Below are 72,089 nucleotides of genomic sequence, written 5' to 3' on the forward strand. Positions count from 1 at the left end.
ACTCGTTTCAGACGAAGATACATGATCTCAGTCTTCATGCTGGTTGTGAGTCGGGATCTGAGGGGTGATATAATATAGCCTCCATAAATAACTCGGCAGTCACGTCGTCACATCAGATGACTTTGATGAGCCTTCATTATTACTGCCTGCTGTCATTATAACACCATCCAAGATGTATTTGCTTCGAATGGGAGAAGGAGATATAGTTCGAGAAGAAGACTTCACTCCACGGTTCATAGAGCTCCTAAAGATGAAAAGAGTGACTTTTGAAACTAAATTGCTTCATCGCTTCTTGCAAACTGAACCAAGCCTTACCAATGGAGCGCTGAAAGATTTAAGTGGCCGCCACATATTACGCTTGTAATGATTACAATAGGTTCTCTCTCAGTTCATACATTTTATCTGTTGCTATTTCCCTAGATGACAAGATAGAGCGGGACCTTGAGAGACCCTACAGCTCACTTCAATCTTTGAAATCCAGTTTTTCCAGGGAGGAAAAAGGCTCAAGTTAAGAGCACAAATTGACAACGGTTCCGCTGATCAAAAGACGGCACATGTAAAGAGTGTTGACAATAATTGCGCTTAAGAGCATTAATGGCACATGTACTCCGCGCTCTATAATCAAAAGGATATAGTTGAGGATACTGCGGTTGATCAGAGAGGCCTTGGATGATTCGGACATTTGAACAACAGACCTCATTTATCAACATGGGCATTGGACCTTCTTTTTTTTTTTACAAGGCAGTCATAGGGACAGTTTCCCGGATCAGGATTAAGCCACGTCCTGGACAAAAAGGTACGTTCAATGGAGAATCTTCAGTCTGAGTAAAGGAACACAACCCTAAGAGCTTTCTCCTTCTTGATCGACCCACATCACAACCGTAACTTTTAAACGTTGAAATAATGCTTCAAGTCCAGCACTGTCCCCTTTAAGCTTTACTTTTGTGTGAAACACAGTACTGGTCTTCCCGCTCCTCAAAACGACCCTGAGATTTGACCACTACATTTCACCAGTCTCTCCCTGACAGATCCACGCTCACAAGCCCGAATACAAATTATATAATTGCCGATGTAAAAGTCTCATCTATCATACCGTTCCTTCCAAATACACACCGTGCTTAACCCGGGGTAAGAGTTAGCCTCTCCGCCATCATTTCAAGCAATGGGCAAATATGGCCTGCTAACAGATAAATCAGAATGCACTTATGCTACTTTCTACTTCTCTCTTTGTGCTCTCTCTCTCTCTCTCTTTCTCTCTCTCTCTCTCCTCCTCCTCCTCCTCTCCGGGCCTCACAAACCGCATTGATTAGTCGAGAGATTTGTGTTTTCATTACCTTTCATATCCACGAGGTCTCCGGTCCTGGACCGCCGTTAATTTAGAGTTACTAATGGATAGGAATAAATATATCCCAGTGACTCCTTCTCCCCTTGTAAAAACCCTCCGTTTCACAACGACACCACGTCCTAAATGGCCCCCTACTCTCTATGCAGTGCACTAGTATTGACCAGGGCTCATAGGGAATACGGTGCCATTTGATACGTACCCAATGAGACCGCTATGGTCCTCAGTCACGGTGATGCTCTGGGGCTCGCTATCTTTAAAAACACACCCATGTGTCATAGCCCGTTATCAAAAGCGCTGTTGACTGTGATGATGAGACGAGCTTATTATCATGAAATATGCCCCTTTAATACAGTCGTCCCAGTGGACCCAATAGATGTGTCTTGTAATGGTGTTTTACTGGGAAGGAAATGGTAGCAGGACTCCATATATGCACACAAGAAATGCACATGTGCATGTACACGCATGCACCACACACACACACACGCACAGAGAGAATGTGAGCGGATGTCGAAGGTCGCTAGCCCAGCGAGACCTCTCTTACACACGTCAGTGGTAGAATCCATCACGTTGGGCCTAACGTTCAATAGAATGGAACGGCCAACAACGCTACCAGCACCTCCCTCTCTCACCTCTCCACACAACACGTCCTTCACAATACTCGTAATGAGACATACTGTTTGACTCTCCTAGTCTGAATGAGACGCTCCATGGTGTCTCTCTGTCAGTACATGGAGATCCATGCGTCCCACTGCTAAAAATCATTACCAGGCAGGCTCTGTTTCCTCCCGGTGGTCTAGTTCTGTTCAGGCTGTATCACGTCCATAACAACTAGCCTACTTACTGGGCGGATTACTATTCCGTTAATACACAGATCAAGGGATACATCAGATCATTCAAGTGAAAGGCGTACATCATCTCCAGTAGTTTAATATTTCAACGCATTAATCTCCGTCTCAATCAATATTGCTGGAATGAATCTGAGCTGAATGAGTTCAGTTGTAGCCACATGGCATTTGTGGTGACCTACAATTCCAGCACTATCTCACGGCCTGGGATGCTTCCACCACTCTGAGGGCACAGAGGGCACCGAGCTAACGATGAACGCCAACCCCAGGTTGCTACTGTACCTTTCAACCTGCTGTGATCTCACACCTCCACGTGTACCACTGAATTTGGTCAGCTGACAAGCCGGTGTCTAAATGTCGGTGGTTATCACAGGCCGAAGGCCGAATTACAAAAGCACAGGGATTACTTGGAAATGAATGACTGAATGAATGTACTGTATGTTTATTGGATAAAAGCTGGAGTGTGTCACATTGAAACTGGAATGTGAATGAAGGCCGTGTTTGTGTCCCACCTGTGTCATGTATGGCCTTGGTAGGTAGCTAGCGTCAGCCTGTCACTGTCCTCTGGTGAACACCATGCATGGCAACTACCTTTAGAATGAGAACACTTGTCAGAGATACACTTTATATATTTCTTGGTACTTTTACCCCCTTTTCTCCCCAATTGGTAGTTACAGTCTTGTCCCATCGCTACAACTCACCTACAGACTCATGACCTGCCAAGCCACACTACTCACTTAACCCAGAAGCCAGCCGCACCAATGTGTGGTGCGGCTGGCCAACCCGGATGACACAGAGCCAATTGTGCGCCGCCTCATAGATCTCCCTGTCACATCTGGCTGTGACAGCCTGGGATCGAACCCGGGGCTGTACTGACGCCTCAAGCACTGCGATGCAGTGCTAAACCACTGCGCCACTCAGGAGGCCTTAGTCAGAGATACACCTTCCTCATGTCGGTCATTTCCTAGAAGCAGACAAAAGGGAGCAGTGTAAACACACACGTATGGATAAATGGACAGACACACACGCACGCAGACACACCCGCAGAGACACACAGACACACGCACAAAAATTCCCTCCGTGATAAGAGTCACTGACTCAAAGCCACAAGAGGGTAGAACATATTTCAAACATTGCTTGCTACGGGGAGGTAGTGACAGAAACGTCGGACAGGGTCCTGGTACAAGGATCCCAACTCACACCTGTACTATCTCTATCTCTTCCAGGTGATGAAAACTGCTCCATGTTGGTACAGGCTCTCAGCACAAGATAACGGAGCAAATTAGAGCTTATAGAACGCGTCCCCACTGGGAGATCCATCACTGGGTTTAGTGGCTGGCGACTAATGCCCACCACGCGTGTGTATGTAGGGGGCTGGTGCCTGGGTGGGGGAGCGGAGAGGAGAGAGGGATAAGGAGGAGGGGGTCCTCAAGAGGAATATACTGTAGGCCTGCTTCCTTTTCTTTCTCCTTCCTCTCCCCCTCTCCCCCTCTCCCCCTCTCTCCCCTCGTGGTTTTTCTATGCGCCAGAACCCAATTCCACACCCTGAGTGCTGTTGATAAGGGGCCGCATGGTGCCGGCAGACCCAGGAGAGGAGTGGCGTGTGGCGGCAGTATGGCAGAAAATCGAATTCCTCTGAAGACAATGAGGTCCATTTGTACCGTTAAGCTGGATGAAAGAACCATATTTAGACAACCAGTGTTTCTCACACGTCCCTCCTGCATTGTCTGCAGAGACAAATAAGGTTTATATAATAGGGAAAATGTGTAAAATTGTTTCCCCCAGTTAATTAACTAGCGTACCATCGTGACCGCCAATTCTTCTTATTCATCTGACATACAGTATGTGTTATCTTTTGTATTGTGATGATTGGCACTTTCTCTAAAACACTGGGTTGGAGGAATTGTATTTGATGTAAAGTACAATTGCACAGAGAAATTATTACACTTCCACAATGAGAGAGGCGTTTTGATAGACAAGGTGAAAAGAAATACGAGACAGAAGTGTATCTCGAGTTCAACATAGAACTGTTGGATCCTTTGGCAAATGGTAAATTCGTCCAACACACACACCAAGCACATGATGTCCTACATCAACCAACACAAACCCTCATGTCAAGGACCAAGAGTGTTTACCTTCTCAGGTCACCACACGGTCAGGAAAAACTCCATGTCACTACTTTAGGTCCACTATTCATCAGCAGACAGATTAATGATAGCTGAACACGTGTGTTGATGGGTGGTGGATAACCAGCATGATTTAATTGTGCATCAAGGATATTACTGGCTGCTTTCACGGTTGACGAGAGTGACAAAGACGATGGCAACCCCTCATTTTCTCATCAATGTGTAAAATTGTTCCCCATAGAGCACACCCCCGCTGAGTCTGTCCAGCTGAGCATCAAATGGCTGCATCCATCCATCCTTTTCCTCTCCTCAAGTCTCGTCTCCTCTCTTTTCCTCTCCTCTCCTCTCCTCTTTTCTCCTTTCTTCTCCTCTCCTCTCCTCTCCTCTCCTCTCCTCTCCTCTCCTCTCCTCTCCTCTCCTCTCCTCTCCTCTCCTCTTTTCTCCTCTCCTCTCCTCCTTTCCTCCCTCCATCTCCAGAAAGAGGCATAGACAGCAGGTAATGGCATGTTTTAACACCCAGTGACCCTCTGTGAGTTACACAAACCTTCCCTGACACACTCCACTGCCATCCGTTGCCTTTCCCTCTCATCCATGCGCTGTGCCTTTCTGACAGCAGCAGCACCCGGAATCGGCATTTGGCACATTCCCCTTTTGAAACATTTTTTGATTGGGTAGTGAGTTCACCAGATCAGAAGTTCAGGAGAAAATGGAGGAGCCATGATGAGGTCTGTGTTGTGTTATGGCACTCGTATAAAAGAAGGACGAGTCTTTATTTTATTGGCATTGATTGGGGCATTGCACTCTGTATCTTTGCTGGATTATTACATTAACCGGCGGTTTAATCGCATGAAAAATTCAAAGGAGAGGGGATGGAGTATGTCATAACCCCACTGACAGGCACATCAAAAAGCTGGGCCAGGGCTTGGGCCTGCTTGGAGAGAGGGGGGAGAAGGCCTGTCTGGCCGGCTTCCCATTGTGGACTATGAAGTCTGCTGAATGCACTCACTGACAAATTCAATTTTATTTTCCGGGGGGAGCAGCTTTTCAAGAGATGATTTATGTTGTGTTCCTTTCTACAGTGACTGTGATCTGGGCTTTAGGGGGTGCTTGGGTTTCTTTCCCACATTTTATTTCTATTCTCTGAAACTCTCGGAAATTGCGAGCCATTGTTTTAGCAGGAACAATGAGATGTCTTTAATGTAGCTAGTTTCCACACAACATGTAACTGTTTAGGGTCTTTATGTCCTTAAAACTTTTACAATTGTGTCTATAAAAATTATTCAGCGATGACTCCGACTTCGGCTTGCTCTGGAGGTTAATTGACCCCAGGCTAGTCTGGCTCTCTCTCACCCCAGCAAGTGTCCTCTCTTGATAGGCATGCTCCTCTCAGCGCTGGCCTCTCAGTGGGAGAACCAGCCTCCCGCCTCAGTCAGAGCCAACCTCTTGGCACTCTCTCCCATCACCTCCCCGTGACTCACACACTAATGAGTAATTTACCACCTCCTGGACTGGAGAAGAAGCCCCGGGGCCGTGGGATGAGGTCCCCCAGGTTCATTGAGGGCCCCCGGCCACTGTTCCCCTCGCTGTCCACCTGGCCGCCTGCAATCCTACTGCTCTCATTGGTGACTGAATGAATACTGATGCTTCATACTGATGCTCCGGATCATTCTTTGTCTGACTCTGCCTCTGCATGTTTGTCACAACCAGAATTCTTTGGGTGTCCATTAAGAGATGAACGTGTCTTTTGAACATACTGCAGGTCTCAACCTTGATAACTGGGCTGTATGACCGACGCGTGCTTTGTGTCTTATAGATTTATCAAAAAAGATTGATAGTCAACTTGGACAGAAGCTTGAGACGGAGACAAAACGTATATGAAGCGTGAAGACAAATTCCCCCCAAAAACAATAGACCAACATCAGCATGTAGTTAGCTACGAACGCAAAAATCATGAATTCACCACTAAACACCTTCACAGCACAAAAGGCTGCTTCCATAGTGAATAAACAGATCCGACAATAGCCTACACGCTTTTCTTCTACAAAGCGTCACCGGAGGTGTTTGTAACCAACCATGCACAGTCTCAAACGCAGTCTCTACTCCTTGACCCTTGGTTTGGTTTCTCTGGCAGCGTCCCAAATTGCATCCTATAGTGCATTTCTTTTGATCAGTCTTATGGACCCAGGTCGAAAGTAGTGCCCTTTATAAGGAATAGGATGCCATTTTGGAGGCAACCTATCCCTCCCAGTGGCAGTCAGAGAATATCCAAAAGCCCATTCTCCGCTGAGATAATTACCCATGCTGCTCCAGTGCCGTATTTGCATAATCATCACCAGTCATTCACGGAGGCAACACAAATGAATGTAATGAGGAAACAGAGAAACAAGGAACATTTCAGAATCCATTGACAACGTAACATACATCTGGGCATACTGTGTCTTAGGCTTTAGCACGTCTAGTGTAGCGGCCACCACCAAGATAGATTGAAATTGTGTGGATGGATGTTTCCCTAGGGAGAATCACAGACGGAATGTAGCTTTTGGTCAACGGGTTCGCGAATGTTCTGTACATGGTGTTACACGTGACTCATGCAAACGTAGCCGTGGTGTCTCGTACGTCGCATAAACACGTACGCTCAACTGCAGACTGCGGCTATTGGCCAAACTACACGACTTAAACACACGGACGTAGGACTGTATGTTTATTTTCCGGCAGATGTGAAACCTCATGTTTTAATGAAAACCTGAGAGAAACAGACGATCCTCCCGATCTATCTGCCTGTGGCTACATGACACGAATAGCTCCTTCATAGCTCTTTTATTCACAGTTGGGGATCACTTATCTAAAAAACTTCTCGGAACACATCAAAGGGAATGGCACAAGCATTGATCAACAGGCCCTGATCCCATTCCTCCCACGTCAAATCATTCACAATATATACATTGGCTTTGATGTCACCGATGTATTGGAGGTGTGAAGACCGAACTGACTAACACGGCAAATCAGGATCAGGGGAAGAAAGTTGAAAAGGTGTCAAAGTCAAAAGTACATTGCAAACATTCCAGATAAATGAATCATGAAGACCCCATACCGCCACACGGGCTCAGTAATATTGCAACAACAAAAAACACAGCCCAGGACCAGGGGGCCCTTCTATCAATAATGGATCCATGCCTTGCCTAGTGTATCATGTAATATGTGTGCAGACAGAGCAATGTGAAAACACACTGAACAGAGCTACTCCACATGTAAGGCTGGAAAAACAAACAGCGAAAAACACATCCAAACCACAGCAAACTACAAGCCACACTGGATATAAACTGAACACACTGTGTGGTCCTTGTTTTGGAGGTTGGTAAATGCATGTTACACCACATCAAGCTGCATGTCCTTTGACGGGTGAAGCATCATTTATATAAACAACAAGAAAATCAGCCATTCACCCGTTCCCCCTTACTGAGCCTCTGCCATGTAATGTAGTCAGTGTACATTGAGTAGACTAACCTCATCAACCCATCAGTTCAGTCAAGAGCAAACCTGCTGTGGGGACAAGAAGGAAGGAAACGGAGTGCTATCCTATCCCTCAGCTGTCCTAGTTATCATGCTCTCGCTCAGCCCGGCGGTCTCCTCTGTGGTTCTCTCTCTCTCTTACACTTCCTTACCTTCACAAGCCTCCCCTACGAAAGGACCTGTCATCGCTACATTACACCTCCTTCCAACTTTATTTCCTCCCTTCCTCTCTCTCTCTCTCTCTCTCCCTCCCTTCCCTTACTCATTCTCCCTTCCTCCCTTTCCTCTCTCTCTCTCTCTCTCTCTCTTACCCTCTCCCTCTTCTCTCTCTCTGCTCTGCTTTTGTTTGGTAAGATTTCACTTGTTTTACCTCGTCTTTCTTCTCTGGAGCCTGTCCTCGGTGACAGTGTCCCCGTCTCCCCCCTGTATCCTGTTGGAGTGATAGAGAGGTCCGAAAAGCACAGCAATCCTTTCTCTTACAACTAGGGGGAGAGAGAGAGAGAGAGAGAGAGAGAGAGAGAGAGAGAGAGAGAGAGAGAGAGAGAGAGAGAGAGAGAGAGAGAGAGAGAGAGAGAGAGAGAGAGAGAGAGAGAGAGAGAGAGAGAGAGAGAGAGAGAGAGAGAGAGAGAGAGAGAGAGAGAGAGAGAGAGAGAGAGAGAGAGAGAGAGAGAGAGAGAGAGAGAGTGTCAGCGCTGTGCCTCCTCTTCTCCACAGAGGGGATATCAAACAACCTCGGGCTATATTCCTCAGCCTCAGTTCTCTCACGGTGGAGAAAGAAAAAAAAGAAAGCCTCCTCTTTTATGTCCTTAAGTTTTGTTGCATTTCAGACAGGTCTTAGGAGTAGGTGTGCTGCTGCTACTGCTGCTGAGAGGGACGAGGAATACAAATGTTAGATGCCTTTGACTGGGGAAACAGGGGTTATTGTGGGGGGCATTAGGTTGTTTCGTGTGAGCCTGGCTCTTTTGACAAGGACATCGGAGAAGACACTGAAAGAGGCCTGTGGGTTGAGCTGAATGAACTCCAGAGCCAGTGAAGTTGCTGACACACGTCACTCTTTTATTACAGTATAATACTGCCTAATAAATCTCCCATTCTTTTAATACTTTTAACATTGCCAGCGTGGGCCATCCTTTAACAAGCCAATGTAAATTAGCTGTGCAACTGACCACATTATTGAGTTTTTGAAGAAAGGTATTTTATTATCGTACCATCTACAGCGTGCCGATTACACCTTGAAGTACTCTTGGGTTTTTTACCACACCAGCAGATTGTGCTCGGGGCCATAAAGTGTGTGTGTGTGTTTGCTCAGGCAAGGTGCGTGGGGTGAGTTGGGATGCGTAGGCCCTACTTAAGGCATTTTGGCTGGACCTAGAGCAGAGAGCATTGGAAAAGAGAACATTGCTCTGCCTGCAGTCTCTATATTTATAAAATAAATCAGCTCGATACACAAAGATGAAATAGTGTTTTAATGTGAAACCCGACACATACTGTAGTAGTTGAATGACTCACTCACAGTCCCATGGTGCTGACTCACTGCTTTAGTCCATTTCCACGTTGGAGCATGTCTATTTCTCTGCTCTAAAAATACACGAGAAACATGAACATGTGTAGGGGGAAAAGACAATGTTTTTCATACGACATTTACCGAACACAACATGCAAATGATATGGCGTGTCTTTGTTTTAACCCTGCTGTCATAGTGTAGAGTGGCTACCTCACACACAGTATATAAATACATACGTACGTTAGGTTATTTATAGTCACACCCAAGGACATTATCTGCAGGGATATTTTCTATATCATCTATCACATCAGCATAATTATGAGGGGGAAGCATTTCCTTTAATGTGTTTATGAAGGGCAATGGGTTTAATTTACACAGACGAGAACGCTCGCTCGCTGTCTGCTTGCCTTGCCTGCTGCTGGTAAATAAAATAATAATAAATATGTATTTTTTTGGGGGGGTGGGCATTATCAGGGGTATAACAATATAATGAGCAGCCTGGCTGGCTGGAGCTTTCCAGGTTGTTCTTTTCTTAATGGGCTTTTCCCAAAACACCCTCCACCTGTGCCGTCTTAAAGAGAGCTTCAGTGAACCTGCTGGAGCCCAAACCCCGGCTTGAAGAATACATCAACCATCTGAGTTGCCGCTATGTGAGCAAGCTCCTACCGCGCTGTAGCCAAGATTCATGCGGGCTGTAGGCACGTAGCTAAATGTCAAACTCTGTCACCGAGCTTAAAACGTTTTTCCTTCGAAAATAAGACGCTGTCCAGCTGATCTGTTATTTCTCATACGCTTTCACATCCGCGCCGTGCTGCACTTACTATGAGGTGTGACATGGGGTTTGTTTGCTTTACTGTGACTTTGAGTTAATGATGAATTAGACTGTGGTGTGTCTCCATGAAACATAGAGATATTCATATAGAACTGCCAGGGAACGCTTCTTGGTTATTTATCATGTCTATAGGCTTGAAGCAAACGCTATAAGACAGGGCGTTGAAGAGAAAGTTCCCATCTAGTTTTTAAACTAGACCTGTTCATTATTGAGTCTAACTACACAGGACTACAACATCCATCTAGTGAACAAGTGACTGATAAAATAGTTCCTAGTGGGATTTGAAGATTAGAACTTTCTAGTTACAAGTAGTCGTTAACTACAATACAATCACAAGTTCACCACAAATAGTCTGACTGATGAGCAGATCAGTTTTTGTCATGTTCCCAGTAAAACCGTTTATTATGTGAAATTCACTCAATAAATTCTGCTGCCCTTTTAGGCCCTTTTCCCCAGCAAAGGGGACGTCTAAAAGGTCACCATTTGCAGAATATTTGCAGAATTCTTTGATAAACATGGTCCGGGAAGGAATAAATCATTCAAATGATAAACATAGTACCACCCCGAAAACCGATTTATAGCTTTTAATTTGATAGACACTGAGTGTAAAAAACATTAGGAACACCTGCTCTTTCCATGACATAGACTGACCAGGTGAATCCAGGTGAAAGCTATGATCCCTTATTGATGTCACCTGTTAAATCCACTTCAATCAGTGTAGATGAAGGGGAGGAGGTATGGTAGGTAGTAGGTGCCAAAGGACATCCAGCCAACTTGACACAACTGTGGAGTCGAGATGGGCCAGCATCCCTGTTGAATACTGACCAGTTGAATCTAGGTGACATCAGTCAGTGTAGATGAAGGGGAGGAGGCAGATTAAAGAAGGATTTTTAAGCCTTGAGACAATCGAGACATGTATTGTGTGTGTGTGTGCCATTCAGAGGGTTAATGGGCAAGACTAAAGATTTAAGTGTCTTTGAACGGGGTATGGTAGGTAGTAGGTGCCAGGCGCACCGGGTTTGTGTCAAGAACTGCAACGCTGCTGGGTTTTTCACAGCATCCCCGTGGAACGCTTTCGACACCTTGTAGAGTCCATGTCTCGACGAATTGAGGCTTTTCTGAGGACAAAAGGGGGTGCATCTCAATATTAGGAAGGTGTTCCTAATGTTTTGTGCACTGTGTACATTTTTTACGCCATGGCAGTAGGGGAGAGTGGGGTATTTTGAGCCATTTTTTACATTCAGCATCACTATGTCAAGGGAAATATAGTATTCTTCTAACAAAGATTTCTACATATATTTCAGGATGTTGTGTATCCCTGGAAATAATGAGAATTCATGTAAACATAACAGTTTTGAAAACATAACTTGTCGAAAAAAAGTGGTCTCTTGGCACATCTAACCCCGGATATTGGGTAAGTTGAGCCGCCTTGGGGTAAGTGGGTGTGTCCTGTGATAGTGGGTGATTGTGGGTGATTGTGCTGGTAGGTCAAAGTTTAATTCATGGAATAAGGGTGTGTGTGGTACATTGTATATCTTAAATGTATGCCTACATTTAAATATAGATCTCTCTATTCAATATCACTTACCCTTCCATTGCTTGACCAGTGGTCTGGGACTGGGATGTTGTTTAGAAGTACTAGTTCGTAGGAAAGTTCTCTGCATTTGAAGCCCATGAAACTGGACCACGAGATTCGTGATTATGTGTTAAGCAAGCGCAGACTCCATGTCGTCAGATAAGAACTTCTGTGCCTCTGCTACTCTATCATAGCCTCTCTTTCATATAGGTACATGTTCGTTGTTTTTTTTGTTGTTGTCAATATACCTCTTGTCATTCAGTCAAATTTTTCGTCCCTTGCTGCTGCTCGAATGGACTTCTTCCTTGGCTGCTCTTTCAAGAACCTCAAGGGGGCTAGACCCCTGCTTGTTTTATGTTTGTATACACGATGCATGATGATATCTGCTCTATAACAATAAAAATGGACTATCGTGAGTTCATATGCATGACACATTGCAAAGATACTATGCATATTATGCATAAAACTGACTAAATGTAATCAATATTTGTATAGGGTATGGTGGCCTTTGTCTCAACTTACCCCAAGAGAACATTTTGACTATATTGATTCTAACATGATTCATTTTGTATATGGTTTAGAAACAAGGGGTGGCTCAACTAACACTTTGGCTCAGTTTACCCCATTCTCCCCTATCAGTCATGCACCACAAAAAAAAAGTGACTGCCATTCACCCCATTGAGAGTTTTATTATGAACTGTGTGTGTGTGTGTGTGTGTGTGTGTGTGTGTGTGTGTGTGTGTGTGTGTGTGTGTGTGTGTGTGTGTGTGTGTGTGTGTGTTCAGTCCCCTGAGGTCAACTCTGAAGGGCTGAGCATGGGTGGTAAAAGTGCGAAGCCAGCTTAAGGACAACTTCCTTCACAATTTATTCATCCCTGGAAATGGAGTTGGCTCCTTTCTGAAAGCTAGGGGGATGATGGCCGCTGAAGCCTTTACAAAGTAAGGGCACTTTAGAAGTCAAGAACTTCTCATTATGAGAAGCTTAAGGATGTTTTACATGATTAATTCCAGGAGTTATTAGAAAACTGTAACTACTTAATAACTGCATGTTATGATACAATGGCACCAAAGGGATAGCAACGCCTCCTAAATGTCTCTAGGACCTGATGCACAGAGAGTATGGGAATCCAGATCATCTGTTCCGAACCACTGATAAACCATACAGTAATGGAGCTTCTGAACTTCAGGACTCCGACAGGCGAGATACATCTCATTCTCCAAGGTGAGGGATAACCTCTCCGACCCAGCAGGAACATCCGTTTGTAGAACAATGTGTTCAAACTCCCCTGGGACTCAGTCCGAGCGCGAGCTCTAATAGGTACAGATATCCATTTTCTTCCTGCACCCTCATCTCATTTCCCTCCTTATTGCTTCAAGACTCCCTGGAAGAGAGGGTCGAAGAAAGGACAGACGTGTGAATTCAGCCAACCAGACGCGGGATGCTGCGAGCGCCGTGCCTGGATCTCCGACGCTATTGGCTGTTCTCTGGAGAGCCGGGGTTGTTCCGAAATTAATGAGTGTTGAGCAGAAAGCACCATGTCTCTGTGACAGCTGATCGAGGGGGAGATGCGCCGTTAACCACCGTGGAAAAGGACACGGGGGATAGAGGCTCTTCTACCAACCCATCAGCTCTCTCTCTGCTTGTGGACTTTCCGTTTTCTGATAGGGAACAACACTGGGAAGAAGGAAAACCTGGAGCTGGTATCTCTCCAACTGCGTAAAAATAAGAAGCTGCCGTCTAGGCTTTTCTGTGTTGCGCGCTTTCTCTCCTCCGTCTCTGGAACAGTGCGCTAGATGAGGATATAGGGAATACATATCGGTCGATGAAGATGACCATTGCGGGTGAGTTCCCCACTTTCTCCAATATGTATGCAGTCATCTAGAGAGCGTATTCCATATCGCCACTGTTGCACTACGTATTTCCAAGAAGTTAACGGGAAATATCTGATTTGGGGAAAGGCTTTGACGACACAGTAAATACTAGTATAACGAGAAAGGTGTTGCTAAGCTATATAAAACAGTATGTATCAAAAAGGTTACCGTTATGTTTTACTGCAAATGTAACAATCGGACATGCATGACAGCTTGGAAGGCTACTAATGATTGTTCTCGAACCTTCAGACGCAGGAAAGCTTTTGCGCAACTATGCAGAATGTGCTTTATAATGGAAATGGATTATGAATGAAATCACACCAAAAAGATACGACGTCGAATAAATATATATATATATATATATATATATATTTGTTAAGCAGGTGGAGTTGTGCGTATATTTATGCTATGATGTGCGTCCTGTTGCTGATGCATTTAGAGAGCGCGCACACAAGGCACGTCTAGAAACCCTCAGAATGGTGGCTAACTCTCCCTCCCCTCTCGCTTTGCTCTCCGTTGAATCATCCTGTTGCTATCAAAGATAACTCGTTCTCAGTAGCTACCTGCCACGAAATAACTAATAGGCCTATCCCGGGGCTGTACGCAACACACACAACACACACGCAAACCCACACACTCCCACGATGCATCGTGCATCAGATCCATTCGCTTCAGCACCATTTCTGCACGTTGCATCCGGAGCTTTTGCGTAATTAACCCTGTCACGGCGAGACATCATAGGTGCAGAGCATAGTCCACATTGAACACAATCACTCAACCACATATCTGCGGAGCGTGACCTCCTACACCTTGCAGGATTTGGAGAGAGAAGCAGCGAGTCTCTATTCCTTTAACTGCATTGGGGCGTTTCTCTCTCTCTCTCGCTCTCTCTCTCTCTCTCTCTCTCCAAACTATAACCTCTCCAACGCTCATGGAATATTCCAATGAGAGGTCAACATGTAAGGTTTACTATAATGTATCCTATATACGAGGTACAGTTGTCCATTGACAGCGTTTACCTTGTTGCTGGAGCAGTGAGTCAGTCTACCTTGTTGCTTCTGAACACCAATGGAGTTTATACTGAACATGGGCACAATGGGTCCAGAACCCCCCTCTTCCAGACAGAAGCCAAACCAACAGTTATTTAATATGAAATGATATAGCATTGCTCAATGCTCACCATGAAACCTAACCACCATTTTAGCATTGTAATGTGCCTCTGATGGAGACCATCTTCATCCTGTGGTGAGAAAATGTAACACAATTAATATGTAGCCTAGTCTACTGTACAATACATACAGTACTGTTTACCTTACATTTTGATGTTGTCATCAGAGCTCCGTGTAAGTTTATAGATGGGTTGGTTGTTTAGCAACAAGGGGGAAACCAGACGGGGTTGGCTTAGACTGTTAACAACATTTAAACTACATTTAGTCTCCAAATGTTCATTGGAAACATAAATACATTTGTACAATGAGCACTTGTTGTCTCTCAAATACATCATCACAGTTTTTTTTGTGTTGCAGAATCTTTGCCATATTAGCATAGATATGACATCAGTCCAAACACCTCAAAACAAGACATGAGTCAATAAAAAGATACAACGAGCTGAAACGAGCCACGTACAATTCCCCACACGGCAGCTTCTTGTCATTGTTGCTAGCTTTCTGACCAGTAAGAATCATAGCAACACTCTCCTTCATCCACGTCGAATGCGCGCGCATCATTTTTGCAACGTTGTCAGCCAACCCATCTATATTCCCCTTCTCTTTAAATTAGTATTTCTATTCACTTTACTGAGTTCATCTGTAATGCTATGTGTTTAGCCTGGGATTTTAAGAGTCAGAGCCCTAAACATGTAATGGCTTCTCCTTCTCAGGTTGCAAAAAAAATCCTCAAGTCAAATGGTGATTTCATTTAGTTCAAAATACATCATTGCTTTTTTCCCCCCAACAACTTTTTTTCCCCAACAACTCTTTTTTCCCAAATACTCTTTTTTTTCCCAACAACTCTTTTTCCCCCCCAACAACTGTTTTTTTCCCAACAACTCTATTTTCCCAACAACTCTATTTTCCCAACAACTCTATTTTCCCAACAACTCTATTTTCCCAACAACTCTATTTTCCCAACAACTCTATTTTCCCAACAACTCTATTTTCCCAACAACTCTTGCAGTAGAGTACAGTGTTATCAGGTCTATTGATCAAGTTAGGGCTACATTACATTGGGCCTATATGAAACAGGATTTAAATAGGTTTCTCTCATACAATAGCCTAATACAGTGATGTGTGCCAGCGTGTGGGTGTATGTATTTAGAGGAGAATTTACATGTACCCCGAGTACAATTTTCTAGGCTATCTATCTATGAAGAGGAGCAAAGATGTGTGGGTTTAACTCTCAGTCCTATACTCAATGTCAAAATACACTGCGTCTTATGACTTGTTAGTTGCATAATGATGTATTACAAGAAGCCCCTGGTTTGATTCTGATACCTGAATACACAGCATGTAAACAGTGGTGCAGACAGACAGCTAGAGGGGAAGAGTTCAGAGCATTCAAGCAGTATAGTATAGTAACAGTATAGTAACAGCCCAACATAGCTGATAGCCTTCTGTTTACAAACAGATTTGGGTTGGGAACACATGAAGAAAAGCACATATAAATTCAAAATCAAAGTATTGTTGTTTACCTGCATCAATGACATTTCAGATTTTCTAATCAAGTCTGAAAAGGTTGTTGAGATGTAGCGATACCCTTTCATCCGTTGAAAGGTAACTCCTAAAGTCTCAGGGAATATAGATTTTAATCAGAGAAGGGAACATGATAAGAGGGACATATGCAAATAGCATTTTCAAATAGAGGAGAGACATCTGAGGATTGCTGCTGTGCTGTCGAATGTGTTCCGTAATATTCAAGATTAATATGTATAGCCATGGATACACTAATGAGAAGCTATTGCTTAGGAGTGATACGATACCACTGAGACTGAATGGGCTAAAACCCTGGCAGACGCGCAATCGTGAGCTACCCAGACAGAGTGATGGATTTATGGAGACACAGACACATGCATCATAGACTTACACACGCACGCAGACACACACGCGTACAGTGGACATGCATGCACGCGCACGGAAACACACTGACACACACTCCCCTGGGTATGTACTGGATAGTCAAGCTAATATTTTACATTTGGCTCTGAACTCCAGCATGTTGGATTTGTGATTAAATGTTTCATATGAGGCAATCGTACAAAATGTACAGAGTTATTTGAGGGTATTTTCATAAATATCAGTAATAAGAAATGAAATAACTTTACGTATCTAGTCCCCCCCGTTTGAAGAAGTCACAAGTATTTGGAAAAATTCAGTTAAAGCGTGTTACATTTGTCAAAGGTTTAGTATTTGGTCCCATATGCATAGCATGCAATGACTAATACAACATCAAGTGTATGGTATTGAAACTGCGCTTGTCCATCTTAGATATTGTAGCGGACACAAGTCAATCATTACGGGTCCATTCACTCACAATAACCAATAACCAATAGCCAAAAGATGTGCCTCTACAAACGTGTTGGTTGCATTTGCAGTTCGTTTTGGTTGTTTGTTTTGCCCAATAGGAACTGAATGGTGAATGTATCGTGTCATTTTGGAGTACATTTTATTGTAAATAAAAATAGGTGATCCTGAACACTTCTACATTAATGTGGATGCTACCATGATTATAGATAATCATGAAGGAATCATGACTAATGATGCTCATACCCGCAAAATCATCAATAACGATCATACCCCCCCCCCAAAAAAATGCTAACCTCCTCTGTTTTGATAATGGTGAGAGGTTAGAGGGTTTTGTTGTAGCCTCTGAAGGGCATCTCCATCATCTTTATTAATGACTCATTCATCATTTTTCAAAACCGTGGCATTATCGGGATTCAGCAAGAAGTGTTCAGAAACGTCTTATCTACTCACTTAGAAAGAAAATGACTCCAGTCATCATTCACCATTCAGTTGCTATTGGCCGAAACGTAACCCTAAACACAACCAAAACAAACTGCAAATGCATCCACGTTTGTAGAGTCACAAGCTTGATGTAGTGTAAGACACATGGGACCAAATACTAAACTTTCCACTACTTCGATACACTATAAGTGAATTTGTCCAAATACTTATGACTTCTTCACATGGGGGGGGGGGACTAAAAACATAAAGTACTTTCATTTGTAAATGGTATAACAGATATGTATGAAAATACCCTCAAATTAAAGGTGACATTCTATACTGTCGCCTCAAATCAAAACATTTGATTTGAAATCCAACATGCTGGAGTATATACATTTGTATTTTGAGCTTGACTGTCCAAATACATATGGAGGGCGGTGAATGTGCACTGTTACTACACAACATCAGTGAAGACAGACCTCTAGTGAGCCAATTCAGACCTGATATAGCAAACCGTCTTGCATTTCTAGGTGCCTATGCAGGCCTGTTCTGAGCCCAGGTGAATGGAAACAATAGTTACCTTCGAATAACCAGAGCCATTAAATCATAGTAAAGAAGGCCTCGCTGAAATGAAAAGCATTTCAGTGGCGTGTAAAGATTGATTCTGTCTGCTGAAGGAAACACAGTCCCTGCAGGCTCGTGGCCTCTTGACCAGATAAATATATATTATTTATATAAATATAGATAGCTGTGCATCTATCTCCAAGGGAGGAAACATGCCACATTTGCACCTGCAGATTCAATTTCCTCCCGGCTTGGAGTGATATCGCTGCCTCCTTTCATTCTGGTTAACAACTACAAGGAGAATTATGTAGATGAGTGACCTTTATTTAACTAGGCAAGTCAGTTAAGAACAAATTCTTATTTACAATGACGGCCTACCAAAAGGCCTCCTGCAGGGACGGGGGCTGGGATTAAAAAATATATATATATATTATATATATATGACAAAACACACATCACGACAAGAGAGACAACACAACACTACATAAAGAGAGACCTAAGACAACAACATAGCAAGGCAGCAACACATGATAGCACAGCATGGTAGCATTAGATTTCATTAGGGAGATAAATAAGTGTGTGGCGTGTTCACCATGTTTTTCACCTTGTCAATGTCTGACTTAGCGTGATTATAAAAGGATGCCTTATTCTGTCATTCAGATGGGCTAACTTCCCTGTGCACATGTGCTTATACACGTGCACGTGTGTGCGCCTTGGCATGCATGTGTCCGTTCGTGTGTGGTCTGTAGTTGCCTGTAGGCGAATGTTTGTGTGCATGTGACTTTGTGTGTGTGCTCTCTGTTCTCCCTTACTCAGCCCAAGGGCACTGGCTGTAGAGCAAGAGAGGCACGAGGCTGAGCTAGGCTGAGCTCAGACCCGGGGTGTCCTGTGGTTAATTTGGAACATTGATTCCACATTAACTGTTAACTCGCTGCTGATTTGCGGCCATGCAAGAGCAGGTGTAAGGGGAAACATTTTCCCCTTCTCACACCACCACACAAAACGTAATCACGCACACACACTGCATAGTAGCCAGCGTTTAATGGACTCTCCCCTGACCTTAGAAAAAAAGTGTAATGGCAAATCAATGAGGTGAAGGGCAGGGGAAGGGACAAGTAGCTCACAAAGCCACCCACCAAGCGACTTATCCATGCAGCACTTAGCCAGCCAGGCAGACAAGCATGGAGACTGGGAGGGAATCAGGCAGGCAGGCAAACAGGCAGGTCAGGGAGACACAATGCCTTTCCTCTATTGGAGATAGTGATGCTAATGGGTTGAATGGAGAAGAGGGGAGGAGCGGAGACGGAGAGGAGAGGAACCCACTATGGGGGTTTCATCTGGGGAAGAGAAGAATGAGAGAAAGCAGGATGAGAAGAGAGAAGGACATGGGCGTTATAGAGAATGGCAAGAGCAGGAGAGAGAGAGAGAGGGTCAGAGTGAGAGGGAGAGTGAGAGAGAGAGAGAGGAGGGGGAGAAGAATCACGGAAATTAGGATGAGAAGAAAAGGAAATGGGTGATATAGAGAAAGGGGAGAGCAGGAGAGAGAGAGAGAGGAGGGGGGAGAAGAAACACAAAGTAGGATGAGAAGAGAGAAGGGAAGGGAGATATTAGAGAGAGAGAGGGAGAGGGAGAGGAAGAGAGAGAGGGAGGAGGGGTGAAGAGAGAGCCTTTGAGGATTATAACCAATGGATCAGAATTCCTGTGAACCATTTCTTAAATACACAGGCCATTTCTCCTTCAAAAAGGAGGCAATTCCTCTGATGCCCTACTTTCCAGTTACGTATGACCTTTATGTCGGGGAAACAGTTTTAGCCCTGCCAGGGTAATGTCTACCTTTCAGCAGATATCATACTTCCTTGTTACCGGCTAAACGGTATAGGCTACATAATCACATCCCTGAGGGCCAATATGTTCCCTTTCAACACCTACGATAGATGCAGTACATCCACTGTTTCCTTTTGGGGAATCTACTGTACATTCAGGGAGTTTTTCTAACCCATGATCAGAACAGAATGTGATGTTTTTTTCATACATAAGACAGTACCTTTCGTTTCTTACAACATATCAACTAGCGACTGCACACTGCTAACATAATGATCTCTATTGATCTCTATATTCCTCACCTCTCGATCCCAGCCTAATTTGACCACGTTTCTAATGCCGTTGAGAAATATACATTTAATCAACATTTTGTTAATCTAATGCAACATCCCCGTTCTACCTCCATACTAATAAATGCATTGGCATAAACAAGTGACGGGTACGTGTTCCAAAGTAATCCTCTCCAGATCCCCCCCCCTCATCTCCACTCGACCCCAGCCGGGCTCCCCCAGACTAGGAATTCACTTAAAACAAGCAGTTAGCCACAAAACGAACAGTGCAGGCTGGCTGCTTGAGGATGAGCTGAGCCACACGGATGAGTTACCGTCACAGAGTCAGGACGGAATTCTTCCGTTTCTCTATGTTCACTGCATACCTCGGTCTGAGACGGCCATCGTTGAAGTCATTTGTGGTGATGTGAAAATGAGGGGTGTTGTACAAAACAAAGTAGTCCGTTATTAGATCATCTCTAACCAATCAGAGTATCAAAGCCAATTAAGAATTCTCCAAAATGCTGCTTTAACCAACTCATCGGTTTCTAGGACCAATCAGAACAGTTGGAATGTGTTTGTGTTCTAGAAATCATTGGGGATGTACCCTGATCCAGACTCATTAAGGAGAAGAAACGGCATGTCTCTCGGCATGGTGTATGGCAGTGGTCGCCAAGGCATTGACAAGGCATTCCTAGTCGATCACCAAACATTTCTGTGAAAAACTACAACGATAAAGCCTTGCGTTCCTATTTTCTGTATTAGGTTCACACTGTTGTTGGTAGGTGCAGTTGATTCAGCAGCCCTAGCGACTAGATAGATATATATGTATCTAGTCCACTCATTTGAAGGCGTCATAAATATTTGGACAAATGTATTTATAGTGTATTACATTTAGTCAAAAGTTTAGTATTTGGTACCCATTTGTGGATTAGATACATAAAGTGCCTTCATTTCTAAATGGTAAAACAGATACTGTATGTATGAAAATACCCTCAAATTAAAGGTGAGAATTCTGTTCTGTCACCTCATATAAAACACTTGTTCTCAAATCCAAAATGCTGTAGCGAAGAGCCAAATTAAAAGTTTTAGTACATAGGCCACTGGCCTGGACACATTGGAAGGAGTAGCGACAAATCCAGATTTCTATTTCGCCGTATCGTTCTGTTGATGCTGCACTGCATCAGGACTCTGATTAGGAACATCCGTCTTATAATTCCATTTGGCTCCCGTATTAACCGCATTCCTCTTTGTCTGAGAACCGCGAGGCGTTATGCAAGTTATTGCCACTTAACGCCAAACAAGCTCCAGTTCTCCCTCCTCCCCTCTTTGTGCCTTGGAACTCTTGTTTTCACCTAAGCTTAAATGGGTTAAGGCTGATTTCCCTCATCGGTCTTGGGCTAAGGTGTTTAATGCCATTACGACTTCCTCAGGTCACTGGAGGTTAATGTGATGGTATTGATACCCTGGCAGTCATTTTTTACTCGATATTTTCCCTATTGCTTCCTGTTGACTACTGGTAATTGAACAGTGTGTTGTGGGGGAAATGAACTCTATTGTGGGGGGAAATTAATTCTGTATTGAAAGGGGGGAACACCAGCTTGACCTGATTTCACACTGACATGTTAGTTCAAGTGCTGTAAACACTTTAATTCGGGTCTACCGACAGTAGTTAAGTGTGCGAGCCCTTTGCCACACACGCCGTTGCAGGCTATGCTGTGTGTAGTTTACAGGAGCTAGAGGATATTCTTACCTTACACAGTGCGGTAGCATTTCCAGCATGTCTGCTTTCTCACGTTTGGATTATAAGGCTAGGAGACTGAATACCGCTGAGTAGGCTATTTAAACCTAGCGATTGATTTCGTATCGTCGTCTCGTTTACACTATTTTCTTATGAAGCAGGCATTGTCCTAAACGTTTACGATACTGTAGCCTAGCTTGAAGGTTCTGTCGGGGTCACCTCCAGTTCCCCATCTCTCTGACCCCAGACGAATGTCTCTTAATGTTCTGTTGAGTAGTAGAGCAGCAGAGCACGGAGACAGTCTCCTCACCGTTGGGTCTTGAATTAAACATTAATAAGTGGACTCACTTAACATTATTAAGTTACAGACGTAATGTTGAAGTAATTCATGTATTTAGGTTTCTAATACGAAAGTGGTCACCATCAGCATAAAAGCAGAGAGCATGGGCGGTGAATTAGGTTCCGTTTAGAAGGGATGTCTGAACATTTCTAAGCGTATTGTTGATAAAGCAGTATCACAAAAGAGCGCAATACCAATAACACTCATCTCTCAACATTCTGTGTGATGTTTCAATTCATTTATTAAATAGGATGCTCAATGCACACTCATACAAAATAAAATATGGCATCTCTAAAGTACTGGTACTCGGGTAGTTTAACCTTGTCCAAAAGTGAAGGGTAAACACCTTTATTATTTATGATTATGTGTGGAGGGAAAAGCAATAGCGCTGCAGTGTGTGGAATCATTCTAGCCCTCTTGTCATTACACAATGGGAGAGGCTAAGAAAATATTATGCATGGCGTGAACACAACCAGAAAGAAATTGTAGGGCAAAACTTCAATTTTCATGAATCTAGTTGTGATTCTCATAACTCAAATTGACTCACACATGAGTAAGTACTGGGCAACGCTGTTATGTTATCCAGGCACACCACACCATTTGAATCCACCTCTAACCACAAAATAATCATCCAATAGGCTACACGTCATGTGTAGGAGGGATTTTAAGAACTGACATTAAATGGATATGAAAATAGCCCTTTGTTCCGCTGTACAATCAACACCTCAGTACTTTAGGCTACCTTACTAACCGTTCCAACATCCGGATGCCATATCACCTTGCCAAATCTGAAGGAATCCAGGAAGAAAGTAACGTTCCATTTAATGTATTGTGTGGCGGCAACTTCTGTTGTCTTTTCTTTTTTTACAGACCCCAGATTCCTCGTTCTGACTGTATTTTCAAGCCTCCATTTTGTGGCCGCTGTGAAGGGGCCCGGTTGACTCACAAAGATATTGATCACCCAATGGAAGTCAAATCCAAATAATGTCTTATTTAGCCAATTAGCAGGCAGGGTGGGTGACTAACAGCATAGCAACGCAGCAGACCCTAAGAGATCCAACAATGGCTACCCGCTGTGATGGAACATGCAGTGGATGCAGTAACGTTTAGCCCAGACACATTAAGGTGTCTCTAATTGTGATTAGTAAACACAGGAAAAAGAGGAAGCAGGGGGTGAAAACCTAAAACACCGTAGAAGAACATTACAGTTGAAGATTTAGCACAGAGCTATACAATGAGAGTCAATGCTTCCCGAGGGAAAGCGAGGGTAACCATGTTTTTCAGATTGCTCTGGGTATACCACTTATTAAAGTGCCAGGTGCCCCCCACCTTCTCTCGCCGCTCTTCCACCCTCACCCTCGTCCTACCTCATCCAAAACCACATCCTCAGCCACACACTCCAACAGTGGACAGTGTTTTGCCATTGGGGCTGACTGCGGTGTTTTTGTAGCACCGTTCGGACTTGCTCATCTCCATCGGCGTCTCGGAGCACTGGGGTGGAAACAGAAATGAGGATGATGGAATGTCTCTGGTGCAGTGCACCCCTCTTCTCTCTCCCGTTCCCCCTATATTTCTCTATTTCTCCCTTTCCCTTTTTCTTCTCTTCGTCTTGTGGCTCTGTCTGGCGTTTTGTTGCTCTGCAGCCCAGGTTATGACAGGCACCATCAAACCCATTTGTTCAGTGAAAAGTGTTCATGTATGACAAATGACAAAGAGCAGCGGCCTAACTGTAGAGAGGGAAGCAAAGAGAGGAAACCATATACAGAAATGCAGCAATATTTTGTGAAAGTGCATGCTGATAAATATTCCTTTTCATAGCGTGAAGTGTTCATGAGTACTTATAAATGAAAGTTGTACTTTTTACTTAATTTGCTTCATGTTTTTCCCATAGGTATTTTCCCTAGTGATAAACATGATGTATAGAAAAGTATGTGGACACCCCTTCAAATGAGTGGATTCGGCAATTTCAGACACATCCGTTGCTGACAGGTGTATAAAATCGAGCACACGGCCATGCAATCTCCATAGACAAACATTGGCAGTAGAATGACCTTACTGAAGAGTTCAGTGACTTTCAACGTGGTACTGTTATAGGATGCAACCTTTCCAACAAGTCAGTTCGTCAAATTTCTGCCATGCAGAGCTGCCTCAGTCAACTGTGCTGTTATTGTGAAGTGGAAACGTCTAGGAGCAACAACGGCTCAACAGCGACATGGTAGGCCACACAAGCTCACAGAACGGGACCGCTGAGTGCTGAAGCACGTAGCTCGTAAAAGTAATCTGTCCTCGGTTGCAACACTCACTACTGAGTTACAAACTGCCTCTGGAGCTTCATGAAATGGGTTTCCATGGCTGAGCAGCCGCGCACAAGCCTAAGATCAACATGCGCAATGCCAAGTGTTGGCTGGACTGGTGTATAGCTTGCCGCCATTAGACTCTGGAGCAGTGGAAACACGTTCTCTGGAGTGATGAATCACGCTTCACCATCTGGTAGTCCGGCGGGCGAATCTGAGTTTGGCGGATGCCAGGAGAACACTACCTGCCCTAATGCATAGTGCCAACTGTAATGTTTGGTGGAGGAGGAATAATGGTCTGGGCTGTTTTTCATGGTACGGGCTAAGCCCCTTAGTTCCAGTGAAGGGAAATCTTAACGCTACAACATACAATGACATTCTAGAGGATTCTGTGCTTCCAACTTTGTGGCAACAGTTTGGGGAAGGCCCTTTCCTCTTTCAGCATGACAACGCCCCCATGCACAAAGTGAGGTCCATATACAGACATGGTTTATAGAGATTGGTGTGGAAGAACTGCACAGAGCCCTGACCTCAACCCCATCGTACACCTTTGGGATGAATTGGAACGCAGACTGCGAGCCAGGCCTAATCGCCCAACATCAGTGGTAGTTAGCAACTTTTTTGAAAATGCAAACAGACATAAAAATGGTATCCACGAGTTCATCTGACTCTTAATAAAGGGCTACATTGCCAAAATCCTGAAGTATCCCTTTAAGCCTATGCAAGCTGCCATTTAAGTATTTAATAAAGACGTCTCACTTTAACTCTAAAGGCACTCAATCCTCCTCAATGTATCCTTTAATGCTATATCAGGAGGGCACAGAAATGACCCTAAATGATATGCAATAGGTCAAGCAGATCTAAATCCATGCTGATGTGTCTTGAAGGGCCATGCAATGTAAATGTCAACACACATCCATGTGCCTCTATAACAAATGTCAATATGCCTAAATCCCCTTTTGTATAATGCACCCAGGTTTTCTGTCATGGTATTTACAGTTTGTTCCCCCCTCTTCTTTTACAGGTGGGAATGGACTCATTTTAACAATGCTGGGAGCTAGTAACGACGTCGAGAGATGGATGTGATTCATCTTCAAAAGAAAGCAGAGCGTTAATGGAGGCTAAACCAGATGTGCTTAGCAGGACCGTAGCTTCCTGAGGTATATTGTTCATCGTCATCTACTTGGGCCTGCACAACCGAAGTCTTGACCCCAACCCGTATGCCCAGGAGGGAAAATTGAGCGGCCACACCAGCACAACCACAACAAAACAAAAGCCCCCTGGGATACCCTCCCTACCAGTGGGGGGTAGTCAGTCGCTATAGCAACACATGATTAATTATTTGTGAAGTTAACGGCTCAGACCACTTAATCTACAAAGACCAATTACTTACTGGAGGGAATCGGGCCAATATGAAGGACGTGTCATTTGTGGATCGTTTCTTCGTGGGCCTTGCCATGACTGCCTTTGTTCTGGCCTCTGAGGAGAGAGTCGATTGCCCTCAGCTATGTGTGTGTGAGATCAGACCCTGGTTCTCTCCCAGCTCTGTCTACATGGAGGCCCCAATTGTTGACTGTAATGACTTGGGACTTTTCACTCTGCCTGGGAGATTACCAACGGACACACACGTGCTATTGCTGCAGACCAACAACATTGCAAAGATTGAGAAACCTTTGGATTACCTGGCCAACATCACAGAGATTGACTTGTCGCAAAACAACTTATCTTCAATGAGTGACATCCACCTCGGGCGGCTGCCTCAGCTGCTGTCCTTACACATGGAGGAGAACTGGATACGCCAGCTCCCAGATAGCTGCCTGGCAGAGCTGGCCAACCTTCAGGAGCTTTACATGAACCACAATCTGATCTCATCCATCTCCCCCACAGCGTTCCAGGGCCTCCACAATCTCCTCCGGCTCCACCTCAACTCCAACAAGCTGCAGACGATCAGTAGTGAGTGGTTCGACACCATGCCCAATCTGGAAATACTCATGATTGGGGAGAATCCGATCACCTCCGTTCAAGACATGAACTTCAAGCCCCTTCGTAATCTCAGGAGTCTAGTTCTGACCAGGATGAACCTATCGCAGTTACCCGACGGCGCTCTATCTGGCCTCGACAACTTGGAGAGCATCTCGTTCTACGACAACACCTTCCCCGAAGTTCCCCACGCAGCTCTGCGGAACGTAAAGAACCTCAAGTTTCTGGATCTTAACAAGAATCCCATCGGGAGGATACAGAGGGGAGATTTCGCGGACATGCTCCACCTCAAAGAGCTGGGCATTAACAGCATGCCGGAACTGGTCTCTATCGACAGCTTTGCCCTCAACAACCTCCCCGAACTGACTAAGATCGAGGCCACCAACAACCCCAAGCTCTCCTACATCCACCCCAATGCTTTCTACAAACTGCCCAGGCTGGAGACGTTGATGCTGAATGGGAACGCGCTTAGCGCCCTACACAGGATTACTGTGGAGTCCCTCCCCAACCTGCGGGAGGTGAGCATGCACAGCAACCCCATCCGCTGCGACTGTGTGGTCCGCTGGATGAACATGAACAAGACCAACATACGCTTCATGGAACCGGATTCTCTCTTCTGTGTGGAGCCTCCCGAGTACGAGGGCCAGCATGTGCGGCAGGTCCACTTCAGGGAGATGACAGAGATCTGTCTGCCTCTCATCTCCCCTGAAAGCATGCCAGGGCACGTTAGCGTTGACAACGGGAGTTCTGTGTCGCTCCACTGCCGGGCCTTTGCCGAACCTGAACCGGACATCTACTGGATCACGCCTTCCGGTACCAGGGTCCTGCCCAATACCGTTTCAGATAAGTACTACATGCACCCAGAGGGAACATTTGACATCTACGACGTAACAGAGAACGAGGCTGGGCTGTACACCTGCGTTGCCCACAATCTAGTCGGTGCAGACCTGAAGTCAGTCTCTGTGGAGGTGGATGGATACTTCCCTCGACCTGCCAACGGCTCTTTGGACGTCAACATCAAATCAGTGCAGACCAACTCGGTCCTGGTGGCCTGGAAAGCCGCCCATGGCGGTCTGGCTCCTAACATAAAGTGGTACATGGCTTCCGACCCCAACAACCCGACCATGGCGTTCTCAGCACGCGTACCGTCTGATGTGAAAGTGTACAATCTCACACATCTGACTCCCGCCACCCAGTACAAGGTGTGTGTGGACATCCGCAGCATCCTCTACAAACACGACACCAAATGTGTCAATGTCACCACAAAGGGATTAGAGCTGGCGGCCAAGGACACTGAAAAGTGGCACACGGCAGTAATTGCTGTCTTTGGTGTGCTTCTCGCTGTGATTTCAGTGGCCTGTCTGCTTATTTATGTGTCTCTGAGGAACCACCACCTTTGTGGGGATTTAAGGAAATGCCGCTCCAAAGTGTCCCTGACGCCGGTGGCTGGCCTGCACTCTCCTTTTACGAGGCTGTGGGTCTCAGGGAACGGACTGCCAACTGCAGTGGAAGTGAAACCCACAGTCATAAATGTATCTGACAATGCCTTTTAAAGAACTATACCCCCGTGGAGCTTACCACACAACCGCAAAGAATGGACAAGGTGTATTAAAAGGAGGAAGCCTGCAGTTGAACTGTTTTAAAATGTGCATCTGCATCCTTTAAGCTTTGACTCTGACATTCTTGCAAAATATACACCATCATTGAATTGAGGAGTAACCGGTAGGAGGGAGACAGACCACTCTCTCGGTTACAACATAGTATCTGACGTGGCGGCTCCATAACAATTGCTTTATCAAGCTAACATCACCAGGGAGATTGTTTTCCCAGCTAAAACACACAGTTCGACATCCCTGGGTTCTTCACAGAGTACAGATAGAATCAGAGAAGAGGAGGACGATGGTGTTCTCTCTCCTTGTAATTGACTGTTAAATGTGTTAAGAATAGTGGGACGCTCCTTGTGGTCCCCAAGCAATAGCGTCTGTGCTGTGCAACATCCATAGGCGAGCTAGAGATGACAACTGTCTATAACGGAAGAACTATGTAGTAGAATAGACAATAATAATGACTATGGTGTCAAACGTTTGATGAATATACCCTTTTTTCTATTTAGAAAGAGAGGATTTGTGTTTTTTTCATGGATAAATTGTTATATATTCTATCCGCTAATGTAAACCTAAATCCTCTGGTGTAATATCTGGACAGTAAACTGGTGTGATATTAATAATGGCAGAAACAAATTACTCTCATAATAACAACATCATCATGCTAAATAAAATGATACTGCGTGTGGGTACAGTATATAGAGAGGGCAGTTAAGAAATGGTTGTTTGCAAGTGTTTGAAGAAGAACCTAAGAGTCTTGACGAAGGCAGACGTTGAGATGATGGTGAGTTCATGGTGTGAATGTTGCTGTCTCTGACATCTCCCAGAGAGGAATGATTGTGGTTTCCCACTGGGCAAAAACTGGTTAAGTCAACATTGTTTCCACATAATTTCAACAACAAAAAATGTAATGTGATAACGTCGAATCAACGTGGAAAACTGATTGGGTTTGAAAAATGGCATCAACATAAGGGTATTTTGTCCTTTCCCCCCTAATTTTTAACCTAAATACAATGACATGGTGGAATTTTTTGTTGATTTCACATTTAATTCACATTAGTTGATAACTCAACCAAATGAAAATCAAAACTAGACGTTGAACTGGCGTCAGTGCTCAGTGGGTTGTTATGCCCCGGTAAGTGCCTACTACAAGAACTACACAAGAAGTACACAGGAAGTACACAAGAACTACCACAGAGAAATAACAAGGCCATGTCATATGTTCAGACTCACAAGCTAATCTCAAGTACTTTTAGTGAAAATACATTCTTAGTATTTTTGGCATATAAACATTTTAAAAACGTTGCGTTCTTGCTTTGGGTGTAAAGTTATTAAAGCCATTTTTATATTGACTGTACTGTCTGTGATGTCTGGGCACAATTGGGACTGAGATAAGAATCTGTGCTAAGAAAAAATAAATAAACGTCAACGTTTCTTTGCAATCATAGGGTTCCTCCCTCTCTCCCCTTTCTTCAGAGTACTGAAAGAATTGTATTATCACTCAACATGATAATCATCACAGTGGACTTGATGAAAACACTATACAGCCTTGTGATGTGACATTTCCTGCAACCTTTTGTGTTCCTGACCTTTATATTGCCAGGAAACCTTGATAATGATCACACAGCATTTCATATAAGAGCAAAAATGCCTGTTGTAACACAATGTGAATTATTATATGAGTTTGTATGTATTTTAGCCTACATTGTTATTCCCAGATACAGCCTCATTAACTGGCTCATTAGGAACATGTTCATTCTTTAGATAGAGGTCCATGGTCTGAAAAAGCCCAGCAAGGTCAGTAACACAGTCATGTAGAGAACCAGAGCGGAAAGACACAATGTCCCGAAGACAACGATCTGCAAGGGAAGTCTGCCGGTTAAAGCTCGGTCCAAAGCAGTCGAAATCGGGAAATCGCATTATATTTGTTTCATTAAGGATCCGATGCTGGAGCCCCGAACATAAAAATACCATGACATGATGAATGTTTGTCAGGGGCAGAGTGACATGGAGGATTTATCAGACACGACCCGCCTCATACATCACTGCAGCCTTCAGCACCATGGACAGGGCTTTTAGAGCTCAGCCATTTGTCACAGACAAAGGGAGCTAAAATATGTCCAGAGCCCCTCCGCTCAGGTAGTGGCTCAGGTCAGACTGAGCTGAACCTTGACAGTCTGCCCCCGTCTGACGCACACAGAGACACACACAGACTGTGCATACATGCACACAAGCAAGCAAGCAAGCACACATACACATACACACACACCCACACCTTGTGATATCTTTACCCTGAAGACATCATGAGGTGCTACTGTGGGTAAAATCTGTGTGCTCTATGTGCCCACAAGGAGAACAGTGTGTTCTTAGAAGAACAAACAGCTCGTGGGGTATTGTTCTTTTTTATCACGAACCCATGATTTGATTACATCCTTGGATGAACAAGCTCAAGACTTATCCACAAATTCGTTTCTCCCCTCTGTCTACACCTCTCTCTCTCTCTCTCTCTCTCTCTCTCTCTCTCTCTCTCTCTCTCTCTCTCTCTCTCTCTCTCTCTCTCTCTCTCTCTCTCTCTCTCTCTCTCTCTCTCTCTCTCTCTCTCTCTCTCTCTCTCTCTCTCTCTCTCTCTCTCTCTCTCTCTCTCTCTCTCTCTCTCTCTCTCTCCCACACTCACACACACACACACACACACACACACACACACACACACACACACACACACAGCGGGTATGAACTCAGGTGATAGCCTTTTCCCTGTAATTGTACATTCCCAGCCAACTTATATGAGAGACATCGGGATTTAACTTAAATCCTACATGAAAAGAGCCAGTGAGGTGCAGCCATTTAATCCACAGAGGGCGTAAAAAGAAAGAGAGAGTTTCTGATGAATCTTCAAATATTTTCTTTGAATCACTTTCTACTATTATTTAAAAAAATCCCCATCTGCAATGCTGAGATATTAAAGCATTATCTCTGTGCACATTGGTTTTATTATCTATGTGTATATTAAGGTGTTTCTGCCAGTTATACAGTTCCATTTAATTATGCAAGGATCATCACCACCAACGTCAAACTCCATGGTGGTGGACGCTATTATTAACGCGTTCTTATGTTATAAAACAAATGTCTATCACCTTTTAAGACAAAGGCAGTAACAACGGTTCGTTTATATTTGCTTTCGTCAGTCTTTGCTTCAATTATATTTATTGCGTACGCTGTGGGCTATGAAAGAGGATTTTCACAAGTATAACATTGTATTATAATTATTCATATGAATGTATAAATCTATGTAGGAGTGATGCCATATGTAATGTAGTGGGACAGTCAGTGTGTACTACTGTGTACTGTGCAGTAAAATAAGTAAGTTATCCATTGGAAGCAATAAGGAAACTCACCTTTATCTTTCACGGCGCCTCCGTAAAAGTTACAATCTATCGGTTCCCACTGTCCGTAGTCGTTTGTGCTTGAAGTCCAGCCAGCGAGTCTTCGGCAGAACGATTCATGTATACTAGAGTTGTTATTTTGTTAATTGATCAATTTGAACACCATGTACTGTAATATGTATACAGTATACAAAGTGCAAACCTTTCAAATATTTTGAATACTAATAATACACACATCAATATCATTGTTTGAATCCTTATCTTTATTCACACCAGACCAGAGGTCAATAGCCTTGAATGGGATTATTGAATTGAATCATTTGATATAATTTCACAACATGTATAGAAAACACACAGCTAGCTGTAGATGCCAGTAGCAGGTACTATAAAAGAGGTCAAACAACTCCATACAGCTACACATACCTACATAGGCCAGCCTGGGCAGCTACAGGCAACATTTCCAATAAATAGTGAAATGTCAACATTTATTTATAATCCCAGTGCAGCTATGGCACCTTAAATATACTAAATGTAATTATTTATCGTAGAGGTTACCTGAGTAGCCAGCAATCACAAGAACAGCCACGTTGACATTTAACGATTTACTGTAACACAGAACTAGGACTTTTCTTCTTTGTCACATTAGAAAAACAATCTCAATCTCTTTGCCTTCTCCATTTAGCCTATATGAAAAATCAATCATTTGCATCACAGAAATACAAAGTCAGTTTTATTGTTTGTAGATAACCAACCCAGTACACAAACCTTGACTTGGAATATATGATAATAATATCAAGTGACAGAGCATTAGTCCAGACAATGTCCATTCCTGGCATGCATTGCAATGTATTTCCTGAAAAGTAGAGACAGGATGTCATGGTGCATTTGCCATGGCTTGTCAATGGGAAAGTGGTCAAATGCCATTTGTCTGTATCTTTCCGTTCTGCCTGCTCTCTCCCTATCTCCATTTCCATCTAAACAACCATCTCTCCCATTTTCCTTTCTCCTACCTCCCGCTCCCTCTCAGATAAAGAGACGCTGTCTGCCCTACCCCCACATGCAGACACACAAAGACAGAAAGACACTGACACATGCACACACACACTCTCTCTCTATCTCTCTCTCTCTCTCTCTCTCTCTCTCGCTCACACACACACACACACACACAGTCTCCAAAAACACATCTGCAATCATCAGTCGCTTTCTTTTCACGGAGCCAAATTGATTGGAGCTCGGTTGTTAGGCTAATAGAGCGTTGATCCATAGATGAGGACTGTTGTCACATTTGCATGTTTCTCTTATTACCAACCTGTCCCTGCCAGTAAAGGTACCACACGTGCACACTTGGGTGTCATTGACATTTAAATAACAAAAAGTAACATTGCAGAAAGTAAACAAAATTCCACTTACGTCAGAGCGTCCTACAGGTATCATATAGCATTGTCTCATGTCAGGTAGCGCGACCACTCTGTGCCTCCATCTGCACTGTCGGTTGAGGGACGAGCGTTGTGTAGGAGTGACGCCGCCTGTAGGAAGACAATGAAGCATAGTATCTGTTCGACATACACCCTATGACGTAAACATTATGAGACGTTATTGACAAACCCCCAAAAAATGAAATGTGTCCTATACATCGTGCCATTGATGAGAACATCTCGTTCAAAATGATTGGAGGAAGAATATGACACCGTGAGGCGGTTTTCGTACTAATTGGCCATCCCATCCTCCCATTGCCAAATGGATAATTGGCTTCCTGATCATTGATGGATCGACTACACTCCTCTCTCGTCTCTGTGCTGTTTCCTCAGCGAGCAGAGCCATGCCCGCATGCAGCTGTTATGAACAGATCAATGGCAAGCAAACCTAATGAGCAGTCCTCCACATGCATGTGCTTGCAATGATGGGGGAGAAAGAGTGAACGAGTTCAGAGCGTGCGTCGGCTGCAACACGATCGTGATTAGAGGGCTGTGTTTTCTGAACGTTCCAGAATCCTGGCTGTCCATGGTCGTGTTCTAGATTAGAACCTGCTCTAAGAATACATCACAATTGCCATTTTCTATTTCGCTCTGTAGGAGAGATGAGATGTCTGGCCTTGATGGAACTCACGTCTCTGTGTGTTCTGCTTTCTGCGAGAGGTGGCCTCGTTCTGGTGATGCAATGATGACAGAGTAGAGATTCGTTTAGCTAGATGGGGATGGAGAGAGGATGGAAGGCTCTGGAAGCCTGTTCAGTATAGGAACAGAGACGGTAAAAAGCCACATCAAATACAATGTGCTTTCCTTTAACTGAGGTCTCACCAAAGGTCTTTATTAGGTCATTGTTACTGGTATGGGAGTACACATTTTTTGTTTGATGACGTCCTTACCGTGTCTCTGAGTATTGATTGAATCCAGGGGGTTTCATTTTATTTACAGTACGTCTAATGAGCTATGAGAGGTAATTCTCTGTATGTTAACAAATTGGCTTCAAGAAGTATCCTCAAGAAATATTCTCAATATGGCATTATAATAATTATATACCGGCAGGCAGAAGGAGGCGTATAGTATCGTATAGTATTTCCCATGTGGACTCAGAGTAGCATGAAGAAATACCATGTTAAATAAATAACATGTTCGAGATCCATGATTATACTGCTCAAGCGTATGATTTCCCCAACATTCACAAAAAACGGAATAGCTATATTTACCACACAATTGTGTGTTATGGAAATACTGTACATGTCAAATGGCAACCTTTTAAAGGACAGCAACATGCATACAGTGCCTTCAAGAAGTATTCACACCTTTTGACTTTTTAAAAATGTTGTTGTGTTACAAAGTGGGATAAACATTTATTTAATTGTCATGTTTGGTTCACAATCCAAACACAATACTCTGTAGAGTCAAGAAATATTCTAACATTTGTTAAAAAATAAATCAAAATAAAACGCTAATATACAGTATCTTGATTAGATAAATATTCAACCCCCCGAGTCAATACATGTCAGAATCACCTTTGGCATCAATTACAACTGTGAGTCTTTCTGGGTAAGTCTTTAAAAGCTTTCCACACCTGGATTGTGCAACATTTGCCCATTATTCTTTTCAGAATTCTTCAAGCTCTGTCAAATTGGTTGTTGATCATTGCTAGACAACCATTTTCAGGTCTTGCCATAGAAGCAGATTTAAAAATGTTAACTCATCCACTCAGAAACATTCACTGTCTTCTTGGTAAGAATCTCCAGTGTAGATTTGTATAAGGTTATTGTCCTGCTGAAAGGTGAATTCCTCTCCCAGTGTCTGGTGGGAAGCAGACTTTACCATGTTTTCCTTTAAGATTTTGCATGTGCTTAGCTGCATTCCGTTTCTATTTTATCCTTAAAAAAAACTACCCAGTCCTTAACGATTACAAGCATACCCATAACATGATGCAACCACCACTATGCTTGAAAAAATGGAGAGTGGTAGTCAGTAATGTGTTGTACTGGATTTTCCCCAAACATAACACTTTGTATTCAGGACAAAAAGTGAATTACTTTGCAGTATTAGTTAACTGCCTTGTTGCAAACAAAATGCATGTTTAGGAATATTTTTATTCTGTACAGGCTTCCTCCTTTTCAATTAGTCAATTAGATTAAGATTGTGGAGTCACTACAAGGTTGTTGATCCATCCTCAGTTTTCTCCGATCACAGCCATAAAATTGGCCTCATGGTGAATTCCCTGAGTGGTTTCCTCCCTCTCGGTTCTCCTTCCTGAGTTAGGAAGGAAGTCTGTATCTTTGTAGTGATTGGGTGTATTGATACACTATCTTAAGTGTAATTAATAACTTCACCATGCTCAAAGGGATATTCAATGTCTGTGGGATTATTTAAGTTACTCTTTAAAGATATACCATTATGGGGTATTGTGTGTAGGCCAGTGACCAAAAATCAAAATGTAATACATTTTAAATTCAGGCTGTAACACAACAAAATGTGGGAAAAGTGTGAATACTTTCTGAAGGCACAGTACATCATTCATTATACATTTCTAGTCATATGCTTTATTCTTTTGTATATTTTCTTCTATCAGAAATAGAGAATGTTCCCAGCATGTGCTTAGAATGCTTCCATTCTCATGTGTTATTCTCTATGGGGGGGAACTCCAAGGCTAACTTCCTTAGCATTTTAGCATGTTCTTCTAGATTTAGAACATGAAAAAACATTTATAAAGCAAACTAGGTCTAGCGCATATACATACGTATTCACACCCCTTTGCTATGACACTCCAAGTTTAAATTGAGCTCAGGTTCATCCAATTTCCTCTGATCATCCTTGGGATGTCACTACAACTTTATGGAAGCCACTCCTGGGAAAAAGGCACATGGCAGCACACCTAGAGCTTGCAAAAAGGAAAGACTCTGAGAGCATAAAGCAAAAGATTCTGTGGACTGATGAGACAAAAATGTAACTCTTTGGTCTGAATGCAAAGTCCTATGTCTCGCGAAAACCAGGCACAGATCATCACTCGTTTAACACCCTCCCTACAGTGAAGCATGGTGGTGGCAGCATCATGCTATGGGGATGATTTTCAGTGACAGGGACTGGGAGACTGGTAAGGATAGAGGGAACAATGAATTCTAAATTGTTTGGAGCTAAATACAGGCAAATCCTTGATGAGAACCTGCTTCAGAGTAAAATGACCTTAGACTGGGGGGGAAGATTTACAATCCAACAGGACAATGGCCCAAAGCCTACAGCCAAAGCAATGCTGGAATGGATTCAGAACAAGAATGTAAAAGTCCTTGAGTGGCCAAGCCAAAGCCCAGACTTGAATCCCATTGAAAATCTGTGGAAAAACTTGAAGATTGCTGTTCACTGCCACTCCCAATCCAACTTGACAGAGCTTGAGAAAATCTGCAAGGAAGAATGGGAGACAATACAGTACCCAAGACGACTCAAAGTATGTAATCGCTGCCAAAAGTGCTTCTACAAAGTATTGACTCAGGGGTGGGAATATTTATGTAAATGTGATATTTCATTTTCAATACATATATGCAAAGATTTCTAAAAACATGTTTTCACATTGTCATTATGGGGTATTGTGTGTAGAAGGGTAAGAAAACCCCCAATTTAATACATGTTCAATTCAGGCTGTAACACAACAAAACGTGGAATAAATCAAGGGGTATGAATACTTTCAGAAGGCACTGTAAATGTTGTTTTAGATCTATTTTAACTTCTGATCGATCGCTGGAGACAAATGTGAAAACAGTCATATGGCAGAAAATGGAAGTATATCAACATATCACCTTCTCCACAGTGAAGTACATGAAATGCTGACATAACTTGGGATGAAATGTGGACTGTGCTGTGGAATTGAAAGAACAGCGCCAAACCTACCGAGCTGATTTATGATTTCTAGAATGTTTTAACTCTATGCCCGGACTTTTCACTGTATTTTTAACAATTTGGATGGTATTAAATATTAGCCATTATCGCTAGCCACCGTCAGCTAAACCCACATACATTTATAACTGTCACTAATTGAAGTGTTCGTTTCCTTACATGTTGCATCATTCCATTCCATTAGTAGTTTACATTTCTTTCCTATGTCACGTTCATGTGGTTGATCCTGCTAGTAATAGTGGATCATATAATGCTAATGCTAATATAATTGCACAAGTTGTGCAATAAATTGAATCATTGTAGAACGCAGACCACACTTAGTACTTTAAAACTGGAGCCTGGCGCACGGTTCACGATGACTGGACTGTTGTCATCACAGTTCCATGATTAGTGAGAATTATTAGGGTAGATTTATAGGACTGTTCAACCCCTATTGTACACATGTATCACCTTCCAATATTTCATGGATTCAACTATTTAAAATGGCAGCTTTCAGGATGAATCAAACAACTATTTTTGAATCACTAATAAGGCTCTCCAAACCTGTTTTGTTGTGTTATTCATAATAACTTTCCTAAGATCACAGTATTTTTAAATCTACCAATTGGTGCTGGAAATGAGAATATGTGTGAATTGACATGGCTTGTTTTCATTGATCCCTAATATTCTGAACCGTTCTCTCCATATACAGTACTCTAGTGAGTCTGTCAAGAAATGTCCAATTAAAGATACACCAAATTTAAAGGGATGGCTTGAGATAAATTTACTGAAAACATTTTGAATCGGCCCTTTGTTGGCAAAAATAGATGCCTAATTCGATTTTCAAAGATTTCTTTTCACTTTTTCCTAAAGCTTCTCTGTGGAATCTTTTGTTCTCGTTTCATGTTATCGGCATTCCACACCATTATTATCCATCTATAGAATATATAAACAAAGGGCATTGTTCACCACGTCATTCCGTTGCCTTGGTTGTTGTTTTGATGCTTGTCAACGCTGCTTCCTGGTTCAGCTTTTATGCTAATTAAACTGATCAGGAAGCTGGAACATGCTTCGTTATCAAGTCTCTCTGGTGCCCATTGAGACTGTGTTCAGTCAGGTCTCATTGTTACATACAAACACCTATACTCTATTATCCATAATAGGCCCAGCCCCCCTTGTGCGATCGGGACTGAATATATGGATTCTATGCAGTTGTGACACACTGTAAGATTGTAAATGTCACATCCTTTCAGTTCATTACACGGTTCCTTGCAAACGAAAATAACAATTGCCCAAGCAAAAACAAAAAAAGAAGTGTTTTATGTTCATTGTCCTTTCAGCTGATTTCTTCCTCCCTTTCTCTCCAGCTGTCTCCTCTCATCCCGGAAACGACAAATCCGTCAAATCAAAGATCACTGCAAAAACGTACTGCAATTTTATATTGATGATGATTGCATTGGATTAGTCGCAATTGAAATGAGGAAGGAGAGTTAACAGCGCTCTCACTACAGCGACATGCATGGCGCCACAAAAATGCTTCTCAAAGTTAATCTATACACGTTTGCAGTGTACAAATTTAACATGATGAACAGGAGTGACATTTAATCTCGTGGGTGGCCGAAAACAACGAACTAAAAGCCACACACCCAATAGTCCACGCTTCCTGAACATAATTTATGGATTACATTAACAAAGACTCAGCATGAAAGTCAATAAAAACCCAACTGATGGTGAAATGAACCCATGTTTGGGTAATCAAAAAGCGTTGCCTATTGGGGGCAGGGCTTTCAGATAGTTATTTTTGGCCAACTGTGAGAGTAAATGCAATTGTTATTTCACTACTACCCCAGCAATGGGATATTCATAGGCACTTGAAAAACTCATACTCTTGTGTATGCCTCATTAAAGCTATAAAATGATCAGTGACCAACAGGTGCTGACAATACAACAGAACAGATGAACCGGAATGACATTCACTCTCACGGGTGGCCAAAAATACATATTTGAAAACCAGGCCCCTACCAAGCCACGCCTCCAGTCTTCTGCTCTGAAATGGTGGATCATAGCTCAATAACCCAGCATCAACAACCCAACCTGGCTTCTTCTTTTTTTAACAACCCAACTAAATGACCCTGGTTCTGGTTCTGTCCAATATTTATCCAAATTGGGTTGTTTTTAACCCAGCATTTTTTAGAGTGTATGTGCGTCATTTTGAGTGTTTGGGACTATAACGTCCGCATTTTTGTCAAAATCTGCCTTTTTGTCAAAATCTGCATTTTTGTCAAAATGTTGTTATTGACATAGCCATGTTCTGTTCAATGTTCTCCACCTATACAGTACTCTAAATACCCCAATTCATGTTGTTCAGTTCAAAAGAATACATTATAAAATTACTGACACCATTCAAACCAATGAGGGTTTGGAACTTTAAAGTCAATAATCTCATAATCATCTTTTGGCTTTTTAGTCCCAAACTCTCGATTTGTAAGACTCTCTCAATCCAGTCGAAGGAAACAGCCCTCTGATATGTCCTGTCATGTGTCCAAGAGAACATTGATGATAACGAGGATCATCCTCTCTCTGAAGCCTCAGTCCATTAGCGGCTCGTCTCCCTCTCTCTAGTGATTGGGAAACAAAGCTTCCTGAAGCATTGAGCATTTCTAGCCAATTGTGTCGAAAATAGGTTCATTACTCGAGGCTTTGATCAACACAGTGTGCACCTGCACCTGCTGGACAAAATAATTTAAAACAGACAGATTATTATAGATGACATCACACATGCCATAGCGTGCACAGGGTAGCCTTTTGTCTTCTACCAAAACCGATACCAAACCAATTAGGTGTTTGTTCGACAATACAAAGCTTCGGACGTCATTGATTACGTGCTTCTGATAAAGTGATACAAGCAGCGGCACACTGTTTCGAATGTAAACTGCTTTGCGATTTTTGACGCTTGCCTCGGACCTCCGGTATCTTACTGCCTCTCTCTTTTCCCAGGCACAGTTCCTTCCCTATATTCCACGATCTATCATAATTTTTTTCTCCCTAATTGGTAGTTACAGTCTTATCTCATCGCTGCAACTCCCGTACGGACTCGGGAGAGGCGAAGGTCAAGAGCCGTGCGTCCTCCGAAACACAACCCAACCAAGCCGTCCGGCTTATTGACACGATGCCCACTTAACCCGGAAGCCAGCCGCAGCAATGTGTTGGAGGAAACACTGTACACCTGGGGACTTTGTCAGCGTGCACTGCCCCCAGCCCACCACAGGAGTAGCTAGTGCACCATGGGACAAGGACATCCCTGCCAGCCAAACCCTCCCCTAACCCGGACGACGCTGGGCCAATTGCGCGCCGCCACATGGGTCTCCCGGTCGCAGCCGGCTGCGACAGAGCCTGGACTCGGACCCAGAATCTCTAGTGGCACAGCTAGTACTGCAATGCAGTGCCTTAGACCACTGCACCCCTCGGGAGGCCCAGCACCACCATCATTAAAATCAAATAAGAAATTACAATTTTCATTGACTTCACTGGCCTTTGTTGGAGCTCTCTATCGCTCTATACACAGCACAATATCCAGTGTTAAATCAACAATGACAGTGTTATTTTGCCAGCATCTATATGGGTCAACACTTTTGAGTGTTAAAGGCTCTATTCAATCTGCATCGCGGAAGTTCAGCTTTACAGCGTGATTGACATTTAAAGGCAATGTTCCCGCTTTAGCAGTGACTGCATTCATGGTAAACGCTGCATATGTCGACTCAATCGGAAATGACCTTTACATTTTTATCTCTGAATCTCTAACGCTTTACAGATTGAATAGAGACATAAATTAACACTGTGCTAAGTGCTGACACTGTTACACTGTTACAAATGTATTAAAAAATGAAATAAATAAATACCTTAGATAAATAAGTATTCAGACCCTTTGCTAGGAGAGTCAAAATTGAGCTCAGGTGCATCTTGTTTCCATTGACCATCCTTGAGATGCTTCTTCAACTTGATTGGAGTCCACCTGTGGTAAATCCAATTGACTAGACATGATTTGGAAAGGCACACACCTGTCTATATAAGGTCTCAGGGAGATGACCAAGAACCCGATGGTCACTGACAGAGCTCAATAGTTCCTCTGTGGATAGAACCTTCCAGAAGGACAATCATCTCTCCAGCACTCCACCAATCTGGCCTTTATGGTAGAGTGGCCAGACGAAAGCCACTCCTCAGGAAAAGGCACTTGACAGCCCGCTTGGAGGTTTCCAAAAGGCACGTAAAAGACTCTCAGACCATGAGAAACAAGATTCTCTGGTCTGATGAAACCAAGATTGAACTCTTTGGCCTGAATGCCAAGCGTCACATCTGGAGGAAACCTGGCACCATCCCTACAGTGAAGCATGGTGGTGGCAGCATCATGCTGTAGGGATGTTTTTAGCTGCAGGGACTGGGAGCCTAGTCAGGATCGAGGGAAAGATGAACAGGTTAAAGTACAGAGAGATCCTTGACGAAAACCTGCTCCAGAGCGCTCAAGACCTTAGACTGGGGTGAAGGTTCACTTTCACTTTCCAACAGGACAATTATTATAAGAAACATTATTCTAATTGAATTATAGATAGCCATTTGCCTTTTATTCCAGGCTTTATCTAAAAATTCCGCAAACAGAAATACACAATGGACAAAAAAACGATTTCAGTTTCTCCTCATCGCTCAGCCACATAATGGCAGGGTATATCTGGTGTTCTTACTGGAATAAGAGCGATGTATCTCGTGGTAGAAAGGGCAATAGAGTATAAAATGAGTTTCATTTCTTCGAGGTTACAATAGTTACATAGTTTTACCTCTTCCATTTCACCACAATACCGACCTGGTAATATGTTCATCAAATATTTATAATTGCTATTTATAATTGCTTCTAAAATGCATATTTTACACCAATTGACTCCACATTATGACATGTTCTGCAGGTCTTGTTCAGTTTCTGACAAAATAATATCAGCATTTAAAAGGATACTTAGCATTTTATCATCATATCTTACTCCAATATTTAACTGTTTAATTTATTTAGCCAAATAATTTATAAACATAGCAAACAAAGTCGGTGACAAGGCATCTCCTTGTTTTACACCCGAGGGTGTGGGAAACCAATCTGTACCATATTCATTAACACGTACACAAGCAATTGGTACTTTGTAAAGAGACTGGATTGCATGATAACATTTCCCACCAACCCCTGTCTTTAACAAACTATAGGTTAAAAGATCCCTGTTTACAAAATCAAAAGCTTGCTGGAAATCAATGAAACATGCTTTTTTTTGGCTTTTTTCGTGTAATCTATTTCTGATTATTGTACAGACCGAGAAGATATGATCTATACAAGCTCTGGATTTACAAAAAAAACAATTTTGTTCTTCCACCAGAATGTTTTAATCCTCCAAAAAGATCATCAGCCTATTGTTGAGGATGGATGAATATAATTTATAGACTGTATTTAATAATCTTATGCCTTTATAGTTCAGTGGCACTCTCAGGTCATTTTTATTGAAGATGTGGGAATGGGATTCACTATAGACTTATGCCAAATGGATGGCAGTATACTATATCAAAACTAATTTGGAGCAAACCATATAGGACGTCAATACATTTAGGGGATTTTAAAACCTCATTAGGCAGTTCATCAATTCCAAACGCTTAACCATTTCTTGCAGTCTATCACCTTCTTAACGTCTGCCACAGACAGCTCCTCATTTATGTACGGGTTACATATATAAGAGGGTTCTAACATTGTATTTTCCAGTTTACCTGAGAACAAACTAACAAACCCCTTCTCCCATTCCTTATGTACCTGTGTAATATCAGAGTTCAGCCCCCCCTGCTCTTCCCAGACTTCCATTGGAATTGTCTTATGTTGTTTTGGTCCTAACGTGTTTATTTGGCTATGAAACAGTTGAGGATTTCTTGTCTGTATCTCCTCAAAGGTGTAATAACTGCCCTCTCTGATATCTCCGTTTGAATAGGCACAGTCTTTTATCAAACACATGCTGTTTTTTAAAATTAAATTACATCCTAAAATGTTCTCTTGTATTCCTAACGTTACACTGTAAAAAAATAAATCCTCAGCCTTGCGCATTACAGACCATAGGTCCCTTAACGCATCATTCCAATAAGGCTTGTAAACTTTCCTGAACTTGAGGGTGTATTCTTTCATTTGATAATTTTTCCCATTTCAGAATATAGAAATTCACAAAATGTTTCATACCACACATCTAAATCAAATGTTGTTACTTGGCATCTTTGCAGAGTTTCGAAGAGTTCTACCAGAGCGCTACATGCCATTTCAGAACATAGAAAGTCATTTGGCACATTTATTTTCTTACATTTAGGTCTATACGGGGTATGTATCTTTTGCCCCGAGTGATGCACAGTAATACCCGGTTGAGAAAGTTCGTGGCCAACAGAAAATATCCGAAATAAAAGAAAATGATCAGGAAGTCTACTTTCTTCTCCGATGAAGTCAAAACATCCACATTGTTCAACCATCTGTGAAGGGGGTAACACTTTCAATTCCAAGCAGGTATCGGGACAGTCGTGGAAGGTCACTATATAGCGCATTACAGTTTTTCCTTAGCCAGATATGGATGTAAAGTTATCGCTTAAGGGCCATATCCTTCCATTAATGATACACATGTTAGAGTCCTGAAGGAATTCTAATAGGGTTTCCCCATGATGATTAGTAACACGCGATGGAATATCATCAATTTAATATATATAGTCATCTAACCTCCCAATTCCATTGTTAAGGTCCCCGCATAATGTAAATAGCATCTGCTTCTGTATGAAGGTATACTTGAATTAACAGATGACTATAGAAGGAGAATGCATCTCTACCCCATGTGGACTGTTCAGGTAGCAAATAGCATGATAACATAACAGAACAATAATCGGACTCCCCATGTTCAAAGCAAAAACCAATAATTCCTTCTATGGCTTTATCGATAATTTCAATTTGATATGCTTTCATCATATCAGACTTTACACACAACTCCACTCCCCCAGAGTTTTTCTGTTGTGTCCAAACCATACATACCCTTCAATATCAATAGTTTCTTGCCTGATGCAAGTGGTAGTGTTCTGTCCTCCCAGACCGTTGGCCTGGAGTAGGATTAGATATGGTTGAATAGTTGAATGGGTGGTGTTTTGTTGTGAGGGCTAATAGCTGGCAGGGTAATTTTTCTTTTTCCCAATTTTTTATTACCAGATGTTATTGTAGGTAGGCCGTGACTGGCCTCACACTCCAGTACAGTAGTTGGTGGCACCTAAAAGTTGGATACGATCCACCGACACAATCTCAAAGAAGAAGAAGAGGAAGAAGAAGCAAAGAGAGGGGCATGAAGCCTTGTTCAGAATCAAAATGGATGCTACTAATAAGTGTAGTCAATTAGAGAGCGAGAGAGTATGTCCACTTTCTGAACAGCTCGGAACAACAAGGGCGTAAATCCACAGAGAAACACAGACATCTTTTGATAGCCAACAGCTGAAGTACTGGACTCTCTAAGTATGAAATATATTACAAAGATATGATCATTTATTAAAAGTTTGCACAGTTATCTTTGTTTTACAATAGTTCTTGTCACTAGGGAGTCTATATATTTTCTGCAGAATGTCTCAGAGACGACATGAAGACGAGTCGAATGATTTCAATCCAACTTGATATTTGCATCCGTGCCTCGAGTGAGTGGGTAGATGAGCTTAAGTTGCCTTCTACAGTACACATGTCCAAGGATATTGCACCATAGGGAGAACGCTGTGTGTGCGCGTGTGTGTGTGTGTGTGTGTGTGTGTGTGTGTGTGTGTGTGTGTGTGTGTGTGTGTGTGTGTGTGTGTGTGTGTGTGTGTGTGTGTGTGTGTGTGTGTGTGTGTGTGTGTGTGTGTGTGAGTGTGTGTGTGTGTGTGAGTGTGTGTGTGTGTGTGTGTGTGTGTGTGTGTGTGTGTGTGTGTGTGTGTGTGTGTGTGTGTGTGTGTGTGTGTGTGTGTGTGTGTGAAATCTAGAGGGAAGCAAACACAGAACAACCTACTGCCTACACAGAACAGACTAACAAACAAATCAAAATTATTCCTGTCTATGTCATCAGACATGTCGCTTTCTAAGCAGAACAAAGAACCATGCTATATTTACACCAGCACGGCAGTGTCACAAATATTGATGACCCAAAGCAGAAATTAGCCTGGTTGTCAAAACAGAATACTGCAGACGCTAGTATCCCGCATAGCGATTCGGCATCAACAACACTCCTCATCAAGTCAGTGAAATGTGACTGCACAAGCACAAAGCTCTGAGACATTCATTTGTGGTGGATGGGTCTAAATTTAAACTAAGCACATCTGTCGTGAGTCTCACTGACATTGAAGTTTGATAAAAACATTGAGGTGTTTGAAATTCTTTACAGACTTAATTGGAATATTAGCATTTTTACAATACTTTAGTTTGGGATGTGTTTTGGATTCTGTAAGGCTTTTGTTATTGTTGGGACCATAGTTGGAATAATCTTGGCTCATTCCTAATATTCTTCAATTCTTCTATATAGTGACTAGCATTTACTCATTCATCTTTTCTGTTTCCATTGATTGTTGTGAAAGTGTGGGAGGCCCAATCCAAAGTTGATCACAGACTTTTGTAAGAAACAGATGGAGTCATGGATTTCTAACACTAAACTCCCTTTCCTTGGCCCGCACTTCATCTGCAGGACATTTGACTGCAAAGCCGGCAACAGCACAGCGCACCATCAAATAGGATAACAAAAACAACACTCCAAAGACAGGGGCGATTGACCAAGCGTTCGAAGGTGGCACCGCTACGACATTTCCATTTGCACACTTCAATTGACAAAATAAAATATCCCTGTTCTGCTCTCATCTCCTTAGCTTGGCGCAGCGTAATCACTTCTTCGCACTATCACTCCTCTCCTCCTCTCCCACCCCTCCATCCCTCAGCAGGTTGGCTCATGATTGACTATGAGACATAAACTAAAGCCCCCTCCGTCGGGTAGGGAGGGAGGAATACATACCACAGAGCTCAGCAGCATCTTTCTCCTTCTGGGGGTCACTTCCACAAATCACCTCGGGGAAGGACAAACTTAAACTTCTCATTCCTCATTACTCCCGTGCCCTCTCTTCCTCTTGTTCTCTCTCTCTCTCTCTCTCTCTCTCTCTCTGTTTCGTCCCCCCCCCTCTCCCCCGTTCTCTCTCTCTCACTCTCACTCCGTTTCTTCTCGCTCTTCTCCTGCTTACTGTTCGTACCTAAACAGCTCTGTGTCGGGCATCGTCTGAGAATCATTTCCCCATCAAATTATTGACTTGGCCGCGTGCATTCTCCCCAAGTCTCAGCCATTTAATTTAGATGCAGTGTTTGATTCACTGCATTCACGGGGGGGGGGGGTCAAACAGGTGCTTTGAGAGCGAGACCGAACCGAGGTTAATTATACAAATTGACTGGCAGGCGAGATGGGGGCGATGGGGGAAGATGATAAACCTGTGTAGCTCTATGAACCTCTGTGGCCTTCCTCCTTCCGTAATGATGCATCTCCCAAAGGAATCAGCTGATTGTGGGAGCAGATCTGTGTCTCACTAACGACGCTGCTAAATGCATCGCCTCCCGAGTCGTACTGTACGGAAACATGCTGAGATTTGACCAATCTGATGATGCCCTGCATCGATGGCAGTTAATCAATCAAAATCTTATTTTGGATGAGTGGAAGAAAGTGGTTTTTCTCATGAGGCTTTTCCCTGATAGAATAACACAGACCGGGGCTCCTATCACAAGGGACTAATCGGAACAAGGTGATTGAGTCTTTTGCAAATGTAGTTGAATCCTGAGCATGTTTGTTTTTAGTTTGTGTATTTTTCATGAAATAACTATGAAGTCCCATCAGTAAGAACATGTACTGAAATGGTACTTACAATGAAGTCAGATGCTCCTCTGCCTGTTAGAAACGTTCCCTCGACAACAACAAGGACATGTAGTACAGTAGCGTAGTCCTACGTTTTCAAGCCAAAACGAAGAAGTACTGTAGAAGGCATTGCTACAAGGCCTCAAGGACATGATGAGCGCATCAGTTCAGCCATCTGACAGAGAGAGATGAAGAGAGAGAGAGAGAGGCCCGGGCTGGGCCTGGGAGAAAACAGATGGACAGATGAATGGTGGTCAGGTGTCACCCACACTGACTTCTCTCCTCTCTAGCTGACTGATGATGCTGATGTCTGCCATGTTTGGCAGGTCACTCACACAGATGGTGTGTACCTGGCTGTCCCCGCTGCCTCCTGGTCGGATGTGAGATCCCGTGCAGGGCCTGACACACCAGCAACTCGAGCATCTTCAGGATTTGGGATCTCGAGCAGATGAAGCCTTCGACTCGGATTAGCAATAGAGCCATTCTCAGCGACTACAAATCATTGGTGGTTGGTGTACGAGTCGATGACTAAATGGTTTTGACAGTCAGAAAATGTTTCGTAAAATAGCTCATTAATGAAATGCATTCCATTGCATATTTTGTTATGTGATTTTCTTTTTATAAAACAGTTGGATATAAAGTATGTAAAAAATAAAACGACTCTGTCAATCTATCACAACCCAGCTAACTTTCTTGGACAACAATCAGCTAGGACAATCAAGGACTGCATGGCATTATCCTCTCTATAATGGAAATCTCGCTCCATTGATATAACAACACAGAGGGAGTGTTCATTGTGTTGGCTGATTTAAACGTGTTGGTATGCAACAAATACAGTAAACAATGAATAGACTTGGCCATGGTTAACCTTTGTTAGATAGATTTTTTGGCGAGGGGCTTCTGGTTTCTGGTTCTGGCTCTAGCTCTCTGGCTGGGTGTCTCTTTGTGTGTCTCTACAGCAGAGGCCAGAGAGCTCTGGACACTTACAAAACAAACCGGGAATATGCTGATATTCTGAACAGAGCGGTCATAATGCCCATAATGCCCATTGCACATCAACACAGTACATCAGAGAGCTATAGCTGCTCACAGACAGAATGGTTTCCCCCACAGATAACCATGACCAAAGGAGTACGTTTGAATAGTACAGAAGGCCAACTGTAATGACGTGGCAAAATACAGACAGAGACATCAGAGTGAAAAACAACAACGTTGATGTGTCATTTAATAGTCTATGAAAGCTGCTGTTAATTTAGCTTTTGTTGTTCTACTGATTGTCTTGTCAGTGTTTTTAGTGTTTTGGGGGGGAGAGAGGGGGGATACGCATTCTTACCAAAGAGAATAGTAGTGTAACACACACACAGATAGAGTTCAAATGCAGTACAATACTTGAATGACCCAAGTGAATGCTCTGCACATACTTACTGTACTGTAAGCTCGGAATAAGGCTAAACCTTGCAGAGTGGAAAATAAAACAGTATCAATGCACTACTTTTAAAATCCTCCAAACAGTTCAGAGAACCGAGAGAGAACCCGCTAACAGATAATGAGGAGGCCTCTTATGAAATCATCACGTGGACTTACGAACGCAGCCCTTAAAAACACACAGCTACTGTGGCTAACCCTTGGGCTGCCTTCATGTCTACCAAATGGGTAATGCTGCAAGATCACATACAAAGAGTTGCCTAATTAGACCCGAATCTCCTTGATTTGCCGGCAACGCTTAAAGGGAGCGGTTTGTTTAGCTGATCTAGGTCCAGTCTTACAGACCTCTGAGCACATGAGTAAAAGCCCCTCTAGACCGAAGGCGACAGTTGCAGAATAAGGATAAGGATGAACCCCACGAGCTCGAGAACATTGCGCTGCTCATGGTGTTGTTATTATTCTCAGCAAAGTTATTATGGCCCAATAAGAGGTAAAGAGAGGGTAAAACAGCTTGAAGAGAACTTTAAGTTCATTACTTTATGGGAGAGAAAATGCTAACGAGTTGAGGGAGAATGAAAGGGTATAAATACCAACAGGGTATGTTGCCGATTGTTGAAAAAGGTCCTTTAAATTGTACAAAGTTAGTTCCATTGTCAAGACATTTTAGAATAAATAACCAGACTACTAAAAAATGGCCATCCTAAGAAAGAGTTTCGAAGGGGACGAAGACCAAACAAACACGTAACAAAAACACAGGGTTGAAACCCAAGCAAAAGAACGAGGAGTACCTTCAATAAATACACACACGCACAATGATTAACCCACGGGATGAGACCCGTAATCATCTGGCAATCCACAACGGCACGAAAGCCAAAACACACAGCACAGGTACTGACATGCACCAACGGACATTGCAACAATAATCGACAGCACCATGGTGAACAAAGGGCACATATATACAAATACAATCCGTGGGAATAGGGGCCAGGTGTGCGCAATGAATGTTCCAGAGGGATCCGTGACAAACCTCTAGTTTTGATTTACATTTGATTGAGTTGTCCACTAACGTGGATTCAACGTGAAATCAACAAGAATTTGAAGCGTGTCATAAAAGTTGGCAGCAATTTCATCATTTCCTTTTTCCTTTTTTGTAAATCCAATCAGATGTCCATGTTGATTCAACGTCATCACAATGACTCATTAAATGTTTTATGATGCGGAAACAACCAGTTTGTGCTCAGCGGGCTGGTTCTCTGTTTGACACGACTCACAAGGAGAGAAAGAACAAGGAGGGGGACGTATCAAATCTCAAAATGGTATGGTTCCGTCAACTGATGGAATTCAATAGGACTCATCAACCTTTGTCTAGCAGCCTAGAAAAATCAATGGGGTTTGGGCTATAGAGGAATGGTAGTAGTTAAACACTCCAGGAATCAATAGTGCAATAATGGTATTTGGAAAATGTTCCCAATGAGCACATGTGATGTGTGATGCTACGCAGGATACACATTCCTTGGTATTGACACATTGAAACAGTCTCAAAGGCTTGCGAAAGCTCCGGTAGAACATTTTATGAAAGTACATTGATAAATCCAGAATTGGGGCTCCCGAGTGGTGCAGCGGTCTAAGTCAGTGCTAGAGGCGTCACTACCGACCCTGGTTCAATCCCAGGCCGTGTCACAACCGGCCGTGATTCAGAAGTCCCGTAGGGCGGCGCACAATTGTCCGGGTTAGAGTAGGGTTTGGCTGGGGTTAGGCTGTCATTGTAAATAAGAATTTGTTCTTAACTGACTTGCCTAGTTAAGGTTAAATAAAATCAACTAAACCAGTGGTAACCATAACAACAACACTTTTCATGACCTTTAAATGAACCCAAACATTCAAAAGAGAAAGTGTTGTCGGAAATCTTGACACAATCCAGAGTAATTTAAAGTCGACTGTTTGGTGCAGTCACCACAGAACAGCTTGTATTCATTAACTATATGCAAAACCATACATTCAAGATCCCTGTCTTTGTCTTTGTCAGTCGTGCGCTATGCGGAGACCCAGCATCATATTCGATGAAGAGAAAAACAAAGGGAATAGTTGCCTATGATGGAAACACTGTTTATTGTGCACACAAACATGTGACACGGCACATGGATTATGGATGAATTACCGGATGGATTATGGATGAAGATTACCAAACTCTGTCACAGTGTGTGTGTAACAGAGATAAGGAAGTGCTATGAGCTCACTACACAGTTAGCTTGAAATGTCGCCAATAGTGCTATGGAATTGAATCAAGCGGGCGGCCATATGTTAACAAGAGGGCCCCGGATTCGAGCCGTGGCCCTGACAGTTTACCTTGAGTTGTACTCAGAGAGAGAGGAAGCTGATACTACTACGCTAGCACACCGATGTCGGTTTCATGTGCAGAGCAGTTTAACAGCACTTGTTACATCAACAACAGGCGTGAGAAGTATAAACACAAGACAGGATGTGGTCGTGCTGTCATGACAACTGTAGTGTATTACGGCTCAGACCAATCAAATGGCTGGGTCTATGATACATAATACACGGAATAACTCATTATTTATTTATTTGACTGTCCTTTACTCTTAGTGACAGAAGGTGCTGCCCGACAGTTGTGGTCCATCAGAGAAATCTGCAGAGGGCTGTTCAATTCAGACAGCACCTCAAGGCGCAACATTTCCTCATGCTGGTACAGTACATCGTCATTCAAGCTGCCTGCCACATAAACAAACTACCTCAATGTGCCATACTGAAACCGCAGATCCCCTTTGCCTCAATTTCAAGCCTTTCTTCACCTCCATTCCTTCAACAGCCCGTCTGTTGTTCTATGAGGAGTGTTAATTTCACCTGCTCCCTCCCTTCCTCTCCTCCTCCACTCCATCTAATTGTTCACTTCTGTCTAGCCTTTCTGTTTTTCTCCAGGCCCCCGCTGCTACTGTTCATCAAACTGAGAAAGAACTACCTCTTGTCTCTTGCTTATTTTCCCTCACCGCTCTCCATCATATCACACCCTTTCATCCATCTTCCTCTTTTCCTCTGCCCATCCTCCCCCCATCCTCCCCGATCACGAGGGCGCCTGGCAGAAGCCGTCTTTATCCCGGACAGTGCTGGTGTCAGGGCATGTTTCCCTTCTCTTGAAACAGGCTACAAGTGCTAACAGGACATAGAGTGTGAAATAGATGGTGTGAGCTATAGAAAGAGAGCGAGAGAGAGAGCGCGAGAGCGCGAGAGAGAGAGAGAGAGAGAGAGAGAGAGAGAGAGAGAGAGAGAGAGAGAGAGAGAGAGAGAGAGAGAGAGAGAGAGAGAGAGAGAGAGAGAGAGAGAGAGAGAGAGAGAGAGAGAGAGAGAGAGAGAGAGAGAGTGTGTGTGTGTGTGTGTGTGTGTGTGTGTGTGTGTGTGTGTGTGTGTGTGTGTGTGTGTGAGAGGGAGGGAGGGAGAGCAAGGAAGCGAGAGAGAGAGAGAGAGATACAGTGGTGTATATTCATGGATGCCAAGGGAAGCCAGGCTTCACCAAATATTTTTAAATATAAAATCATCCGAGCGATGGAAACAGTGCCCCTCTGTCTCAGTATGTGTATCACCTGATGCTATTGGGAACAAAAGAGACATATTGCCGCCGTAGCGTGTGATTGATTGATGCCAGCAAGCATTTGGCCTCCCTTGATAAAAGAAAGTATACAATAATTAGCCAAATGCCTCCCGAGTGGCGCAGCGGTCTAAGGCACTGCATCGCAGTGTTGCGGCGTCACTAGAGCCTGGGGTTCGATCCCAGGCTGTGTCACAACCGGCCGTGACCAGGAGTCCTATAGGGCAGCGCACAATTGGCCCAGGGTCGTCCGGGTTAGGGGAGGGTTTGGCCGGGTGGGCTTTACTTGGCTCATCGCAGGCTGATATCGGTCGTTAGTTCCTAATTGATGCAGCTGACTTCCGGGTTTAGCGAGCAGGTGTTTAAGAAGTGCGGTTTGGAGTGTCATGTTTTGGAAGACACTTGACCTTTAACTCTCCCGAGCTCGTTGGTGAGTTGCAGTGATGAGACAAGATCGAAATTGGGGAGAAAAAGGGGCTCAACTGTGGCTTGGCCTGGTGCAGCAAAACAGACCCCAAGGGAGGCCAGTTTGGATAAGGCTTCACACCAATCTAATCACGTCCTAAGCAAAACATCATCATTGTCAGAAAAACGTGTCTGCTTGTGTTGATGTAGCTAGCTTGCTATATCAGCCCTTTCCTCAGCCATGGATGGAGACGGGGATTTGGACTTGTGGTTTTGACTTAATTCTCATTACAAACCAATGATTATTGAGGTGATTCTGCTATAACTATAAATTCATATATTGTGCCATTGACTTGAGACCATTGAAGTTCAATATATAGCCTAGATGTATCTTAGTAGGCTGACATGAACTAGCTAGTTAACTTCGCTGGTGCATTGTTGTCCAGGTGAGGAAGTTAGGGTAGCAAGCGTTTTAACTTGGTAGCCAATAACAACAATAAAAGAGTACTGTATGACAGAGCCTTAGAACGTTTTGCCAACATGAACGGGACGAGGATGGCATTGGCTTTCAACTAGTCTAGTAAGGTGAGTCCAAAAATAATAATTATTGCGCGCGCACGCATGCATGCACAAACACACTTTAAGTTTGCTTTTAGTGTATTAAACAAAGCATATACAGTATAGTCTTGTTGATTTGATGCCACAGATTTATTGTATATCACGGGGGCGTATCAACGAATGGGTTATAGAGCAAACAACACAATTATCACAACATAGGTTGTAATATGCCTTTTTTACTGGCTTGGCTTCCTCAATATTCCTCAAGATACCCACGCACCGCTACTGGAGAGATACAGAGAGAGAGAGAGAGAGAGAGAGAGATAGCGAGAGAGAGCACCACGGCCGACCATGCAGGCTTCAGCCATGCAAGGTTTTTCTCCCTGGTGATTTCTTAGCTCCTAGCATGACTGTCATGTATTTCATTTTTCACCTGTTTGAAATTAAACGCTGAATGATGAGTGCATACTGCCTGACAATTTAACTGGCACGTAAGAGAAGTACTTCCACGTTACAGTAGGCCTACCATCTAGCCTGCAGCAGAGGGCAATACCATTCTTTATGGCAGAGAAGACTGTAGCATATCCAAGGTTCTGGTAGAGGCCAACGGAGTGCACAGAGACACAGGGGTCTTGTGACATTTATCAAAAAGAGGCCAGGCCAAATTGGCACTGAACTCTCTGCTCTGCACCAAAATATGATGCGGCATACTAGTTCAAAATGGTCTCCATTCATCACCCAGCTATACTGTAGGATTCTACATTTAGCACGTCTATGAGGTTTTCATAATCTGCCCAATAATTGTAAAGTGCCTTTGGATCCCTGTATGAATGGAAGACTGTTTATCAAATGCACTGCACTAAATTAATATAATCCATCAGGTGTGTGAGATAGGCCCTCTCTGGCTGTTGTCAACTGCACGGCAATCTATTTCAAACATTGAAAGGGGGAGTTGTATTAGTTTATGCTCCGGGTCGTACTAAGCAATCATTTGTATGCAGAATCACAGAGGGGCAAAAAAACTGAGTCGCTTTGCTTTGTCCTCTCACTCAAAGAATAGTCAATTTCACTTACATTTCTCCTCTTTAATTCAAACACTTGCATTGGATTTATTTGAACATTTCATTTCCAATGACTAGGCAACAGCTTGCCTAGACTCGCCTTTTAATCAGTATAAAAGCGACATACTGTACGCTTGTACGGACAAGGATACTATAATAGTATTCATATTTGCAAATAAGATAAGCACCTCTGAAGAGCCCCATGAATGTGTGGCTGGACCATTATCAACCAAATGAGGTTACCGACACAGCTCGCTGGAGCAACCGCACGGCACATGCTCCGAAGAGGCCGTACCTCCGAGTGTAAGACTGAGAATGAGCCTCTGAGGAAGCACATCGTCGTTGTATAATCACAATCTGTATGACGTCTTGTTATTCATATTCTATAACTTTTTATAGAAAAAAACAGCAGTTAGTAGTACAAACAAATAAGAGTGGGTTTATATTGCCATAGAAAATTACAGTGGACCCTTTGCATCCAACACTTTCTGTCTGAGAGTGAGGAGAGAGTGAGGAGAGGAGAAAGAGGTGAGAGAGAGAGAGAGAGAGAGAGAGAGAGAGAGAGAGAGAGAGAGAGAGAGAGAGAGAGAGAGAGAGAGAGAGAGAGAGAGAGAGAGAGAGAGAGAGAGAGAGAGAGAGAGAGAGAGAGAGAGAGATTTTGTTTATTGGAATTCTTTGTTTTGAAGCAGTGCTGGTGTCAGCTTGGTTGGTTAGGTCCAACACCAGCTGACTGAGAGGGCTCGTTTCTGGGCTCAGCTCTTGGGTTTGAAGTGCTTTAAATTGCAGACTCGAATTTGGGCTTGAATTTAGATGTAGCCAAAATTTTAATGATCTTTTCTGTATTTTCATTATTACTGGAAAGCGGCCCAATTCTGCCCTACATGCATTAGTTGGTGTATTTCTCTGGACTTGTAGGATTTTCCGGGAAAAAGCCCGCAGAGCATTGTATGCAATAAAAATGAAATTATTCAAAATCAACATCCCAATTAGAATTTGGACCAAAATATTTGACAGTGTAATCCTACCAATAGCTCTTTACGGAAGTGAGGTTTGGGGGCCACTCAATAAACTGGACTTTAAAATGTGGGACAAACATCCAATTGAAACCCTACATGCAGAATTCTGTCGGAAAATCCTACAAGTCCAGAGAAATACACCAACTAATGCATGTAGGGCAGAATTGGGCCGCTTTCCAGTAATAATGAAAATACAGAAAAGATCATTAAAATTTTGGCTACATCTAAATTCAAGCCCAAATTCGAGTCTGCAATTTAAAGCACTTCAAACCCAAGAGCTGAGCCCAGAAACGAGCCCTCTCAGTCAGCTGGTGTTGGACCTAACCAACCAAGCTGACACCAGCACTGCTTCAAAACAAAGAATTCCAATAAACAAAATCATGAACCAATCAAAGGACTCATATTTACAACATTGGAAAAACGAAACAAAATCCCAAAGCCGACTAAATTGCTATCTGACCCTAAACAGAGAATATGAATTGGCTGAATATCTCTACTCTGTCAGAGATTCGAAGCAGAGACAGATCCTTACCAAGTACAGGCTGAGTGACCACCGATTGGCAATAGAAACCGGCAGACATAAAAAGACATGGCTACCCAAAGAGGAGCGTGTATGTGGTCACTGCACGACAGGGGAGGTAGAAACAGAGATGCACTTTCTCCTTTACTGTGATAAATATTCCTCACCAAGAGATTCATTATTCACAGAAATGACTACATTTATTCCAAATTTTAACTTATTAAACCCAGAGGAAAAACTAAAAATACTCATGGGCGAAGGAGCAATGGCTCCTCTTACAGCCAAATATGTATTTGCCTGCCATAGCCTGAGGGACACTGAATAATAACATCTGCATAGTAAGCAGTAACTTACTTATTATGACTGTTATTGTTTTTACTGTTATTGTTATTAGTATTATTATTGTTGTTTATCATTCCAAATAGTAATGGTATGGGTGGTAATGGTAATGATAGCAGTTTAATGATGGTGGTGGTGGTAGTGGTGCATTACACCATACATAACATTCGACTATTGACTGTTACCATTTTATTGTTACTATTTTTATATTTAATTTTGTATTATTATTTACTGCCATTCTATATTATTATTTGTCATTGTTTTAATTGTATTACAATGTATATTGTATACATTGTTGCTTTGGCAATATTGACACAATGTTTTTCATGCCAATAAAGCAGCTTGAATTTGAATTTGAATTTGAGAGAGAGAGAGAGAGAGAGAGAGAGAGAGAGAGAGAGAGAGAGAGAGAGAGAGAGAGAGACTGGAAGAGAAGATTGGAAGTTAGGAGAGCTACAAAGGCTGCCTCTTTAGATACTGCCTCCAAGTCCCAAGAGACTCAGCCCGGTCTGAGTGCTGTCTTTGTTTAGGTGTAATTATGGGTAATGTAGGATGACAGGGGCACACAACCGCAAAACAGCCACCATTACATCGCTCAGCGAGTGCATCACATCACCCTGCCCCTGACAAATAAAAACGCACAGGTGCACACACCTTGAGTATGCACACACACACACACACACACACACACACACACACACACACACACACACACACACACACACACACACACACACACACACACACACACACACACACACACACACACACACACACAGTCTTTCCCCTCACATGTGTATATGTTAGATTAAGGTAACAGTGACCTCCTGCTGTGTTCACATAAAACAGTAAGACACTTCAGTCATCAATACTGTACGTATAAAAACAGTTGGCTGGTATGCCCTCACTCGTCTGAGCGGTCGGCTGGTATGCCCTCACTCGTCTGAGCAGTCGGCTGATATGCACTCACTCGTCTGAGCAGGTCGGCTGATATGCCCTCACTCGTCTGAGCAGGTCGGCTGATATGCCCTCACTCGTCTGAGCTGTCGGCTGGTATGCCCTCACTCGTCTGAGCGGTCGGCTGATATGCCCTCACTCGTCTGAGCGGTCGGCTGCTATGCACTCACTCGTCTGAGCAGTCGGCTGATATGCCCTCACTCGTCTGAGCTGTCGGCTGGTATGCCCTCACTCGTCTGAGCAGTCGGCTGATATGCCCTCACTCGTCTGAGCAGTCGGCTGATATGCCCTCACTCGTCTGAGCTGTCGGCTGGTATGCCCTCACTCGTCTGAGCTGTCGGCTGGTATGCCCTCACTCGTCTGAGCTGTCGGCTGGTATGCCCTCACTCGTCTGAGCAGTCGGCTGATATGCCCTCACTCGTCTGAGCAGTCGGCTGGTATGCCCTCACTCGTCTGAGCAGTCGGCTGATATGCCCTCACTCGTCTGAGCTGTCGGCCTGTATGCCCTCACTCGTCTGAGCGGTCGGCTGCTATGCACTCACTCGTCTGAGCGGTCGGCTGATATGCCCTCACTCGTCTGAGCTGTCGGCTGGTATGCCCTCACTCGTCTGAGCTGTCGGCTGATATGCCCTCACTCGTCTGAGCTGTCGGCTGGTATGCCCTCACTCGTCTGAGCTGTCGGCTGGTATGCCCTCACTCGTCTGAGCTGTCGGCTGGTATGCCCTCACTCGTCTGAGCTGTCGGCTGATATGCCCTCACTCGTCTGAGCTGTCGGATGATATGCCCTCACTCGTCTGAGCTGTCGGCTGGTATGCCCTCACTCGTCTGAACGGTCGGCTGGTATGCCCTCACTCGTCTGAGCTGTCGGCTGGTATGCCCTCACCCGCTAGTACAATTATGCTGACTGTGATTTGGGTAACTAAGGTAGGCTAAACAGCCAAACTAACGGGACTCAAGGGAAATTGAAGGGACTGTGAGGGAAATGTAGGTAGAGAGGAGGGGAGTAGGATGGCCTTTTTTTTACAGTTAGATCCCCCTCATTCTGACCGGTCTGACCAGGTGTGTGCATTCATATCCTGCTATGAGAGACCGTTTAAGCCCATGTTGATGCATAAGTGGCAGGTAGCCTAGTGGTTAGAGTGTTCGGCCAGTAACTGAAAGGTTGCTAGATCAAATCCCTGAGCTGACAAGGTAAAAATATGTTGTTCTGCCCCTGAACAAGGTAGTAACCCACTGTTCCTAGGCCGCCATTGTAAATAAGAATTTGTTCTTAACTGGCTTGCCTCGTTAAGTAAAATTAAATAAGCAAACCAAAAAGAAGTAATCAGAGCTAATGAATGCATGCTCATGCCTTCATATGTACTTTACAGAGGCACAGTACTCTATGGTGCAGCTACTGAAAAGCCTCTGCACTTGACTTCTGTATTTCCCCTGTGTTGATAGATGTCCCCTGGCCTGCTCTGGTCCCTCTCTTGGCTTTGCACTGTGTGGCCGACACAGCAAAATGACCTGGTGATATATAGGACCAGGCCACATTGGGAAGATGAACCTGTACTGTGGGACCCTTACAGTATAAGCCCTGATGTACTGTATGGAATAATGACAAACTTCCATTCCCCATCCCCACATGTCCTCTGTGCTGTATCAGAGGGAAGCCTGGAAAGCGGGAGAAACTCCTACCCTCTCTCTGCTGCTGGATCCCCTCTGTGGCGCTCGCCCACTCCTCTCCATTCCACCCTCCCTCCCCTATCTACCACTTGGTAACCCACCTGTGGGTGACTGTGCACCCTACTATCTTGTCTTCTATCCTTACAGCACAAGGACATACCCAGCAGTGGCAGAAACCAGCAGTGGCAGAACTCAGTGGTAATGAGAATAATGCTACTGGAGGGGGGAAGAAAGAAGAAAAAGAAGGGGGGGATATCAAATATAGATAGCTAGTAAGAGCGAGAGGGTGAGGGAGAGCGAGAGAGGGAGGGAGAGAGAGGGAGAGAGCACGAGAGAGAGAGAGCACGAGAGAGAGGGAGAGGGAGAGAGCATGAGAGAGAGAGAGCACGAGAGAGAGGGAGGGGAGGAGAGGGAGAGAGCACGAGAGAGAGAGAGAGAGAGAGAGAGAGAGAGAGAGAGAGAGAGAGAGAGAGAGAGAGAGAGAGAGAGAGAGAGAGAGAGAGAGAGAGAGAGAGACCGGTCGTCACAGACAAACCTGGCTGCCCAGGGAGGACAGGCTGTGCTCACTCTGCTCCAGGGGAGAGGTAGAGACAGAAGTGCATTTCCTACTACACTGTGACAAATACTCAGACCTAAGAGCATATTTCTTTCCCAAAATTATAATTCAATACAAAGAATTTGAAACTATAAAAGATGAAGAAAAATTCAAATATTTGTTGGGTGAAAAGCCAAAATGTGCAGTTTTGGCAGCCAAATATGTGTCCTCCTGCCACAGCCTGAGGGACAGCCAGTGAAAAATGCAAAGTAATGTTGATAATATTTCCCATTTAGCTTAGTTTTGTTTTGTCTTTCGTACCAGGTCATGTGTCTTCTCAGTCATGTTGACACTGGTCTACTACTGTTGCTTTAATGTATTGTTGTTCTGATTAATATTGTTGTTGTAGCTGTTATTAATGGTAATCCCATGTCCACTACTACTATTATTATTACTGTTAGTCCCACCATTTATTTATATATAAATATATATATATTTTGTGTATATATATACATATATATTTTATTTAAATTTTTCGATATGTATACTTTGACAATGTAAGTAATAATAACTTGCCATGTCAATAAAGTCAATTGAATTGAATTGAATTGAGAGAGAGGAGATGTTGTACCTCTACTATGCCTCATCTATGATAAACACCATCGACATAAAGGTTCCCATGTATGTATATATTTTCATTTAACAACTCTCCAGTGGGGTGGTGTGTGTGTGTGTGTGTGTGGCGGTGTTCTTGTCATGCAGATCTGTATAATTACTTAAAGAGTGCTTACAGGTCACATCGAGCTGTATCCCTGAGAGAGAATCCGCTCTTCCTGCCTCTCTCCATATTAGCATTAGAAATAAACACATTATGCAATTTTATGCTTCATTATCAGTACCTGAGGGGGATATTTTTTTGTGGAAAAATGTCTGGGCTGTAGAAACAGAATAACCTCCCCCTCTCCATCTCCTCACCCCCCCCCCCACACACATCCTGTCTGGAGAGTTGATGAGTTTCTAGAGAGAGGCACCTGGATTGGCGCTGTCCGCACTCCATTGCTGATTGCTCTATGATTTTACGATTATTAGCAGATATGGGGCCTTTCGGTGGAGCGAAAGCTCATTCGTCAGGAAATCATTTCTCAGCTGTCCCACAAATCACAGGCACTATGGCTCTGAGATCCTTCCCAGCCATATGGATCCTCTCACTGACTCTAGTTGCCAGGAGGGATGGAGACACACATGTATTTATTTATTTTATTTCACCTTTATTTAACCAGGTAGGCCAGTTGAGAACAAGTTCTCATTTACAACTGCGACCTGGCCAAGATAAAGCAAAGCAATGCGACAAAAACCACACAGAGTTACACATGGAATAAACAAATGTACAGTCAATAACACAATAGAAAAATCTGTATACAGTGGGTGCAAATTAAGTAAGGAGGTAAGGCAATAAATAGGCCAATAGTGGCGAAGTAATTACAATTTAGCAATTTACACTGGAGTGATATATGTGCAGATAAGGATGTGCAAGTAGAAATACTGGTGTGCAGAAGAGCAGGAAAACAAAAACAAATATGGGGATGAGGTAGGTAGTTGGTTGGATGGGCTGGTTACAGATGGGCTGTGTACAGATGGGCTATTTACAGATGGGCTATTTACAGATGGGCTGTGTACAGCTGCAGCGATCGGTAAGCTGCTCTGATAGCTGACGCTTAAAGTTATTGAGGGAGATATAAGTCTACAACTTCAGTGATTTTTGCAATTCGTTCCAGTCATTGGCAGCAGAGAACTGGAAGGCAGTCAAAGGAGGTGTTGGCTTTGGGGATGACCAGTGAAATATACCTGCCGGAGTGCGTGCTACGCGTGGGTGTTGCTATGGTGACCGGTGAGCTGAGATAAGGTGGAGATTTACCTAGCAAAGACTTATAGATGACCTGGAACCAGTGGGTTTGGCGATGAATATGTAGCGAGGACCAGCCAACGAGAGCATACAGGTCGCAGTGGTGGGTAGTATATGGGGCATTGGTGACAGAACGGATGGCACTGTGATAGACTGCATCCAATTTTCTGAGTAGAGTGTTGGAGGATATTTTGTAAATTACATCGCCGAAGTCAAGGATCGGTAGGATAGTCAGTTTTACAAGGGTATGTTTGGCAGCGTGATTGAAGGAGGCTTTGTTGCGAAATAGGAAGCCAATTCTAGATTTAATTTTGGATTGGAGATGCTTAATGTGAGTCTGGAAGGAGAGTTTACAGCCTAACCAGACACCTAGGTATTTATAGTTGTCCACATATTCTAATTCAGAACCGTACAGAGTAGTGATGCTAGTCAGGCGGGTGGGTGTGGGCAGCGATCGGTTGAAGAGCATACATTTCGTTTACTAACATTTAAGAGCAGTTGGAGGCCACGGAAGGAGTGTTGTATGGCGTTGAAGCTCATTTAGAGGTTTGTTAACACAGTGTCCATAGAAGGGCCAGATGTATACAGAATGGTGTCATCTGCATAGAGGTGGATCAAAGAATCACCCGCAGCAAGAGCGATGTCATTGATATATACAGAGAACAGAGGAGTGTGCTAAAGCAGTGAATAAAGCAAACTTAGGGAGGAGGCTTCTGATGTTAACATGCATGTGCCAAGTCTTTTACGGTTGCAGAAGTCAACAAATGAGAGCGCCTGGGGATACACAGGGCCTGGGTTAACCTCTACATCACCAGAGGAACAGAGAAGGAGTAGGATGAGGGTACGGCTAAAGGCTATAAGAACTGGTCGTCTAGTGCTTTGGGAACAGAGAATAAAAGGAGAAGATTCCTGGGTGTGGTACAATAGATTTAGGGCATAGTGTACAGACAAGGGTATGGTAGGGTACGAGTACAGTGAGGGTAAACCTTGGCATTGAGTGACGATGAGAGAGGTTTCATCTCTGGAGGCGCCAGTTAACCTCTTAGAAATAGGGGGGGTGCTGTTTTCACTTTGGGAAAAAATCGTGCCCAAATTAAACGGCCTCGTACTCTGTTCTAGATCATACGATATGCATATTAGTATTACTATTGGATAGAAAACACTCTGAAGTGTCTAAAACTGTTTGAATTATATCTGTGAGTAAAACAGAACTCATTTGGCAGCAAACTTCCAAACAGGAAGTGAAAATTCTGAAAACGGGGCTCTGTGTAAGGCCTTGCCTATTCAATAGCCTTATATTTATGGATCTGTATGCACTTCATACGCCTTCCACTAGATGTCAACAGGCAGTAGAATGTTGAATGGGGTGTCTAGCTTGATGTGAGACCGAATGAGAGCTTTTGGAGTGACAGGTCCGCCCTATTGGCAGTATTCAGCTCCGCACCAGGGAACACTACATTGTTTTCTGCAATGCGTTAGGTATACACGACGAAATGCTCCGTCTTCGACGTTATTGGATACATATGAGAAAAACATCATAAAGATGGATTTTCAACTGAGTTTGACCAGTTTATTCAACGTTTATTGCGACTTTTGGAATTTTTTGTTCCATGCGCCAAGAGTTGATGGACATGTGCGCTCCACAATGCTAGCCAAAGTTGCTAATTCGACAGAAGAAATGGACATTCTAAAATTTGTTGTGGAACTAGGACTCCTTGCACTACATTCTGATGGAAGATCATCAAAGGTAAGAGAATATTTATGATGTTATTTCGTATTTTTGTGGAATATGTTGGCTCCAACATGGCGGAGAATGGCTGGGCGCTGTCTCAGAATATTGCATGCTGTACTTTGTACTAAAGTTATTTTTTTAAATCTAACACAGCGGTTGCATTAAGAACCAGTGTATCTTTCATTTGCTGTACAACATGTATTTTTTAGCAAAGTTTATGATGAGTTTTTTGGTTAGATTACGTGACTGTCCAAAATATCTCCGGACAATTTGGTGCATTTTGGCGCCGTATTCACAATGTAAAACCACGATTTGTAACTATAAATATGCACATTTTCGAACAAAACATAAATGTATTGTATAACATGATGTTATAAGACTGTCATCTGATGAAGTTGTTCAAAGGTTAGTGATTAATTTTATCTCTATTTGTGGGTTTTGTGAAAGCTATGTTAGCGGTGAATAAATGGCGTTGTGTGTTTGGCTATTGTGGTGAGCTAACATATATATAGATTGTGTTTTCGCTGTAAAACACTTAAAAAATTTGAAATATTGGCTGGATTCACAAGATGTTTATCGTTCATTTGCTGTACAACATGTATTTTTCATAAATGTTTTATGATGAGTATTTATGTATTTCACGTTGCTCTCTGTAATTATTCTGTCTGTTTTGGTGCTATTTGTGACGGTGGCTGCAATGTAAAACTATGATTTATACCTATAAATATGCACATTTTCGAACAAAACATAAATGTATTGTATAACATGATGTTATAAGACTGTCATCTGATGAAGTTGTTCAAAGGTTAGTGATTCATTTTATCTCTATTTGTGGGTTTTGTGAAAGCTATGTTTGCGGTGAAAACATGGCGTTGTGTGTTTGTCTATTGTGGTGAGCTAACATAAATATATATTGTGTTTTCGCTGTAAAACATTTTAAAAATCGGACATGTTGGCTGGATTCACAAGATGTTTATCTTTCATTTGCTGTATTGGACTTGTGATTTCATGAAAATTATATTATATGATATCCCTGTGGCGCAAGGCTAGGCTATGCTAGTCAGCGTTTCTGATGAGGAGGATCCCGGATCCGGGAGGGGGGGTCGGTAGAGTTAAGCTAGGTGTGGTCTCCGTATGTTTGGGGGGTGGGACAAGGTGTCTATCTGAGGCATGTTGAGCAGGACTAGGGGCTCTGAAATACAATAAAACAATGAGAGCTGCCCTAAACAACAGTATACAAGTCAAAAATCTCTGAAGTTGGAGACTTTTATCTCCCTCAACAACTTTAAATATCTGCTATCTGAGCAGCTAACCGATCGCTGCAGCTGTACATAGTCCATCGGTATATAGCTCACCCAATTTACCTACCTCACCCCCATACTGTTTTTATTTATTTACTTTTGTGCTCTTTTGCACACCAGTATCTCTACTTGCACATGATCATCTGATGATTTATCACTCCAGTGTTAATCTGCTAAATTGTAATTATTCGATTTATTGCCTACCTCCTCATGCCTTTTGCACACATTGTATATAGATTCTCTTTTTTTCTACCATGTTATTGACTTGTTTATTGTTTACTCCATGTGTAACTCCGTGTTGTTGTCTGTTCACACTGCTATGCTTTATCTTGGCCAGGTCGCAGTTGCAAATGAGAACTTGTTCTCAACTAGCCTACCTGGTTAAATAAAGGTGAAATAAAATTTAAAGAAATTAAAAAATATTGAGGTTAGAGAAAGGCATAAAGAAATCACAGGTGTTGATTGGGAGAGCTAAGACAACAATGGGTGAGACAACAACGGGTAAACAGCTAGGACAACAACAACAGGGAAATGGCGATGAATGGGCAGAGAGGGTCAGTTAGCTACACACAGGGCCTGAGTTGGAGGCTGGGGCCGACAGATCAACAAAATGAAGTATCGTGTTAATGAACAGTCCATCAGGCATCAGCTGTGTAGCCGAGTGATCATAGGGTCCAATTAGCAGCGAAGATGAAAGGGAGCCTTCGGTAGTCGATTACTATGCAAGGCGAGCGGGAGATACAGCGTTCAGGAAGCTAGCAGGCCGTGGCTAGCAGATGGATCAACACCAACATCCACGACGCAGAGGCCGGTTGAGAGCACATCGGCCGAATTACGTCAGTAGACCAGACCAGTTGTGATGGATCGGCGGGGCTCCGTGTCGACAAGGGGTCCAGGCCAATTGGCAAGAGAGGTATTGTAGTTGGTGTACTTAATTTGCTAGCTGGGAAATGGGCCTAGCTCGAGGCTAGCTGGTGCATGCTTCTGGACAAGGGCGTTAGCCACAATAGCCACTTGGTAGCAACTAGCTAGTTGCGATGATCCGGTGTAGTGGTCCAGTGCTTGCGGCAGGAATCCGGTGATGTTGTGGGAGAAAAAAGCAGTCTGATATGCTCAGGGCTGATATCGTGCTGTGCAGACTGGCAGGTATTATCCGGGTTATCCGGGCTAAAGCGGCTGGAGTCCGAGCTAAAGGTAAAGACCGCTAGCAGTGGCTAACAATGACAAAAAATCTAGTAGCTAATTAGCTGGCTAGCTTCTGATGGAGGTTCCAGTTATAAGGTCTAAAAAATAGCAGATCCGTACCACATTGGGTGAGGCAGGTTGCAGGAAGATATATTTAATTTGAAAATGGAAAAAAGAGATTGAAATATAATGAAATGTATACGAAAAAATTAAATAAAGGAAAAAGACAATATTTACATGGGACGAAAACAAAACACGTCTTACTGCTCCTCCATCTTGTGACGACATACACACAGACACACAGACAGGCATAGACACACACACACAGACTACATGTTTCACCGTAACACAATGACCCATAACATACAGCCTCAAGAAACTGGCATGTTATTGGAAGAGAGGAAATATTATTTAATTATTGAACGGTGGTTTAAACCCCTCAAAGTACTCATTTTTCCATGAGCTGATCCTGTAGCCAATTTAAATTAATTGCATGCGTTCAGAGGGGGATCGAGACAGTTCAGTTCGGCAGGCCTATATTGAATATAACCCTGGTACAAGCATACATTAGTTATCCATGGTATATGCATTTTCCATGAGCAATTAAAATTATGCATACACTTGTCTAGGCATTACATCTATACAATCTACGTATCTTCTTATCCTCTGTCAGAGAGAGAGAGAGAGAGAGAGGGAGAGAGGAAAATAATCCACAGCTTCCAACACTGCCAGCTCATGTACAGTAGCTATAGTCCTTTGACAGTCCTTTCCATTCACATACCAGAGGCTGCAATCTATGTATTCTATTGAGCTTTATTGTCGCCTAACCTCCAAAATGGAAGACATTGGGGAATACCTAGTCAATTGTACAACTGAATGCATTCAACTGGCACGGGGGGCTGCCATAATGGACATCTACGTCTTCGTCGTCAGGGGAAGAGCGGGTTAACTGCCTTGCTCAGGGGCAGAACGACAGATTTTTACCTTGTCAGCTCAGGGATTCAATCCAGCATCCTTTCGGTTACTGGCCCAACGCCCTAACCACTAGGCTACCAGCAATGTGTAGAATTGACCAAAACGTTTTAATACTAACGTTAGGCGTCCTGCTAGCGGGACAACTTCCGGTGAAACTGGAGGGCATGCAATTCAAATAAATAATAATACAAATGATGGATATTAAACATTTAGCTACATACAAGTGTCTTATATCGGTTGAAGCTTAAATTCTTGTTAATCTAACTGCACTGTCCGATTTACAGTAGGCTTTACAGCGAAAGCATGCCATACAATTGTCCACCAGCACAGGTTTCATAAATTCACAAATAGCGATTAAATATTCACTTACTTTTTGAAAAACTTCCTCTGATTTGTCATCCAAAGGGTCCCAGCTATAACATGTAGTGTCGTTTTGTTCGACAAAAATCCTTCTTTATATCCCAAAAAGTCTGTTTAGTTGGCGCCATCGATTTGAGTAATCCACTCCTTCAACGTGCCAAGAAAGGAATCCAAAAATCTACCCCTAAACTTTGTTTCAACAAGTCAAAATACATTTATATTTAATCCTCAGACACCCTAAAATGTAATTCTACTATAATATTTCATACGGAAAGAAGTATGTTCAATAGGAAAACGATATTTGCAGGTGCGTGTCCTCTTCATTGCGCGCGCATACACAAATTTCCAAGTCTGTGTCCCTGTAGTAAAACTCATTATTCTTACTAGTTTTGGAAGAAACAATCCTGAAACCTTGGACAAAGACTACTGACACCCAGTGGAAGCCATAGGAATTGCATACTGGGAGCTAGATTTAATTATTTCCCTATACAGTCTATTGTAAGAGCATGGGGTCTCAAAATAAAAAAATAAAAAATCAGGTTGGTTTTTCTTTGGATTTTCTCCTACCATATCTATTGTGTTAGTCTCCTACATTATTTTAACATTTCTACAAACTTCAAAGTGTCTTCTTTCCAATGGTACAAATGATATGCATATCCAGCACGTCAGTCAGGTGGAAATTGAGAAAAAAGAACCCTAGCCTGAAGAAGGTTCTTAACATTGCAATTTGGAATATGACTTTGAGAAATATTTCACAGTCTGAAATATGTGTAGACGGAGGAGCCATTGACAGCCCAAAACAGTGGAAGCACGCGCAAACGCTCACACACACATTTTTTCCATCTTGCTTAGAAGAACCGTCTCCCCGTCTCCCCTCTCAGGGTAGGGAGGTGAGCAGGGGGGAGAAGACCGGCTCTCTTGAGCTTGTATAACACAGCTACAGTACATACCAGTCTTGGCTCTGTGTGCAGTGTCTCACTGGTCCTATCTCTGGGTGCGTTAGAGCGCATCAATTATGTCTAGTCGGTGATCACCGTTGGTCATCGCCTTTCAAAATTTGTTGCATTATGGGTATAAAAAAATTGGACCTGCGCCTACATATCTACTTCATGAACTTTACAAAAATCATGTGATCAAAGGTCATGCAGTTTGGTGACATCGCCTTCAAGTAGCTGCAGTTGCTTCTCACTAACTGCGCCATGCAGCAATTGTCTGGCTAGTGGGAGGCACTATTTGTCAGCCAATCATATGGGTGTTTTTGGTTGACCCACACAAAATCAACCAAAGACGTGACTGAAACCTGTATGGCTCAGTTGGTAGAGCATGGTGCTTGCAATGCCAGGATTGTGGGTTGATTCCTGGAGTCACCCACACATACAGATACAGGCATAGCTGTAAGTCACTTTGGATAAAAGCGTTGGCTAAATGGCATATATTATAAGGGGAAGGTAGAGGGCTTCAAACTGTGGCGAATGGCCTAATGAGGTGTGAAGAGAGGGCGGTCTCCTGCAGAGCAATTACCCGTCCCCAGGTAACATCAGGCAGCTGTGGGCCTGGGCTGCTGCTCTAATGGAGGGGCTGATCTACGGGCTGGTGACAGGGCAGATTACAGGCAACACCATGCCATTAGACATCACCAGTCCTTTACGGACACTCAGACATCCATGGACAAACAGCATGAATAACAATGAAAAGCCCACTATCAACCAACCAACATCCCACTGTTTGGTTGCCTCTGTGTGAGATCATGTGTGTGGGTTTGTTTCCTTTGAATAGAGGCAAACAAAGCAGCATTCCTATCTCCCCTGACTATTCCCTGTCCGGCAGTAGGAGAAAGCGAATAAAACCAGAAGTTTGGTTTTGTCATGCTGTGCAAGTAAAGGATAGAGAGAATATAGTAGTAGTGTGTGCTTTGTCTTCACTGATTGTGGGAACTGGCGAGTAAGTCAATCTTCTGCGTACGTCCCATCTGCATGGGTTTCTGTACAACTTGTGCAACATTTCATCCTTCACTAGTCTACGACATGACGTGGTCCTCAGCTTTTGATCATAAATCACACGTGATAAAATGGTCCTGTCAGAAATGGATTCCTGTGAAGGATTAGGTAGTGGACCTACAAAATAAGAAAAGGTTCAGCATGTACTTTTACAAGGCTGTATGTACCTCTGCTTCAAAGCAATTGGGCACATATAGCTGTCAAGTCCTGACCATAGAAAGCTTTTATTTTCTATGATAGAGTAGGTCACTGCGTGACTGGGGGGTTGTTCTAGTTTATATTTTCTATGTGTGGTTCTAGGTTTATTTTCTATGTTGGTGATTTGTATGATTCCCAATTAGAGGCAGCTGGTTATCATTGTAGCATTTTAGCATTTTTCCACCTGTGAGTTATGGGATATTGTTTATGTTTAGTTGCCTGTTAGCACTAGATTGTCGTCACGGTTCGTTTATTCTTTATTTTGTAATTTTTTTTTCTAAGTTTCACTTTCTTTAATAAATAATGTGGAACTCTACGTACGCTGCGCCTTGGTCCGACCATTATTATGAACATCGTGACAATAGCGTACATACAGCATACCATATGGAATAATGTTTTTTTTATCTCTCTCCAGTAGAGTTACAAAAGCCTGCTAACTTTCCCAAAATTCCCAGAACTTCCAAAGAAACCTAGCTGGATGATTTTCCAGGTTACTCCCTCCTGATTCCTGGGATGTTGGGGAAAGTTACTGGATTTTGGGGGAAAGTTACCAGATTTTTGCAACCTTTGTTAAACAGGTGTCCTGACTCTCTGTGGTCACTGAAGATCCCATGGCACTTATCGTAGGAACTATTCCCTGGGCCGTTACTGTAAATAAGAATGTGTTCTCAGTCAACATAAATAAGGGTTTAAAAAATACATATATACATGCATATACATGCAGTACCAGTCAAACGTTTGGAAACCTACTCATTCAAGAGTTTTTCTGTATTTTTTTCTATTTTCTACTTTGTAGAATAATAATGAAGACATCATCAAAAATATTAAATAACACATATGGAATCATGTAGTAACCAAAAAAGTGTTAAACAAATCAAAATAGATTTTAGATTTTAGATTCTTCCAAGCAAACCAGAGGGAATGGTGTATCCCTGCATAATGCTGTGGTAGCCATGCTGGTTAAGTATGCCTTGAATTCTAAATAAATCACAGACAGTGTCATCAGCAAAGCACCACCACACCATCACACCTCCTCCTCCATGCTAAACAGTGGGAACCACACATGCAGAGATCATCCGTTCACCTACACTGCGTCTCACAAAAACACAGTGTTTGGATCCAAAAATCTCAAATTTGGGCTCATTGGACCAAAGGACAGATTTCCACCGGTCTAATCTCCATTGCTCGTGTTTCTTGGCCCAAGCAAATCTCTTCTTCTTGTTGGTGTACTTGAGTAGTAGTTTCTTTGCAGCAATTCGACCATGAAGATGTGTCTGTTACTTGAACTATGTGAAGCATTTATTTGGGCTGCATGGTAACTCTAATGAACTTATCCTCTGCAGCAGAGGTAACTCTGGGTCTTCCTTTCCTGTGACAGTCCTCATGAGAGCCAGTTTCATCATAGCCCTTGATGGGTTTTTTTAACGGCACTTGAAGAAACTTTCAAAGTTCTTGAAATATTCTGTATTGACTGACCTTCATGTCTTAAAGTAATGATGGACTGTCATTTCTCTTTGCTTATTTAAGCTGTTCTTTCCATAATATGGACTTGATCTTTTACCAAATAGGGCTATCTTCTATATTCCACCACCACCTTGTCACAACACAAATGATTGGCTCAAGCGCATTAAGAAGGAAAGAAACTTGTTAATTGAAAGGCATTCCAAATGACTAACTCATGCAGCTGGTTGAGAGAATGCAAAGAGTGTGCAAAGCTGTCATCAAAGCAAAGTGTGGCTACTTTGAAGAATCAAAAATATAAAATATATTTTGATTTGTTTTACACTTTTTTGGTTACTACATGATTCCATGTGTTATTTCATAGTTTTGATGTCTTCACTATTATTCTACAATGTAGAAAAGAGTAAACATTATGAAAAACCCTTGAATGAGTAGGTGTGTCCAAACTTTTGACTTGTTATCAAATTCATATTTGTGAGAATACCCTCTACTCCTTCTCCACCATTCAAGTGGGACTAGGTATGTCTCACAAACTCAACAAGCAAAAGCACACTGACAAAGATACTCACCTTGTTGTTTTTCATGGTTCACCCTACATCTACATGACGCAGTATGTTGAAATGATTCCAAAAATCATTCCGATTTTGCATGGCTGAGCTAGCAGCAAATAGGACAACATCTTCTCTACCAAAATGCATGCAGCCAGTGTGTGGAGTACAAGAGTTGGCATTGCTGAATGACACATATCCCTGGGGCCTCTGCTCTGCTGTGCTCTGTCCTCCACAGGGGAAAAGCCTGAAGTATCTTCAGATAGATATTCCACCACGAGTTATTCATAAAGGGAATAAACAAGCTGTCAGTCTTTACTCCCATCTCTCACACAAACGCACACACACACGCACATGGCGCGCACGCATACACTCACTCACCCACCCTCCCTGCTCGGAGTGGGACGAGGCAGGGTACACGCCTGTCGTCCTTCCCCTTTAACTCGGGAGACCTTGTGGTGACCAGTGGGCCAGGCCGGCAGTGACTCGCTAATTACACAGTTAATATAGAGAACAGACGCTCACAGGCAGTCGGGATGGGGATGTGATAACTTTGGCAGTAAAGCCATCAACAGGCAGTGTAAACTCTGACCGGCGTGTCCTTGGAGGCTAAGGATGAGCAGGGAGTTGACAGAGGGGTTGGACAGATCCCGAGGGAAAATGACAGGGTGTGTGTGTGTGTGTGAGAGAGCGAGAGAGAGAGAGAGAGAGAGAGAGAGAGAGAGAGGCCGAGGGTGAAGGGACGAGGCCAGATAGATTTATAGACGAGTTGCATCTGGTTTTATGTATGTGTGTGATCCCAATCATTCCAAGATTGTAAACTAAGGGATATATGCGTGAGAGGCTGGTGCCCACAGACACTCATGCACAGATACACAGAAACACTGACGTACACACAGGCATACATATCCACACCACTACAGTTACTAGTTACCTGTCCAAAATTATTTTTGATTTACGTTCCCCTTAAGAGGCGTTAGAAGAAAACAAAAAGGATCCATCAAACACATTCGGTGTGTTATCATAGTGATCTCTGACTTGCAGTCAGACTCGCTCAGGTGGAACAAACTTAAACTTCCGCCTTTTTTTAATTGAATGTCATGGAGATTTTTTTTTTTAACATCCTTTCTGAATTTAAAAGTAATCCAAGAAGAAGTCATCTAGTTTTTCAAAAGTATTTGTAATCTGAGGTGTTGCTTGCATGTGTTGCAGGCACCCACACACACATGCAGCCAAAACATAATCAGCCAGTCAATACATGTGTGGATGCAGATATATGTACTGTATCAATGTACTGTACGTGCAGAACTTTCATACCCCTTCCTCTCCTAATCAAGATATATCTGCACCACTACAATCTATAAGAACCTGCACTGTAAAAACATTACTGTAATTTTACAGTAAATTACTGGCAGCACAGTAGCCAGTAGATTACTGTAAACTGAGAGTAAAATACTGGCAGCACAGAAGCCAGTAAATTCCTGTAGATTTACAGGAGCTTTACTGAAACACAAATTT

General features: G+C 43.1%; 1 protein-coding gene across 1 annotated transcript; it reads left to right on the top strand.

Moving 5' to 3' along the window:
• Positions 1–12,948: 12,948 nt before the first annotated feature.
• Positions 12,949–29,608, top strand: LOC139565761 (leucine-rich repeat neuronal protein 3-like). Its single transcript, XM_071386298.1, has 2 exons — positions 12,949–13,579; positions 25,604–29,608. The coding sequence occupies exon 2, from the start codon at positions 25,992–25,994 to the stop codon at positions 28,110–28,112; it is 2,121 nt and encodes a 706-aa protein (XP_071242399.1). The 5' UTR covers positions 12,949–13,579; positions 25,604–25,991; the 3' UTR covers positions 28,113–29,608.
• The last annotated feature ends 42,481 nt before the right edge of the window (positions 29,609–72,089 follow it).

The sequence above is a fragment of the Salvelinus alpinus genome, chromosome 37 (assembly GCF_045679555.1).
Source record: "Salvelinus alpinus chromosome 37, SLU_Salpinus.1, whole genome shotgun sequence".
Taxonomy (NCBI): Eukaryota; Metazoa; Chordata; class Actinopteri; order Salmoniformes; family Salmonidae; genus Salvelinus; species Salvelinus alpinus.

Excerpts from the sequence above, each read along its gene's own strand:
- LOC139565761 (XM_071386298.1), top strand. The coding sequence starts at position 25,992 with ATGAAGGACGTGTCATTTGTGGATCGTTTCTTCGTGGGCCTTGCCATG.